Source organism: Terrapene carolina, unplaced genomic scaffold, assembly GCF_002925995.2.
Source record: "Terrapene carolina triunguis isolate 2854851 unplaced genomic scaffold, T_m_triunguis-2.0 Scaffold926, whole genome shotgun sequence".
Taxonomy (NCBI): domain Eukaryota; kingdom Metazoa; phylum Chordata; order Testudines; family Emydidae; genus Terrapene; species Terrapene triunguis.
This window is the reverse complement of record NW_020665277.1, coordinates 1,414,467-1,469,877: the sequence shown is the minus strand read 5'-3', so window position 1 is coordinate 1,469,877 and position 55,411 is coordinate 1,414,467. Positions and strand designations below refer to the sequence as shown.

Sequence of the window (55,411 nt, the reverse complement as noted above, 5' to 3'; positions counted from 1 at the left end):
TTGGTTTCGTTAATCTGTAGTTTATAAAGGATTAATAAATTGAAATAGACTCCAACAGGTTGATAACCTTCTACTGATGTGCATAAAGCCACTTATAACACATATGCTCATGTCTATCATCTATTAACCCTTTATATAAAAATTGGAACCATAATATAAAGCAAGACTGACTTCTCAACATCTACTTGGGAGGAGAACTGAGCTAACATTCTTACCTTTGTTTGGGGAATATTTTCCTTCATGCAATGTCTAATGGTAATACGTCTTTGCGCTTACTTACAGTAGTGCAAATGTCTGCTTAACTAATCCATAATTCATCTCATCTGCAATCCTGAAAGCCACTTCCACACTCATACAGACATTCCTAAAGCCTCTGGTACGTGATCTCTTTTAATCAAGAGCAGAGCTTTGGGTAGCAGTGCAGGCTTCCCTATGCTGCAGGGTCACTGTGCCTCAGACCTGACTTGGGTGGATCCCAGCTAAGGATGGGAAAGTAGTTCAGGTTCCATGGCCCAATCAGTCCTGGATGTCTGCTGAGAATGCCAAAGGAGCCAGTTAGTGCTGACCGTGCTAGTGGTTTGTGTGATGTGGACACTTGCCTCCTCTGTGCTGGACTGACTCCTTCAAATCATATTTTATACAGGCTACCACAGAGCAGTCATGTGGCAACAGCTTACGGTCACTACTGACATTAGCTATAGGCTACTTATCCCATGTCACAGACCTGGCCACTGTGTAGTTGCTCTGATTTAATAACTCCCAATTGTGTATAGTTCAGAATGGCAGGCCTATGTGCTACCTCTCTTCTACAGAACAGAACCTAGAGGGGCCCTATTCTCATGCAACAGGATGCGAGCAACTCCCATGGAAACCAATCTGGCCCCTGGATTCACAGAATTGGTCTAAACAGAAGTTGAAAGATGCTTCAATTTGTCAGACTCTTGCTGCCACGACATCCATCAGCTATGATTACAACCAAAACAAACTTATTCCACCCAGAAAACTCTATAATCCAGACTTTTTGCTTCATTAATCATATTGATCTTGGTGCACTTACCGTTAAAGATGTGTTGGCTCAAATGGATGACTTGCCAATCACATGACCAAACAAACACCAGTTTGCCCAGTGCCACGGTATGAATTGTTATTGGTTTTCATGGGTACGATAACCTCTGATTTGAAGTGACTGGTTTTGGGGGAGAGGGGTGAAAAGAGAAAAATGCAAAAAAAGTGAAGAGCAAAATCTAGGTACATTCTTCCATTGAGCAGAAATAACTATTTTTTTTAATATAAACAGTGGGCCAGCTACTCAGATGGTATAGCTATGATTAATGCCAGCTGAAGAGCAGGACCAGTATTTTTAGCAACTGCAAAAAAAAAAAAAATAAAAAAAAAAATCATAGGCCCTTCCAAATTATGGAAAGGCACCAGATTGAGGATGCTGGGGAGTGAAGTCCTCTGGTACATCAGTACATTGCAAGCTCTGCCATGTCACCTGGCCAATGTGTCTCAACCTGATGCCCCAGACTTCCCTCCAAGTGAGTGGGAGGGGGTTTGGCTGGCCACACCTATACAGCACTGCAAATTTCTATCTGTCCTTTTCCCCTCCCCTCTTTCCCACCTACACCTGGTGCTTGGAACTGAATGCATCCACCAGGTTTCCACAAAGCCCAGTGCCACTTGGTTGCAGGGACTGTGCTGTGAAGATAAACCTGGGTCAGTATTTAGAATGTACAAGGTGGCTACCTACTGGTTTTTGGCAGCTTTTTTAAGTAGCGCTGACTCCGAACAGAAGATGGTCTTCACCTTCTCATGCCCCTCAGAGGCTGAACTGCAACCGCAAGAAGTTAGAGTTGGAGGGCTCTGATTGTCTGGCAGGATCAAGCACTTGTCGACTGGGAGTGACCCATTAACCAAGTGATCTAGTGACTTGCTCTGTGTCATCCGGGTGTTTTGGTCAAGCTGGCTGGGAGGAATTTGACATGCTAACATGGGGATTAGCATCTTCTTGTCTTGAGTGGGTGCCTCTTGGCTGGTGACCATAGGGCTGTTGAGTCTGGATACTTCTGACACTTGTATGACAGGGAGGCTTGTGTCAGCCTGTGCATGGCAGTTCATGTGGAGTTTCTTCATGTGGCGCACAACAGCTGCAGCATTGAAGGCTTGCTGAGCAAGAGGAGACATAAAACAACCATGACGATCTCCCAAACTGCAAAGCTACCTGGATGCTGCAGTGTCAATGGAGGATATCTCCTGAATAGTGATTTACTGCAGTTGCATTGCCCAGTGCCATGCTGCTCTGATGGGCCAAGTTCAACCCTGGCATAAGCAAAGGCAGGGGAGAATTTCACCCACCCCCTTTTTGATAAGTCAGCTGTGGAATTTACTGTTGCTTACAGACTGGTCAGAGCTGCAAGATTTAGCTCAAAACTGAACCCTATCATAGATTATCAGGGTTGGAAGGGACATCAGGAGGTCATCTAGTCAATCCCCTGCTCAAAGCAGGAGCAATCCTCAACTAAATCATCCCAGCCAGGGCTTTGTCAAGCCTGACCTTAAAAACCTCTAAGGAAGGAGATTCCACCACCTCCCTAGGGAACCCATTCCAGTGCTTCACTTCACTTTTTTGAACAAAGTAACTAAGAACTTTGGAAGAGGCTGTTCTTGCAGCATTGCCAACCTCACTGCAACCAGGAAGCAGTGCTAATCTCGCACGATTAGCTGAGAGGAAGGACAGGTGTGTGGGTAAGACAAGAAACCTGGGTTCAATTCCCACAGGCAAATCAGTTGCTTGGTGCCTCAGTTCCCCATGTGTAATATGGGACTGTAATCCTTCCTCTTCCCACCCTTTGTGTGTGGGGTTGTGTTTGCATTAAGTTCAGCACAATTTCAGTTGAGACCTCTTGGTCCTACCATAATATAAATAATGATCATGTAAGATGTCCAAACTGATTTCTGGGGAAGGGGTCCAATTTGTGGGTGCTTATTCATGGTATTGAATGTGTGCTCATGGCTAGATGGCAGCAACTGGCATTTGCGCTGGAAATGGTTCTAGAGCTCCCAATGGCAAACAACCTACCCTCCATTTGCTCTTTGCAAAGTTTTTCTGGATCTGAGCACTGACAGATGGGTATATGTCCCGGTGAAGGGCTGTATTTCCATCAATCCTGCAGATGGGGAGAGAACAAACAGGCTTGTAGGCAGATGGCATTTGAGAGGCATTCCATATTCTGGAGGCAGCTAACTGCTTTGTACATTCAATCAAGAGTAATTAAACCCAAAAGAAAAACAGCAACAAAACATAATACAAACACACACACTTCAGAGTTGAGAAAATATCAGTGGGATTGTTTCCCCTCCATCTTAAAGGTGAACTGTGCACAAATAACCACTTTCCTCACAAAAAAGGACAGACAGAACATTCCAAGTCAGATTGCAAAGAAAATACTAGAGAATAGTAGCACAACACCATTCTGTAGGCTACAGATAGCCCTCTAGTACTAAAATGCTGAGACTGGCAATGTTAGGTGCACATGCACACAGTAGGAGACCTGTTCCTCTCACCAGGGGTGCCTCAGGGCTCTCTCACAGGTGAACCTCTCATTTGGATCCTTCTCCAGTAAGTGAGAGATGAAATCCTTGGCTGTTTGTGAGAAACAGAGATAGAATCATGTTTTAGCACGTACAGGAAGTAGTCCTAAAGCTGACACAACAAATGCTGGCAGATAAAACGTGCTACTTAAGTGTTAAGTGTTCCATGTCTAAACCCACAGTATTGTAACACCGTCCCAAAGGTAAAATGGACACATGCTCCATGGAGAGAACATGGCCCCTTAAGCAATGTAACTGAAGATGGGTCAAGTTTTATTGCTAAAATGTAGCGATTGTCAGAGTGGATCAGACCTGTGGCCTACCCACTGCAGTATCCCATCTCTGACTCTGGCCAGTACCAGATGAGGAAGGTGCATGGAAACCCTTAACTGTGGCCAGGAAGCAAAGAATAACTTGCTGTGGAAAATGTGAGGATATGATTCACTTAACTCCCCTTCACTTGCACTCCCTTGTAGATTTCAGCCCATCCAGGATCAGGAGAGTTCTGGATTGCAGATGTTGTATGCCTGAGAGGGGACAGGGTGCTAATAAAGTACTTCCCAGTGGGTGAGATTTACCTGACTCAGAGATATCATCCCAAAATGGAGACTCAAACTCATAGTAGCCTTCTTTAATCTTTTCAAACAGTTTGGATTCTGTCTCTTCGTAGAAGGGAGGGTATCCACACAGCCTGGAGCAGAACAGGAAGAAGTGGATTAGCTCCTCTCTCCACGCACACAAGCTTTTTTTAACTCTACCAGGATCAGCTGGTGTGTATCCCAGGGATAAGTGAAGAATAGAGGACGATGCTGTATGTATCCTCACCATACAGCACGGTTTGGGTGAAACAATTCAGAAAAAGGTTAAAAGCTTCGGTGCATCAATGTCAGGACAAAGCCACAGCTGGTGTGCAGCTAATGGGATGCAGCTGAACCTAGAAACAGAGGGGATGCTGAGTGATAGTTATGGTACTGAAGGAATAGTGCACGGGGTGGGCTCTATAGTGAATTGGACTGCAGTCTTTATTACACTGAGTTTCACTGCCTTTCACCTTGGGAACAAATGGGGGCTCCTAAGCTGGTGGCATGTCACACTCATTTTGCACAAGCATATGTGGGGGTCACACAAGGGGCCACACCACTGAAGAATCCTGAGCATGTGTCAAAAAAGCCAGGGTGCTGTTGGCTTGTACTCACAAGATATAGGTAATGACTCCTATAGACCAGCAATCTACAGCTTTGCTATATGGCTTCTGTGCTAGGACCTCTGGAGCTACAGAAAATCAAAAGCAAGTCAAAGTTATAGGCAATATAAACCATTTCAGGATAGTGAATGATTTGACATAAAAAAAAATGGCTTCTTATAGACCTGGTTTGTGAGGCTTTCATACTGGAGAGGGAGTTAGTGTCTGTTGTGTACACAAACAGTTCTGTGCATTTGCCACCCACCAAATCCCAAGCAGCAGCAAGGCGACTGACTCAGATTTTAGGACCAGAAAGAACATGATGATAATCTAGTCTGACCTGCATAACAAAGGCCAGAGAACCTCACTCAGTAATGTGTGCATCAAGCCTATAACCTCTGGTTGAGCTATAGGCCTCTTCTTTTTAGAAAAGCATTGAGTGTTGATTTATAGACTTGAAGTGATCGAGAATCCACCATGTAAACTCTCAATGGTTATTACCCTCACTGTTAAAATTTTTTTTAACCTTACAGTCTGAATTTGTCTAGCTTCAGCTTCCAACCTTTGGATCTCAGTTCCTGTGTGTTTCAAAGAGCCAGGTTCTCTGTTTTACCTTTTATACCTGGTTGTTCTTACAGAACTTTATAGCCTCAAAATGCTGTCTGGACATTAATTAGTTCTAGCATCCCTTGTGATAGATGGGTCATTATACTAATTTGTTTTTATTGTGATTTTCAATTTATGGACTGGGGTCCAGAGCCTAGGATGGGCTCCCTACTGTTACACTTTAGACATATGAAATAAATACATTTTACAGATGGGCAACATACAAAGGAAGAACAAGGAGTCTGGTGGCACCTTAAAGACTAACAGATTTATTTGGGCATAAGCTTTCGTGGGTAAAAACCTCAGTTCTTCGGATGCAACAAAGGAAGGCTGATTGACTTGCACAGGGCCAGAGTGCAATTTGGAGATGGGTTAGGACGCTGGAATGCTGGAGATCTCAAGCCATTAGGTCAAGCTGTCTCAGACACGTTCTGCTAACCAGACAAGGGAATGTCCCAAAAAATTACTACTTACAGGCCAAATCCTGAAATTTTTACTCAAGCAAAACTTCCATTGATTTCAATTTTTAAATTATAAAATGAATTCTTGAATAACTTCAAGATTAGGATGAAATTTTTTTAAAAAAGTTTATTTTGCACCCCTTCTTTTCTCTTTTAAGCCTTCTGAGATTTTGCCATCCTTAAAAAACATGTCCCTAATCTGATTCTTCTGTAGCCTACACAGTGTATTTATTATTAGCATGTTACTAATATGCATAAGCATGTTATTTCGTGGCTTTCTGCCCAAAAGTGCTTTATGTGAGCCTGTGTCACGTAGGTCATCAGTGAGAGTCCATCCTTTCCCCCTTGCTCACCAACATATCCTGGAGTCCCACAAGCGGTGGACATGATGCCATTCTGCTCCATTTTAGACAAGCCGAAGTCTGTGATCATGATTTTGGAGTTTTCTTCAGGAGTCAGGTAAAGCAGGTTTTCAGGCTGTCGGTAAGAAATGGTCAGAATTTAAATGCTGCACCGACAAAGAGGGACAACTACAATCGACAAATGATAAGGTTCATTTGTGCTTCTGTTCATGCACAAATAAAAATAATGGTGGCCAGGGATATAATGGTGACTCTCTAAAACTACATCAGTAAAATGATGACTACATTCCTAGGCTCTCCCCACCATGCCTGTTGTCTGCTCTACCAACTAGTTTCCTTTTATATTGGTTTTGTTTTCGGTAGGAAGGATGCTCTAGTGGGTGTGGCACTGGGCTGGGACTTGAGACCCAAGTTAATTTCCTAGCTCTGACTGCCACACAGCCTGTGTGTGACCCTGGGCAAGTCATTTCATCTACCCTGTGCTTCACTTCCCTTTCTGTAATACCTCCCTATTGCACAGGGCTGTTGAAGATAAAAACCCATCAGTGAGAGCAAGGCATTCAGATACTGCAGAGATGAGCATCAGATAAGCACCCTTCTAGAACCTAGACTGTCAACTCCCTGGGGCCTGGGCTGTCTTGCACTACATGTGTGGGGCCCCTGGACCCTACCGTAGTACAGATAGTTTTACTTCAATATTGACTCTCAGTCCAAAGGAGTTCTGTATTTTGCTGCTGATGCTGCAGCCTTATTTGGGGAAAAACCGATAACCTTGACTTCTGATATCGTGAGCTGAAGTGACATTGTCTAAAGAATCCAGGCCAGAATAGGCCCATGTCTGTATTCTCACCAGCAATGACTCCAGCAATGACTTGCCCTGTTATGTACCCAATGCTTGTATATGTAATTCCTATTGCTGGCGCCAGGGGACACTGGTATAAACAATGGATTATGCCACTGACCTCTCTTTAGAGTTAATTGGTTTGTAAACAGTTCACTTGCCATTTCAAGGAGCTCTTTGACTACTAGGCCAGCAGAATGAACAGTAGGATGACTCAGACTAAAATCTCTAGAAAGTTACTGCACAGAATACAGAGTGAGGTTCCAATTCCAGGCCGTGGCTCTGTGGAATTCAGGAGTCAGGTTAACACTCACTGGAGCACAACTTGGTGGATAAGTGTGTTTGGTGCAACCTGCTACTGTTACCACCAAATGGAGTGGCCCCTGCACCTTACATAGGAGCCTTGTGTGCTTTTGGTGATGAAAGTCCAAGGGGATGATCTATTGGGTGGTGATAGTGATATTAGCATGATCTTAAAAAGCTGGTGAGCATTAGTAGAATTTCACTGTGTGCTTTAGTGAACCCTGCAGTGCTGCATTGCAGACATTGTTAACATCACAGGGCAATGCTGTTTCCAAAAAGCACAGGGTCTACATACCTTTAAATCTCGGTGAACTATTCCATTCTCATGGAGATATTTCACTGCTGCCAGGACCTGTCGGATCACTACACTTGCATCTTTCTCAGTATAAACTCCTCGTTCCAAAATTCGGTCAAATAACTCCCCGCCAGACACCCTGAAGGGAAGATAGTACACACCATCAGCTAAAGCGTATGGATATTAAAAACTAATAAAAAGCAAGAGCAGGAAATTTTACTTGATCTTTATCTAGCTCACACTCACTATGGTATCTAGGCTTTCCTTGCTCAAGTGCCAATGGATGCATAAACACTGGTTCAGCAGGGGTTAATCCTACTCTGTGGGCCAAAGAGGCCACGCCCCCTCAGCTCTGCTGGGCATGCTCCAGCTGGAACACGGATATAAAAGGGAGCAACTCAGCTCAGGTGGGACTGACCGCCAAAGGGAAGGGACATGTGCTGCAGGTTCTTGTAGAGGGACTGCCAGCAGCACTTCAGGTCATGGAGACCAGCTAGATGGTGATGACCCATGACCCCCAGACATCTGACACCACAGGGAGGAGAGGCCTTGGGAATCCCAAGACAAGCCATGGAGGAACGGGTAGCAAGTGACTCAGGGAAACTTAAAGGGGAATCAGTCATAAAACCGGGGCTTAGCTCGGAGTGTTCTGGCAGGATCCCTGCCAAACTGGTGGCAGGCAACCCCGCCACTGCCAGGGCCCTGGGTTGGGACCTGGTGGAGTGGGGAGGGCCCAGGTCTTCCTACCCTGGCTGCCACCCACCCTGAGGCAGCGGCCCACCCCTCTAACCAATCTGGCTGCTAGGCCACACAGCCCTGACAAAGAGGGCAGCTATATGGACTCTGGCCATTAGGCCACACAGCCCAGTGTAGGAGGACCACCTTGACAATGCCCAAACATTAGGCCATACTGCTTCAAGACTAGGAGTGGTCATTTAAACTCAGCTGCGGGGCCATAACGCTCCTTCACCCTTCCCCCAAAGGGTGACAGGGTGTACCAGCCCCATGACATGTACATAGCAAAGTTTGGGGCAGCCCTGAAACCTATTGCCTTGATGCAGCCAATTTGGCTCTTCAATCTGAGACAAGCATTTGAAATGCTCCATAAATAATTCACTAGTATAATTCCCATGGAGCCAATAAGTACAACTGGGAAATTTCTTAAACCCAAATTGCCTTGGGTTGTGATGCTGCTACCTGGTTGTCTGAACCCCCAGGGGCTTAGAGGGGTTTCCCTTCTGACTTTCAGCTTCGTGTGTTGAGCTGTCTCCAGGCTCCATCACATGACCTGATTTATTGAGAGTTAATCTGAGTAAAACAATCCTCGTTAGAGGAATCCACACTTAATCCATCCATCACAGCAGGGACACCTTCAACTGTTCCTTACAGCTAGCTGCTTTCTTTACTGCAGACACATTTGCTCATTTTCCCTTTCACAGGCACAATACATAGCATAGCTTTAATTAGAAACTTGCCCATTCCTGTCCAGCTAAACGGTGAGGAGTTAGATCCTGATCTGAGTTTAGAAATATACTAATATAAAAGAAGGCCCATGCACAATGAAGAAATGTCTAAGGTAGTTGCATCTCTGACATGTTCTTCATCAATGAACTGTGAACAACAGGGTTTGGGTGGATATTTTTGTGGATTTGACTTTCAGATTTGAGTGCCTGAATCCTGCATGGGGATGCTGAAATGGACACTCAGCAGCCAGGAAAATGTTATGGTTGTTTCTATGAAGCCTAGAAAGAGGTACTTACAGCTGCATGACCAGGTAAAAGTGGGTTGCACTTTCGTAAATGTCTTCCAGAGTCACAATGTTTTCATGCTTTATTCTGCAACCAGCAAAGACGAACAGAGGTTACAAACTTATTTGAGGAGAATAATCATAGTAGTGTAGGACTGGAAGGGACCTTGATAAGTCATCTAGTCCAGTTCCCTGCACTGAAGGCAGGATTATGTAATAACTAGACCATTCTTGACATGTGTTTGTCTAACCTGTCCTTAAAAACCTCCAACGACAGATTTCACAACCTCCCTAGGCAGTGCTTAACTACCCTGACAGGAAGTTTTTCCTAATGTCCAACCTAAACCTCCTTTGCTGCAATTTAAGCCCATTGCTTCTTGCCCTATCTTTAGAGATTAACGAGAACAATATTTCACCCTCCTCCTTGTAACAACCTTTTATATACTTAAAAGGTTATGATGCATTGTCAAGCTGAAAGTCATGCACCTAATTTTCCTCTTGTTTCACACCAGTTTTTCTCTGGGCAAAATTCCACTCACTTCCAAAAGAGTGACTCCTGATCTATGCAGGAGTGAGAGAGGAGAATCGGGGCTTGTCTGCATGAACGTTAATTTGTGGCAAGCGGAGGTGTGAATTGACCCTGCACCAGCCTGCTGAAGACTGACTGTCCACGTGGGCCTGGCTGACATGCATTCGCTCCTTTGTGACTGATGCTTTCCTGCCCTGCAGTGTGTTGCCATTTATACCAGTGCGAAGTGGGTGTTAAACACTGTCAAAGCAAAATGGTAGCACTTTGCACTCCTTTGGTGAGCGAAGGACAAGTCTCTATTGTTATTTTTAGACAGTGTTGAAAATTTAATTTTCCTGTCACTCTTTATGCTGTTTGGTTTTAGTCGGTTTCTTTTTCTGGTTCTCCTGCAAAACTGTTGGGCTTGGCAAGGGGCACATGTAAATAAACTTTACAAATATCCCTCTTTTCTGATCATTTAAATAAATACCAAACATTGATCTTCCTTTCATCTCATTTCTTCCACCTTTAATGAGATGCAAATTTGTGCAGCAGCGGCAAGTGGCCTTTACACTTAGGGCGATGGATGGTTTTGGTTCTAAAGGTGCAAGTCATGGAAAAATAGTTTGCTCTGCTTCACATTCAAAATTATACTCACTTCTTCAGCACTGCGATTTCATTCTCCAGGCTGCTGTCCTGGATGACAGGGGACTTTTTGATGCACTTTAGAGCAAAGAGCTTCCCAGTGGTCCTTTGCTTCACTAGGAAAACTTCTGAAAAAGCACCTCTACGGAGAAAACACAGATGAAGGACAAAGGTGTTTCAATCGATGGCAAAGTTGTAAGCTGGAAGCAAATACATGTGGAGAAGGAGCTGAAGTAAAAAGCAGGCAAGTAATCGAATAATGATGAAAGCTTCCACTATAAGTGGATGGCATTTGTAATTAGCTGCCACATATCTAGGATACCATTATTGTGATGTATATATGGCTTCAAAATTCTATTGATTTCATGTTGCCATTTGGAAATGTACAATTTAAGACTGTGCAAGGGGTCAGCAATATTTGGGAGACAAGAACCTGAGATGTATTAAAAACAAAGAAAATATTTGATTGAACCTTGTTAACCAAGCCTGTAGAGTTTCACTTCAACTTATAGTACTCAATATATTTATTATGATGTATGTAAAGTGATCAGTACCTGCAGACACCTAACAAAGAATCTTTTCTGAAAGATGTGCCTAATTTAGATAAGTTAAAGCTGAAAAATACAGATCTGGAAGTGAACGTCTGGCAGCCCAAATCTAGGGTGTGTTCTGATTCAGGATCATGGTTTGAAGCAATCAGGGCCGGTGCTACCATTTAGGCAAACTAGGCGGTTGCTTAGGGCACCAAGATTTGGGGGCGCCAAAAAGCGCTGCCCCCAATTTTTTTTTTTTTTACAGTGTTCATACGCCCCCTCCCCGAGCGCGCGGTCGCTGCTCCACTTCTCCCGCCTCCCAGGCTTGCGGCGCCAATCAGCTGTTTGGCGCCGCAAGCCTGGGAGGGGAGGAGAATTAGAGCGGGGTGGCGTGCTCGGGGAGGAGGCGGAGCAGAGGTGGGGAGCTGCCGCACGGCTCCCCTGGGGGGGGGGGGGGTGGCGCGGGGGCGCCTCAGGGCAGGGGGGGGGAGCTGCTGCAGGGCTGGGCGGGGGGCAAGGTGGAAGTTTCGCCTAGGGCACGAAACTTTCTTGCACCAGCCCTGGACCCAATGTATAGAGAACCCACTTCAGTTCCAGAGTGTGAAGGTCCCCAGTGTAGGGTCATTCTTTGAAAAGAAGGTAGTGCGTAGAGAAAGGGCTGAATACACAGAACATCTAGCATGGAACCTTCCTGACAGATGGATAAAAGGAAGAGAGATTGGATACAGAATCACAGTAGCAAGAGTCAGGAGAACACCACACCAGTAAAGACAATCCAATAGCTCCTTATGTACATGCCAGCCCATGAGACAACGCCTGTGGTGTCAGATTTAGAGTCCATCTCAGGAAAGGCAGGTGCCATATACCACTTGACAGCACAGGCATTCAGTGATCAGTATCTGAACAGGAGGAAGGAGATAGATCCGAGGGCATGGGATTTTACTGCCTCTCAGCCTTTGCACAGTAATCTGTTGGGACCCACGCTCAGGATTTCCCCATGCTAAATGCTAATGCAATCCCAGCTAGGAGAATGTATTGGCACCTGTCTGATGAGGCACAGAGCCAAAGACCTGTCCACTCATTACCATTAAAGATCCCACGGCACTTTTTTGGGCCAGGGCAGGGGTATTCATGGAATCCCAGCCAAATTCTAACATGACTGATTTATTATCTTTCGCCTCCTCAGCATCCCTCTGCTGTTTCAATGAAGGCAGATATTCATTTCCCCCCCTCTGTGTCAGTGACATTTCAGAGCTGAACTGAATAGCTGTGTCCTGCCCCAGAGGTGGCTGCATGTCAGTTAGGTGAGAGCTTTATTTGCCTATAGATTGAAAAACAGTTTGGGTGCTTTGTGCATTAATCCAAGTTCTGCCAATCAAATGTGAAATATCTGGATAAACCCAGTTCACTGCATAACATTTCCTTTTGGCATCGGATGGCTTTGGCCCTGGCTTCTCGCACAACCAGATTACAACTGTATGCTCTGAATTAAAATGCAATAGATGAGTGTCCAACGCATCCCGCATAGCAGAGTTCAACTCATTACAACGAAGGGTGAATATTTATAACATTGCCAAAGCCTACAATCTTGTTAAAGGTTTTTGCTTAGGCAGCTAAAACGTGTCAGGTGATGGTGCCACTGAACCAAGCTCGTCTCAAATAATCCTCATCACCTGCACGGCAGATTAACGGATGGTGTTGACACAGAATTGCCAGTAGAGCTGTGAACATTTAAGGGAGCTAGAGAAGAAAATGTAAGAGAAAAATGGTTTGAGAGGCAGCGAGATCCAATGGGGATCCAGTGGCACTCAGGAGACCTGGGGTCTGTTCCCAGCTCTTTGACCATGAGCAAGTCTCTTCCTCGGTCTTTCTTGTGTATTTGGACTGTAAATTCTTCAGGGCAGGGAGTGTCTTACCATGTGTCCATATAGCACCCAGCACAACGGGGCCAGGTTCTCAGCTGGGACCTATAGATGCTACGGTAATGAAAATAACTAGCAAGAACAGAAAACGTGCCACTCTCATATCCCACTCAGTAAAGCGCCCAGCATGTTGTGCAGATAGCTTGGCTAAGCACAGAGTGGTACCCATCTGGCACACAGCTGGTTGATTTTGTATTCAGTTGCTAGCCAGCGGCAGCGACTCATGCACAAAAAGAAGAGCAAGACGAAAGCAGCTCCTGGCATGACTCGCCTGCAGTAGGGAGAAAGATTCCCTGAGCCACGCTACTCAGGGTCCTGCCCATGTATCTTAGCCCCTGACATGTCCTTTTTGCCCTTCCCCATAGATGGGCGACTGTGCTGGCTTAGCCTGGAGAGGTGCAGATCATATCATAGTCAGCATTGGGGGAGATCCAACTGAATTGGAGTAGAACCAGCCTATGACTATTTGAAACAGAGTGAACCCTGAGATGTTCTGAGGTTCAAACATTTTTTGGGGGGGAAAAAACTTCCTTCCATTTCATGGTCTCTCCTGCACTGTGGGTCCAGCAGGCTATGGAGGCAGAAGGCACAAATAGTGCAAGGGCCTGATTCTCAAATCAGACCATCTCCGATTTAAGCTACCTTGGTGCTCCCTGTATTCTGGAGCTGTGCAAGGGGCCCTTTATCTGGCCCTGGAGCAGGGATGGTCCAAGAGAATTTCCAGTCACTCTGGAAGCAGAAATCAGGGAAAAGTTTACGAAGCAGCAAGTCTAGGGAGTTAAAAGTTAAGGATACAACCTTTGTAGAGTTTCACACTGAATCAACTGAGGATTAACTGGCACTAAGGTGTGAGCGTCTTACACTGAAGAGAGTCCTCTCATCTCTTAGTGAGCTGTTGGGGGGGGGGGGGGGGGGAGAGGGGACATTTTCTCTTGATATCGTAACCAACACAGTGCTGTTCTCAGTTTGCGCTCCCTGGACATCCAGAAGGGAGCAGTCTGGGGCAGAAAACTCCCCAAAGCCACATGCCCTACCCAGAATGACATCAAACAGAAGGTTTCCAAGGGGAACACAGTTCACCCTCAAGACCAAATTCAGCATTGATTCCAGCAGGCGAGAGCCCATTGACTTCAATTGGTCCTGTGCCCAGGCTCAGTTTGGTCCCCCCCATCCCCCATCTCTTTCTGCAACTCTATAGAACAAATCACTATTGCGCAACCTGTCTTGCCCTCGTCTCCCTGTGTTCCTGATTCCCAATCTTTAATTCATTGAACACCCTCATAGACATAAGGCCAGATTTTCAAATGCTCAGCACCTGGAATGGGAGCCCCATTTTTCCAAGAGAACTCCACTTCCATTTACAGGCACCTAACTAAGGACCAGATTTTCCAGAGTTCTCAGCACCCAGCATCTCCCCTTGGGACACTTTTAGGCTCAGTATCCACCATGCTCTCTTCTATTTCATACTCATCTTCATACAAGCATAGACAAACTGGTCTCTCATACTCACATCTGTCCATCCTGCCTGTCCCCCTAGCAGGAGTGTCACACTGAGAATGAAATCCTGACAAACTGGATTTGCAAAGACATTTTTTCCCGTGAATAATTTTAAATAAGTGATCACAAAACAGGTGGGTTTTTTGGGACCCACGCTGCCTGATAGGACAATCTCCCTTGGAAAGCCACTTAAATGGCTTAAGCTACTTCTTTGGTTTTCTATTGCACTTGGAATCCTTGGAACTTCCTAGGATACTGCTGCCTCCATTTATTTCAGTTTTTTTTACCGCTATCTCCATTTATTTTACTCAACTCTCTTCAGTGCTAATTAATGCTGCCCTACTGAAACACCCACTGCATGTGGCACAAATCCTCATTTCTAATACCATCTTGGTTTGTAATGCAATGGTAGGAAATGCACAACCTACAGATCAGATGCTAGAGCATCTGTTCCACATTTCATTCCTAAACAAATAATTACACCCCCATATTAAAAAATTATGGATCAACAAATTGGCTAGAAGGGAACAAAGCTTTCCTTGAGCCTCACTCCCCTCTAGGACAGTGCTGCTGGATAATTTAACTCAGTGGCTCTCAACCTTTCCAGATGACTGTATCCCATTCAGGAGTCCGATTTGTCTTGCATACCCCCAAGTTTCACCTCACTTAAACTACCTGCTTACAAAAAAATCAGACAAAAATACAGAAGTGTCACAGCATATTACTGAAAAATTGCTGATTTCCTCATTTGCCATATAATTATAAAACAAATCAATTGAAATACAAATATTGTACTTATATTTCAGTGTATAAAGTAGTATAAACAAGTCAGTTTATATGAAATTTTAGTTTGTACTGACTTCGCTAGTGCTTTTTATGCAGCCTGTTGTAAAACTAGGCAAATCTAGAGGAGTTGATGCACCCTCTTGTCACAGGGCCAGTACACCCCATCACCCAGGGGGTGGGGCAAGGACATGGTAGCCCGACAGTTAAGTCAATATGGCTGTGTTCAGCCTCAGGGCTGCATGGCCAAGAGGCCGCAGGGCTCCCCTCAGCATCAGGGAAGCACAGCCCAGTGGCTGCCCCCCAAGGGGGGAAGCCATGTAGGGTGGCCCAGGCCCTCCTTAATCCACTGGATCCCAGCCCAAGGCCCTGGTAGTAGCAACAGGGTTCACCACAAAGCCACCAGAGAAGCCACCCACAACACACCAACTGCTACAGGGACACTGGCTAGTCCCTCCCTGGGCTACTTCCTACCATGACTCCTGTAGTTGAAGTCAGGGTGTCTTCAGAGTCTCAGGGCACCTCGGGTGGCAACTGCAATTTCCCTAGGACATCCACAGGTGCCTGGGTGCCCACCTGGGCCTCAGCATCTCCTGCTTGCTCAGTCCAGGTTCCTGGCTGCTCCTCAGCTGGAGCCAGCAAAGTGCATCCTTCCTCCTCAGCAGTCATCCCACACTGGGCTGGGCTGCTCCTTTTTATACTGCAGCAGCAGTTGGCACATGCCCAGCAGGGTCGAGGGGGCGGGGCTTCTGCTGCTAAGAGTGCTGCCTTAACCCCTTCCACTCCAGTGCTGAGCCAGTACACCCCTGGAAGACCTTTGCATACCCACACATACTCCTGGCTGAGAACCACTGAGTTAACTCATTTCTGGGGCTGACCATGGCAAAGTACAGTTCACAGCACCAGCTTAACTCTGGAGACAATGCTGAATTTCATGGAAGCTCAACTGCAGGTTCCTAGGTCACAGGAAAGCTTCATCGTATAGAATTCCCTGCTCTGAAAAGCAGCTCAATTCGCACTCCACTGCCTTAAAGTTTTACCAGCTTTGTACACACACGAGAACTAGTCAAGCTGTTAACTTCCAAAGATATAACATTCAGCACGGAACAGGTCAGTGGTAAAGTAGATGGAATATGGTGGGGAGAGGAGAGAAAAAAGCAAACTTCCAAGCAACTAAAATAAAAATTAGAATCCTACATATTTGAGGTCTGCTTGGAAGCCTGTATTGTGAATGGAAAATGCATCTAAGTGCTTCTGAGCTGTGGGAAATTTTCATTTAAAATCCTAATTCAATAAAACTCTTCCCATGTTATTACTGTATTATAGCATCGAAGGGTTCCAGTCAAGAAATTAGGGCTGTATTGCACTGGGCTGTCTTTTAAAGAAGTGCTTGTATGGTGCCTGTGCCTGTGTCGCAGAGAATGTACAAACCAGGTTACGACAGGCGGACCAGGTTACAACAGGCGGACAAGACAACCTAATGTGACAGGAAGGATAAGGGAAGAGGTAAAACAGCATCTTTTCTGCTCACTGAGTATTAATCATGAGCACTGGCCATATCAATTCTTAGTAGAACTAGAGGTTGGATCTGAGCTTTTCCCATTAATCAGCGGGGCGGGGGGAGGGCTCAGATCCAGGTTGTTGTTTAGAATCAGGGACAGTCACGTTTGGATCTGGATCTGTTGCTGGGGCCAGGTTCCGTTGTCAGTTCCAGGGGATTTTCAAGGGAACCAAGCCCTCAGATTTTAAACCATTACAGTGCGAATGATAAACTGCACTTATTTATTTTAGTATTTCCAGAGAGCAACCTGAGGGACCTTAATGAAGTGCTTTGCATTCATTGCAGCCCTTCTCATTCCTCCTAACATTGCCCTGGAGTAACATGGTGGTGTCTGCAGACTGGAACATAAACCAAGCGAATATTCTCTGTGTCTGGGTCATTCTCCTCATTAAGCATGTGGTAAAACTGAGCAGTGGGCTTCCTTATTCTCTCTGCGTCCCGCCTGGGCCGCTGGCAGGCTGTCTATGGCTACAGACATGTCATTTCGCCACCTCTCCTGATCCCCTCCCCCCTTGTCTCCCCCCAGTGTATGAGTCCAGAAGATTTGATTGTTCAGGGTAGCAGCAGATGGATGGTTAAGGCAGAGTTGCTGCTCTTCATCCAAATGCAGGAGTGGAATTATTTGTTATGGGACTTGCTACTTCTGTTTATACTGCACAGTGCAATGCAGCCAGAGTCTGGGGACCTGAGCTACATATTTGCTGTTTACGTTCTGCCAGGGTCCTCCCCCCTCTTCACCCAGGGCATTGAAAGAGCAAAGTGATCAGAGGGGGAAGAAGAATATGTGGGGAATCCTGTAATATTGCAATGCAGGGTTGAGCTGGGGAACTGGGGAGCATGCTCCCTGCAGAGATACACTGTAGGAATGAGCTGGAAAGCAGAGGACAGGTGAAAAACAGGAATCGAGTAATGCAGCTGCAGAGTTCTGAGCCCAGAAAGGAGACAGGAAAATAGGGGAGCACCCAAGACTAATTTAGGATATTCTAGAAATCTCCAGAGAGTCTGTTTTCCTGATACTTCCAGATACCCAAAAGGGAATGAGGGCACTGTATATAGAAGCTAGTGCAGACAGGACCAAATTGCTTTTAGTATCATTTCCAAAAGCCATGGGTGAGCCTCTGAGTGTGTAAGGCATCTCATCTGTGGCTGGCTGAGAATGTGGATGTCAGCGTGAGCAAACTTAAGTGGCAGATTTGTAAATTTAAGAGAAAGTGACTAAGCAGTTATGTCATTACAGCTGCTTGTCTCCCAAACAACCCATTACTCACAGAGCCAGTCCAGCTTTGGAGGGATAATTGGGGAGCGAGGCAACATCCTGATTGGACTGGAGGTAGGGGAAGAGACACTGACGGTGCGATGCTGGAGTCTCAGACATTGAGAGAGAATGAAATAGGATGCAGCATGTGAAGGAGAAATCTTTTGCTCACTCAGTCTTGCAATCACAATCAAGCAACTGATGCTGAAGCCGAGCAGGTTCAGGGGCTCTTGGAAAACAGAGTGCTTTTGTTTGTCAAATAGAATGAAAGCATTATAAGGGGGCGGTTAGGAAAAGAGATCCCATTTTCTCAGTGTAATTCAGCAGCTTGTGGTGGCTTTTCTGAAGTGTGAGCACGATGAAACAATTTTCATCGAAGTGATTTAAGTTTCCATGCACCTCACTGGGTATTTAACCAATTCCTTATGGAGGTGTGCAAGTGGGTGTCACCCCCATTTTAAAGATGCAGGAACCAGGGCACAGAGAGGTGAAGCAACTTGCCCAGAAACATGCGAAGAGTCAGAAGCAGAATCAAGAAAGGAACCCAGGTTTTCTGATTCCTGCTCCCGAACAATGGGCCATTCTGCTTCTCCAAATGTAAAACCCATGCTGAAGAGCAGTGTAGACTCTAACCACATTCCTGGCTGGGGCTCTAGGACAGAGGTTCTCAACCTTTCCTGACTACTGTACCCCTTTCAGGAGTCGGATTTGTCTTGCATACCCCAAATTTCACCTCACTTAAAAAATGACTTGCTTACAAAATCAGACATAAAAATACACAAGTGTCACAGCACACTTACTGACAAATGGCTGACTGTCTCATTTTTACCATAGAATTATCAAATAAATCAATTGGAATATAAATATTTGTAACACTGGGCCAGAGAGGTTTAAGCAACTAGCAGGCTAAACGATCCAAATTCAACCTTTAAGGACACAATAGAAAAGTATATGAATGGTATTTAGGGCCATTCCTTATAAATAGCGAACAAAGCCAGGTTAGATAGACTAGAACGTTGAAATGCAAATATGTATTGTTAGAGAATTGGAAGAAGATAGTGATTGTATTGGTCTGTGTTTACTTATATCTTGTTAGATGTTAACCATGTAACCAAACAGTTCCTGTCTGTTACTATATTCTATTGATTCAGAGCTCAAAAGCTAATATTAACATTTAGATGAAACTTGGGTGTGATAATATCATTGTCTATATTTCTCTTTGAAGTTTGTAGTAAACTATGAACTGTGTAATGGATAATAACTTGATGCTAACGAATGCAACTAATTACCCGTGTATACATAGGAAATAGGAGGTTTTACTTCAAAGCCACAATGCTTCACCAAAGGAATATCTGCTATCAAGAGGCTATCGACAGGTTGGATATTAGGAAACACTATTTCACTAGGAGGGTGGTGAAGCACTGGAATGCTTTACCTAGGGAGGTGGTGGAATCTCCTTCCTTGGAGGTTTTTAAGGCCCGGCTTGACAAAGCCCTGGCTGGGATGATTTAGTTGGGAATTAGTCCTGCTTTGAGCAGGGGGTTGGACTAGATGACCTCCTGAGGTCCCTTCCAACCCTGATATTCTATGATTCTATGACAGCCTGCCAGAGATCTATAAAAGAACTCTAGGGCTCCAATCCTGTATCTCAGACCTGCTTAGGCTTCGTCAGGGGAAGTCTGAGTCACAAGACTGAGGTCTCCAGCTCCAGTTTGGATCACCCTGATATTGGACACTGGCTGCCTACTTGGACTGTAAACTACGGCACTAATTCTGAAAGAACCTTTTGCAACTCAGCAGCTCACCACCTCTACTATGAAACTGACCTAAGAACTTGGTTAAAAGATCATTATACATACGGATATGAACCAATACTCTCTCTTTTCTTTTTAAATAAACCTTAGTTTAGTTAATAAGAATTGGCTGTAAGCGTGTATTTGGGTAAGATCTGAAATTTTCATTGACCTGGTGCTGTGTCCAATCCCTTGGGATTGTTAGAACTTTATATATGATTTGACTTGGCTGACTGGGTGGGATCCGAAGGCTGGCTTGTTTTCAGGGAACTGTATTTTTGGCTTCTGGGTGACCAGTAAGGTATTGTAGAAGCTGTTTTGTTGCTGGATTGGTGAATTTAATTATTAGAGATAGCCACCAGTTTTGGGGATGTCTGCCCCATTCTTTGCAGGTTGCTCTGATTAAGCAATCTGAGTGTGCCCCCCCCCAGGATCCTGGTCACATTCTTGTACTTATATTTCAGTGTGATACCCGAGCCTGTTTTTCACTTGTGAGCCTTGTCTGAAGCCCAAGACTCGCTGCCGGGGGCTGAAGCATGTAACAGCTTTGCGTGGCTACCTGTGGCATGGGGTCCCAGGCAATTGCCCTCTTGCCACCCCTACTACTTGCAGCCCTGCACTTGCAATCCCCCTAAACCTGTCCCATGACCCGCCCTGGGGGCTGCACCCCCCAGGTTGAGCAACACAGATCTAGATGAGTTGAGTACCCCCTGGAAGACCTCTGAGTACCCTCAGGGGTACATATACCCTTGGCTGAGAACCACTGACCCAAACTATGGGAGAGTTTGGGTCAATCCCCCTTCTGTTTGCTGAGAAGGGACTTAAGTAGCATTCTCCTACATCACAAGTGAATATCCTAAGCGCTGGACTTTGAGGTAGGGCTCCTTTAGTCTTTCCTGTTGAAGTTGTTCCACTTTAATTAACTATTAATTGAGCCAAAGCAAGCCCTATACCTGGGAGATGGGATTTCCTCATTCAAACCCCTTCTAAAGGTGCAGAGGGAGGAAATCCAAGGATCTCCCACTTCGTAAGCAAGCACCCAACCGCTGGACCATAGAGTGATCCTAGCCCTTCACCTGCCCCAATTCATAGTTAAGTAAAGGGGAACAGCACCAACAGGCAAGACTGAGGGAGCTCCCTGTTCAAATGAAACACCTTTGCTGCTACAGCAGGGATTTCAACCAAGCAGGCCAACATCCCAGGTAAGTGCTGTGACCACTACACCACAGAGAGCTTCTTAGGCTTAAGTCTTGCTTTGGCCCAATTAACAGATAATTAAAGTGGAACAGCATCTACAAGAAAGCTTCATGGTTGTCAGTTCAGATTGCTTCGCATACAGCCCAGGGAAGAATTGAATCAAGGTCTCTAACCCTTGCAGGGTGTTTACCCTGCCCACAATGCTACCAAGATGAGTTGATGTGCTCCCTGGAAGACCTCTGAGTACCCCCAAGGGTAGACGTACCCCCTGCTTGAGAACCACTACTCTAGGATATCATCACCACCACCACTCTATTCATAGTCCAAGGAAATTGGTAAAACCCTTTGGAGACGACAGGCACATCTAAACTGCCTCCTTACATTTGCACAGCAAGGCAATGCCAGGAGTAGACCCCAGCAGTCTTGTCTGCCATTCCCTTGCTCTAACTATTGGATAACAATCCCGTCTCAAGACCAGGTACAGACCCCAAGCGTCCTGACTCCCAGCCTCCTGTTTTCAGCATTAGAAAACACTACCTCTCTCTAGCAGACTGAGAGTTGTGAATGAAGCGTGCACTCTCGTGTGAATCTAGAGGAAAGGTCCAGAACGAACAACACAGCTATCACAGCAGGCTTCAAACCCTTCAATGGCTGATACAATGCCAAGATTCTGCAGTTCACAGGTTATTATAGCATGTTGGCCTTAAAGGGGCACAGGCATACAAAACAGAAGTGTGCAGAGAGAAGATGTCACCCAGCACCACATAGGAATGCGCAGGCAGGATTTTGTACAGATAAATTCCTAGTGCTAGCTGAGGCTAGAGTGACCAGACAGCAAGTGTGAAAAATCGGGACGGGGGTGGGGGGTAATAGGAGCCTATATAAGAAAAAGACCCAAAAATCGGGACTGTCCCTATAAAATCAGGACATCTGGTCACCCCAGCATGACTCCAGGCAGCTTCCATATTACCTTTCACTCAAACGGAGCAGAGAGCTGGGAAGTGACACTGCATTTGAGGCAGCTTTGGAGGCACATTCCTGAGCAGGCCTGCTCCAAGGAGATATAGACCACACGTTGCCTAAACCCAGGCGTCTTGTATACACTGGGGTTTGCACCAGTGCTAGAGCAATGGGGATTGTTTTCAGAGGAAAGCTTCGTGCAGATACCGCCATTCAGTAACTGGCTTGGGCACCTGCTTTTTTTCTTACATGCAATTGGAAATGGGATTGCTCTTTGCAATGCAAGTATTGACTGTAGCTATACTGAACTATGAGTACTCTAATCTGTGCACGTCAAGTACAGTCTGCATCCTGAAATCCATGTGCCAGGCAGAAGCACAGCGGATCTCAGTATGTTTAGCTAAGAAAGGCATCAGTTTTCTTACTGCAGATTAGGACCAAGGTTTCAACATGGTTCTAAGCAAGGCTCCACATTTACATGAGCAAACTGGATTGACATTTTACTCCTCTGTTTTGCATGTGTAAATGTGGGGGAAGTTGCAAACGTAAAGGCTGCCTTTCAGAATTTGATCCTTATGGACAAGAAGGTGCTGGCAGCAAGAGAACTGTGTGTGTGAGCCGGTGTGTAGGCAGGAAGTCTCACACACATGCACACACAACAAAGACGATAGCAATATAATCAAATAACTATACATAAAGATTCTTGCACTGCACATCTCCAGCACCTTTCATCAAAGTAGTTCAAAGCATTTTACAAACATAAATTAATGAAAATAGCATGAAACGCTTTGGGGTTGTACAACTGCCAGTGATTTTTTGCCCTATTACCAAATGTTCTCGCCCAGGATCAAGAGGGCATAACCTCCCTTCATCTCCCAGGAAAACAGGCAGAGAGATTAAGGGACTCATTCTACACCAGAGAGGTCATTCCTGTCAAGGCTGGGATTAGAATTCAGGACTTGCTGACTCTCAGATCTGTCCTCAATTTTGGATGTCTCTCATGCGGCCCTATGACTACACTGTGGTCATAAGATTATAGCTGGCAGATATAGTAATTAATGGGAGATGGAGAGACAGTGAAGCCTTGGAAAGGGAGAAGGAATCTCTTTGAGATGCAGTTGAGAGGCAGGGGTACAAAAGGGGTAAATACATTTCAAATGTTTGGAGGAAATTGCCACACCCGTCCTAGTGTCACGTAAAGATGTTATTTCCCAAAGATTGTCCGAACCTTCCATTACTAAATAAACAGTTTTATTCTTCACTTTATTTAAAGTGCATCTCTTTCTTGCTTAAGTAACATGTGCTTTACTCCTTCTACCACACGTTCTCGCTAGTAAAAGCCTTGCTTCCAATTTGGAGGAGGCCAGAGATTAGCCATGATACTCGGTACTCACGATCCTAGTGCCTCCATGAAGATAAATGTTTTTCGGATGTTGTTGGTCGGTTTCTTCCAGGAACGGGTGTCATCCACTTCCTTGCGGCCCATTTTCTCCAGAGCTGAAGCGGGGAATTCTGCCAGAAAGAGGGGAAGAGCACTGGTTGAGAGGTCAGGTATTCACAGTATCAAGAGCAGGAGCTAGTGGTGTGTAAAACTTAAACCCCTGCATAGTATCCTGCAAAGTACCCATTTGCTTGGATTCTCTTTTCGAGTACTTGTGGCACCTTAGAGACTAACACATTTATTTATTTATTGTTAATCTCTAAGGTGCCACAAGGACTCCTCGTTCTTTTTGCTGATACAGACTAACACGGCTACCCCTCTGAAACCTCTCTTTTAGAGATTTTTGAACATTTCCTTTTGGTTCTGTCAAAGCCAAGATGCAAGGAAGTCAATTTTGCATCCACAAAATAAACTGTTGGTGCAAATCATGTGACTACCAGGTAGAATGATGAAATAATTTTACCCACAATTGCCAGTACAAAAATGCAAGTACAAATTGTACCCCTTTAAAAGGAAAATTGTTTTTCTGAGAATTTGACACAAAATAATCACTCTCCTCGAAAATTACCAGTGCACTCCACTCACAGCCACTAACAAGAGGAGATTTCAAGTTCTATTGGATCTTGCATATCAAATTGCATTAGATTCCAAATGTGCATTTCAGTTAATATTAGACATCTTGGCTAAGAATTTAGCACTCATATGGTGGGACTTGTCATTTGGGGATATTCATTTAATGACAAATGTGAGAGACTGGCAATTACAAATGTTTATATTTTGCTGAATATATAATGGCTAAAGCTGTGATTATGCTACTGGGTGGCTGCTAATGCTAACCTAATAAAGCACCCTTGATATAATGGATTAAAGTTAGATGCAGCTGAAGATGCAGGCAGGTTATATTAGAGCTGCTTAATTGCTTGAATATTAAAATAGGCTAAAGAGCTGGTGTTGACTCAAAGGAAATTTACTAAAGATTTTGCTGATCTAGCTAATATGCGCTGTATCATTTTTCTTTTGTTTTTTTTATTACTAGGGATATTTGCATGGAAACTGGATTGTTACTTAGGAATCTCCACCTTTCCTTACTGCTTATTCCTTATGTGGAGTCACCAGCTTGTGACATCACAATGGTGGCTGTAGAGAGAATTGTGATGTCACAAACAGAGGTGGGGTTTTGGTTTTGGTCTTAATTTTGCTTCTGATGGAAGATGTCAGGTTGACAGTGCAGTAGGCTGGTAGCCCGGTACTTATCCACGACCCAGGCACAGCATAGGCAGCAGCTGTCACAGAGCTCAGTCTATTCCCATTCCACACAACCAGCACAGCAAACAAGCTCTCCTTAAATGTAACATCTACCCCTCGCTGGCTCTCTTTGTTTTCTTTCCATGCTCCTTGGTGAATCAGCAGCTGCCTTAGGAATCACCACACAGAGGACTTCCATTCCATTGTTTCCAGCTCCATCTCAACTCATGAGAACAGTCACATGGGATCTCTTCATTATGGTGGCTGCCTGCACATTTGCATGCAAAGTGCAAGGCCTGGGAATGTGAACACATGAGTTTAGAGGACAATTACTGTAAATTTAGTGCAGTGATTCTCAACCTATTTACCACTGTGGGCTGCTTATGCAGCTCTCTGTGTTACGTGGGCCGCATCCACAGAATATGTATACTACCTGTATGGCCCTGAGGATGTCACATGGACCACAGCTGTGTGCTGATTGGGTCGCAAGCAGCCCATGGGCCGCGAGTTGAGAACCACAGGTTTAGAGGGACGACAGAGCTGCAGCACCTCATCTTGCTTCTACTCATCTTATTTAATGAACAGCAAGAGGGATCCAACTCGTTACAGGGAAAGTTAGTTAGGTCTCTATGATGATACCCTCTCTTCTTCTGTTGTTACTCTCAGGGGCGGCTCTAGCTTTTTTGCCGCCCCAAGCAGGGCAGGCAGGCTGCCTTGGGTAGCATGCCTGCGGGAAGTCCCCGGTCCCGCGGATTCGGTAGCTTGCCTGCGAGAGGTCCGCCGGTCCCACGGCTTCGGTGTACCCACCGCCGAATTGCCGCCGAATCCGCGGGACCGGCGGACCTCCCACAGGCAAGCCGCCAAAGGCAGCCTGCCTGCCGCCCTCGCAGGGATCGGCAGGGTGCCCCCCGCGGCTTGCTGCCCCAGGCACGCGCTTGGAGCACTGGTGCCTGGAGCCGCCGCTGGTTACTCTGCAGTGTGTCAGGAAGGCAGTGTTCTCTAATAGTCAGACCACAGACTTCGGAGTCAGCAGCTCTTGGGTTCTAATCCCAGTTCTACCACTGACTTGCAGGATGGCTGTCGAGCAGTCACTTATACCATCACTTTTACACTTAGGTACCTGGATTTAGGCAAGTTAGCAAAGACTTCAGTGGGAGGTGTGGGGACTCAGCACATTGGAAAATCAGGCCACTTATTTAGGTGGCACCGTGAAAATTTGGCCTGAGCCCATGCCACTCTTCTCTGTCTTGATTTCCCCAGCTCACAGGACTGGGACTCAGGAAACCTAGTTCTGATCAGCCAGTTGCTGGGCAAGTCACTTCTCCCTGTGCCTCTGTCTTACCTCCCACCCTTTGTCTGCCCTTGTCTATTTAGACAGTAAGATCTTCAGGGCAGAGACTTTGTATAGCACTGCCATAATACAAATAAATAATACCACTACTTACTGGAGCTTACGGACGTGCTATGAGAATTAGTTAATGTTTATGAAAGGTCTGGAAGGTGTGAAGTGCAGTATAAACTCTACCATGAGTAGAGTTTGCAGAAAAGGACCTGGGGATTACAGGGGACGAGAAGCTGGATATGAGTCAACAGTGTGCCCTTGTTACCAAGAAGGCCAATGGCATATTGGGCTGTATTAGTAGGAGCATTGCCGGCAGATCAAAGGAAGTGATTATTTCCCTCTATTCAGCACTGGTGAGACCACACCTGGAGTATTGCATCCAGTTTTGGTCCCCACACTACAGAAGGGATGTGGACAAATTGGAGAGAGTCCAGCGGAGGGCAATGAAAATTATTAGGGGGCTGGGGCACATGACTAACAAGGAGAGGCTGAGGGAACTGGGGTTACTTAGGCTGCAGAAGAGAAGAGTGAGGGGGGATTTGATAGCAGCCTTCAGCTACCTCACGGGGGGGGAGGGGTTCCAAAGAGGATGGAGCTCGGCTGTTCTCAGTGGTGGCAGATGACAGAACAAGAAGCAATGGTCTCAAGTTGCAGTGGGGGAGGTCTAGGTTGGATATTAGGAATCACTATTTCACTAGGAGGGTGGTGAAGCACTGGAATGGGTTCCCTAGGGAGGTGGTGGAATCTCCATCCTCAGAGGTTTTTAAGGCCCGGCTTGACAAAACCCTGGCTGGGATGATTTAGTGGGTGTTGGTCCTGTTTTGAGCAGCGGAGTGGACTAGATGACCTCCTGAGGTCTCTTCCAACCCTAATATTCTATGATTCTATGAGTATTCTTAATAAGATCAAATCTAACAGTCCAGAGAGGGAAATATATTAGAAAATGATCAATGAGGCTCTCAGCTGAGTTGAGAAGAGAACTTTGGAACCAACATTGACCTTGGATACTGGAGGAGACTCCCCCATGCCAAGCGTACTAAGGAAGTGCATTGAACATTCTCCGTTTAGCAGAATCAGATTGCATGCTGAAAGCACTGTCTTTAAGGCACTCCATTTCTCACTACTCACGATCAATCACATCGTTCCATAAAAGACTTTAAGACATGGCTGAATCTTTGGGAGACAAAATGGAGTCTTTTGTTAAAGAAAAAATAAGTGTTCAGAAGAGACAGAGAGCACCAAAGCAAAAAAGAAGCTGGAAAATAATGTCTCACGACAGTTAGCTTAGATTTTTGATTCCCGCCAAGCTGATTTTGTTCCCTTAATTAACAGCGCTACAATGATTTTCAGATCCCTCACATGAGATTTCAAAGGTTAATTCAACTTTGTTGAAAGAGAAATTGACTCAGCTGCAAAAGAATGACAGCTTCAGTCTATATAGTCTTTAAAGGCCAAATCAGACTTAGTTTTTATCCACTTTATAGATTCTGATGTGCACATGACAGTTCAATGCAAGTCCTGTGGACAGCAGCCCTATTTTGCGGTTTATTTAATTAGTGCTGATGAAGCGTTCTTAGCAGCGTGGAGCAATTAGTGCAAACCATTGTCTGCATATATTTGTTTGAATTCGTAAGCAGGTTTTCATTCAAGACCGTTCTTTCAACACTTTCACCTTTGCTCTCTGAAAAACCACTCGCAGAAATGGATTTTAAGCATGAATGCTTAAGGACTGACGGAAAGTGAGTTTCATATGATGTATCCAAATGTAAAAGTTGCAAAGCTTGAATAAATCTGAATGATGAAGATCATTGCTTTGTATCCGGGAGGGGGCGGAAATTGGTCAAAATAATGATTGATTATATTGGCCCAATTCTAGCACTTAGATTAGCCATCAGCAGCACCTTACCCTCCCGATATGCCTCCTCTCTTCCCCAAAGGGACGCACCCCAATCCCATCCAATCATTGTGCTCCACAGGTGCCACTTGGTTCCAGCTATAATGGTGATTTATGTGACGTCATCACTTGTCCACGAGGAAATGGACTAACAGCCATTAATTCCTTTTCTCACCGGCCACTGCACAGCTGTCATCAGAGCAGCAAAGGAGTTGTAGGTACCACTGAAACAGAACTACGCATGCCCCCATTACAGGCGAGGAATGACATACTGACCAGCCAGTGTGTGGAAAGCTCCCAGCCGGGCATTCCCATGACATGGAGCAAGCGGCCAACTCACATGGGCCCCAGCAGGAAGCTAAGCTCCTGAGAGATGGTTGGGCTAGGCCATGAAACGGAACATCTGAGAAACAGCGGGGAAGCCGCTGGCCAGCAGTTCAGGCTTGCTTGTATTCAACTTGTGAAAAAAATGGGAGACAGTATCCAAACGTGAGTGAGGCAGTGAGCTGTGCAAGAGAAAGGGAGCCCCTTCCCTGGGACGTTTGGGACCCAGCTGTGTGCAACACTGAACAACAAATGAGACTGTCCCCAAGCCAGAAACAAAGGAAATCCAACATGTGACGTTCAAAAGAGCACTTGGGCTCAGTGTGATCCCCGGCTGAGTACTCATCTGAAACCTACCAGGCAATTGCAGAATTATGACGCGTTAAACCACCTCTGAGCTCATACCCTGCCCCTCTCCAGCACTCCCTGCTAACAGATCAAGTCAATATGTGTGTGCACAATGTACTCTCTCTATTGCTTACACCCATTAGAATACTAGTTTTGTGCTGCCTGATGTTTGCTCATTCAGACTAGATCTTTCCAGGGGGGGAGGGTTATACTTAATTCTATTTGCAACAGGTTTTTTTAACGGATACTGATTTTAGATAAGGAATCATGTATTTGTATATTCCTTTATCATTCATCTGATCATATGATTAGCTTCCCCTTCTACCCCCTCTATTTTATGGGGGCAGTTACTTTTTGCCTGTCTGTGCCTGGGGAGAGGCAGGATGATCTTGTGCTGTAGGGATGGGTTGGGACAGGGACTCAGGAGATCCAGGTTCCATTTCATGCTTTGCCACAGGCCACCTTGTGTGACTGAGCCAGTCACTTCCCATCCCAGTTCTCCTACCTGCCCCAGAGTGGGGAGCAGTGGCATAGGAGGCATTACTGTGAGGTAAATACACTGAATGTTTATGGGGTGCCAAGATATGGGGGCTGGGTAAGTACTTGACAAAGAGCCCATCTGCCTCGTCTCATGGCAGAACATAGAGACTTTCAAAAGCCTTCCTCCCCCGGCCAGACATTTACTAAAGAACTAGTCTCACAAGGATATTGCACACAACACAGAAGCCTTGCAAAAATCCCTGGACGACTCCGACCTGCGGCTGGCGATTTATGCAATTCACCCATCTTCACTCTTACCTTGTCCTCCACCCTTCCCTCACTGGTCTGTTTATGCACCTCTTGCAATTTGCCCTAATCCTAGAAAGTGGTGTGGCGTGGGACAGAGACTGTCTTTGTTTTACTTAGTTCATTCAGTGCTTAGTGCAAACCCTGACCTTGCCTGAGACCACTACCACAATACAAATAAATACTTACTAATTCTACTCATTTGTTTGTGTTAGTTTTATTTTTCCATGGAGAAGTAAAATATCATGGTAAAAATTGGGCAAGAAGATTTTGTGCTTGGCCTGGCATATTTTTCTAACAATTTTGCATATATGTGTTATATCTATATACTTAACATACACTTATATTCCTTCTGTCAATCTCTTCTTGACACTCTATTAGTATGTGTATTATCCTTTTGTTTCCTGTGTATCTTCCATTCGCATCAATGGAAAACACACAGGGAAAGAAAGAACAGGAGCAGAATAGACTCAATACGCGCTTGGAAAATACATTCTTATAGAATCCTAGATGTCAGAGTGAGAAAAGACTTATGTTCATCTTTTCCATACCCCTTTGGCAATGCAAGAACAATAGGCTTTCTTTTTATTTTCAGTATATTGAGTTTGCATAATAAAATGGAAATACTCATTAAGTAGTTACTGCTTGTAAAGGCTTTTGAAGTGCTAAGTATTATTTTAATGTTTTTAGCCACCACACAACAATGAATTAATTAACCATGCAGGACTGTATAATATCGATCCCTTCTGCTACTCCAGGCTGACAAGTGTCTGTGTTGTAAATGACAAGTAATTTCAATTGTCATGCCTAACCTTTTTGCTCTTTCAGAGACTAGAGCAATAAACAGGATTGCTGCTTTGTACAGTCTGATCCAGGGAATGACGCATCACTGCTTAGAATTTAATGTGTTGTTATGATCTTGCTTAAATATTTCCCTGAGAAATTGGTTCAGCTTTCGTATCACACAGCAGCAGATCCATCTGCAGACATTCTTCTTCTGAATTTCCTTAGCAAAACTGCTGTAACACTTGATTCATAATCTTGCGACAACAATGCATGAGAGGGGGGGAAATGAAGAGGTGGTTTTATCTTTAGAACAAAAAGTACATACAAAAGGGGATGGGGTGGGAATACAGGGTCAAAAGGATTTCCTTTGTAAAATGCAACAAAATAAGTGTTCTGCATGTAAATGAATGAACAGACACAGACAGTGTTAGACACGTTTAGGGGACAGCATAATGAGGAAGTGAACAGCAGAGAGACCCAGCTGTTATGCATTAAAACCAAACCTACATTAAACATCTTATATTCATCCAACTATGCTACTGATACCAAAGCAGTGGATTAATTTGGAGTCAGGGATGAACTTCTGCTGAATCACATTTTCCAGGTAAACATATTAGATTAGTTTAAATAGTTTAAAAGTAAAACTGTACCACCCATATTATATGAGGTCACATGTGTAACATATGAGAGCTGAGAAATATTAGATTAATCACCTCTGCAAAGCTGTACTCCACTCGTTTGTTATAATAAAAGTGATCTTAAAACAGAAAATACTGTACAGAACCTAAAGTCCTGTGCACAGAACAGGCAAGGAAGGCAAATGGTTATTAAGAAAATATGTTTCGCTTACCCAAATGATCACAGATGAAGCAGCTACTGTTCTGACTCCTGTTCTACTCCTACAGGTCTGCGGGGATTAGAGACTGGTCTGGTGCTAGCAATAAACTGAGATTAAAGGGGAGGAATGCAGGAGATTTCTTTCATGAGATGGTAACCAGGCAGCACTTAAAGGGGAGTAAATTGACTATCGGGATATGTCTGTCTGTGGGTGTGCACCTCTGCCTCTCTCTCTTTCTCTTCCCCCCGCCCCCCGCCTCTGGCAATAACAGTAATACCTGGCACCTTTCATCTGAGGATCCCAAAGCACTTTACAGACAAGGCTTACCCCACTTGTGAGCTAGGGATTGGTTTTGATAACAGCAACAATGCCCTTTCTCAAGGAAAGCACTTCCTATCAAAACATTTTTGCGTCAAATGCAAAGGAATTTGATTTTCTCAAATACTCGGCTTCTCAGTATACAAAATTGTCAGACTTTCTTTTGCATTACATTGGAAATGTTCAGAGAGAGGCAGTGGGACCTAGTGGACAGAACACTGCACTGGGATTCAGGGGACCTCTGTTCTGTTGCTAGCTCTGCCACTGATCTGCTGGGTGAATTGGACAAGCCTCTCTGCACCTCAGTTTCCCCATCTGTAAAACTGGGCTAGTGATGCTGACCTCCTTCATAGTGCACTGAGGTCTCTGGCCGTAAGTGCTATCAGAGGAGCTAGGTATTATTATTATTGTCAGGGACTCTGGGCTTCTTGAAACCAGCCAATGTTTTTTGTCTAGTTTTCAACAGTACCGTGTGTTTAGCTTCCATATAGTAAAAAATAGGAAATAATAGCTGCTGTTTGAGTGTTTTAAGATAGTTTAGAATATTTTGGGATGGCTATAAAAATAGTATTGGCTGAAATGCCAGCTGAGTTATCCCCTCATATAAGATAATGGGCTTGCATGAACAAACAGGGTATGAATCACTGCAGAATTTGATCCGATATCAGGAATAAAGCAACACTTAGTCAAGACAGGATAATCACATTATTTTCCTTGCTTTACTATTAATTGTTTAATTCAAAGATGAACCGGGAGACCTCAGTTTAGTATGCTGCATTTCACCTGCAATGACTATTGGTATTCCAGTAGCATCTGTATGCCCTACACAGAATCAAGGCTCCATTGTGCTGTGTGCTGCACAAACACATATTAAGTTACAGACCCTGCCCTAAAAAGTTTAACAATCTTCCCTTTACTTGATCATGCACTCTCCTGTCTGTTGCTTTTCCTGCCCCCACAACATGAGTGTCACACTTGTTTTGCACATGCGCAAAAACACACACACACTGAATGCTAGTGCAAGTTATATTACCCTGCCTCCATTTACACCACCATTTGCTCTGCCACTCAGGCTGGGAGGGAAAACAGAGGCCCAGACAGATTTGCCCAGGGTCATGTGGCAGGTCAGTGGGCAGAGCTGGAAATAGAATCCAAGTCCCCTGGCTCCCAATCCATGCGAAGACTAGCCCACACTTCTTCCAGTGTCAGAAGAGGTCAGTTCCGTTCATTGTGTCATACACAGAATACCGAGGGCCAATTTTTCAATGAGACCATGAATTCTATTCCTCTGGAAGCACATTTCAACTTTTTTCCCCACACTACAGAGCAAATATTTCATTGGCAGAAATTTTAATGTTAAAAAAATATGCTGTATTTATAAGAAAACGTCCTTCCTAGCTCCTAGCTTTGGACTATATAAATGCCAGAGGATTCTCATTGGGCAGGACTCTGTCTCAGGAATTTGCATTCCAATCTAAAACAAATGGCACTTCAGCCTATAACTTTGCCTCACAGTGATAATAAAGAAAGATGGATTTCATAACAGAAATCTCCAGCCTGCCAGGGCACAGAGGCTGTCTACATTATCCCCCTAAATGTGTAAGTATATGCTGCCCTCTAGTGGCAGATATTGGCCATGTTCCGATCAGATACATCAGTTAAAAGCCAAGCACCAGACCTCTCAGTTGGTTTAAATTGGCCTAGATTAATTTATTCCATGAACAGCTGGCCCAAATGTACACTCCTTGCTCATGCAAAACTCCCGTTGAAACAAAAGAACTGCCAATTTTCATATTCTGTTCCTATCCTTCATCTTAGTTTTAAGGAAAAAGATCAATTGTATTTTTTCATCATTATTAATGGTCATTTATCTCTGTTGCCTTCACTGCTCAGTTCTTCACCATAATTCCCATTCTGGTCTTATTATAAATCTGTTCATGCATTTAGTAGTTTAAAATTCATTTCTGTAAAGAAAAATAACAAAGCAGAGCTTACCTAGAATTTCAATAGCAGCAAAGGAATTATAGTTTTCTAGTTAAGACACTGGATTGGGATTCAAGCAATGTGGATTCATTTCCCATCTTTGCTACAGACTTCCTGTGTGTCCTTGGGCAAGTCACTTATGTCTGGGCCTCAGTTTCCCACCTGTAAAATGCTTCCTTTTTCTTGTTTGTTTAGATCACAAGTTCTTTGAGGCAGGGACTGTCTCTTATTAGGTGTATGTACAGTGCCTTGTACAATGGGATACAAGTCTTGGCTGGGGCCTCAAAGAGCTACTAGCATATAAACAATTAATAATAAGCTTGCAGTGTACATCAGATTTGCACGAAAGAGGAGCATAGTCTAGCATAGGGGCAAGTGTTCAGGGTTCAGTTTATGTCTGCGCCCTGGAAACATTGCAGTCAGTTAATCTGGGCACCTCATTTTAATTGTACTGCATTTATCCTGCACAGATGGATAAAAAAATACATTCTGCATGACACTGCTCAATGCTTTAGCCCCAGTCCCATATCGGCCAACAAAATGCCCCATTCAGGAAACAGTCTTGTAAGCCAAGACCCTGATTAAGTAGGGGACAACCTGGGCAAAAGGGAATGCTTAACCATAGCCAAACTTGAATAAGACACTCAGATATCACAGTGATGAGCACCATACAAAATGCCTGAAGGAAGCTGGTGGGGCAACTCAGAAGAAACTGGACAAAGCATCAAGGTCTTTTATTAGGAGCAACTCTTTATAACCGTAATTCAAAGCAAGCTACCATACACCACAGGAAACATACCTCTCCAGCTTGGGTTTCAGCTCCCCTCCTCTCCCTGGCTTGGAGGAGCAGCTTCCCCTCTTTTTTCACTGGGGTGATAAGAGTTCCTCCTCTTGATTGAATTTATAACCACTCCCCTTGCTTGCTGGGGAATTGGTATTGATTCTACCCTGTCACAGACTGATGGCTGGAGCGCCTTATGCCTGGGCATTAAGGCAGCCAGCATTTGGTTAATTTCATGACAATTAAATGTGAGTAATTTTTTTTTTAAGTTTACTGCTCAGAATGACCTGATTGCCTTGTGAACATGGTTTAAAAGTAAGCAACGTGAAAAAAATAATCAAAACTTCCTGCACTGCGATATTTGGCTTTTGTGTGGTATTTACTGTATTCAGAATGGGAAACAATGCAAAGACCAGAATAGCAGCTTTAGAAGGAGTATGAATATACTGAGTTAGAATGTTAGACACAGCCATCGAAGAAAGTTCAAGCAAAGAAACAAGCAGAATGGCTCTATTTAGACTCGGTAGACAAGAGCCATCGAGTTTTCCTGCACCAGCTGTATTCAGAGTTTGGCCTTCAGAGAAGTATTGAGAACAACATCAATAATCCAGTGGAGACAAGAGGAATAAAAGTTTCCCCATGTGTTTTATTGTGAAATAAATTTATCAAGATGGTGCCTCTTAACCCTGCACCTTAGAATTCTGGGAAAATAGGCTATTCAATTCAGGGCTGCTCACTGCGTGGTAAATGGATTTGAATAAAACTAGCAGTTGTTAAAAGAAAAGCCAGTGCTTCTGCAGAGGCATAATTTAGAACATAAGAGCAGCCATACTGGGCCAGACCAGTGGTCCATCTACTCCAGTATCATGTCTTCTGACAGTGGCCAATGCCAGATGCTTCAGAGGGGATGAACAAAACAGGGCAATTTATCAAGTGATCCATCCCCTGTCATCTAGTCCCAGTTTCTGGCAATCTGAAGTTTAGGAATACCCAGAGCATGGAATTGCATTCCTGACCATCTTGGCTAATAGCCATTGATGGACCTATCTTACATGAACTTGTCTAATTCTTTTTTGAACCCTGTTATGCTTTCAGCCTTCGCAACATCCCCTGGCAATGAGTTCCACAGGTTGACTGTGCGTTGTGTGAAGAAGTGCTTCCTTATGTTTGTTTTAAACCTGCTGCCTGTTCATTTCATTGGGTGACCCCCTAGTTCTTGTGTTATGTGAAGGAGTAAATAACACTTCCCAATTCACTTTCTGCACACCATTCATGATGTTATAGACCTCTATCATATCCCCCCTTGCTCATCTCTTTTCTAAGATGAACAGTCACAATCTTTTTAACCTCTCATCATATGGAAGCTGTTCCAGACTCCAAGTCATTTTTGTTGCCCTTCTCTGTACTTTTCCCAATTCTAATATATCTGTAACCCTTCTGCCCATCTAAGTTGGCAGCATCAAGGGCCGGGTTCTGTATCTAGGGGTTCCGTTCAATAACACAATGCAAAACCGGCTCGAGCCCCCACCCAGTGACCTGGGACAATTACATACCACCCCCCTGGGTACCTCTAAGAGGCAATACTTCCCCTCTCGCAAGCACGGAGTCTGAGTGTAGCAGAAAATGTTTAATAACATGAGGTAAACGACATCAGCATAAAATTGGAAAAACACCACAAACAGGATTCACAACACAAACCATGAGCAAAACCCACCCCAGCAAATTGGGCTGTGTCCTTTTCCCTTTGGTTCTTGAATCCAGCAACCCAAAAATCACCCAGAGTCCCCAAAGTCCAACACCCCCAAAGTCTCTTGGGTCCAGCAACCACCCAAAGTCCCAAAAGTCCAACAACCCCCAAAGTCTCTGTCCCTGGTCAGTGCAGCCCCAGAGTAAAAGGGGGGGGGGCGCACGCAGGGTGTTAAGGGGCACCTTACGTGATCCGAGGCTGGCCAGCCGTCTGTTTCTCCGCGGGGGTTCCGCCGCAGCCTTTACCACGAGCCAGTCCACTTTCCTGCCATCCCACGAACTGCTCCGCTCTGCAAGCTGCTCCGCTCCGCTCACCGACCTGTGAGCCGTTCCAGCCATCCCCGCAAACAGCTCTGCTCGCCGTTCCTTGGGCCGCTCCAACCGGCCCCGCAAGGCTCCGCACCGCTCGCTGCTCCTCCAGTCGTCCCCACAAATTGCTCCACCAGCTGCTGAGCAATATAGCTTCAGGCTCCCCCACTAGTTAACACAGCACTCAGTGATCTCAGCTCTTAATAACGTCAGCTCTTTTGTGATTTCAGCTCTTAGCGATTTCAGCTCATAGTATAGTAGGGGAGCCCCAGTGCTGGTGCACCATTGGCCCAAAGTGAATTCAGCTCAGCAGCCTGTAACTAGACTCCTAAGGGAATCAAAGTTAGCTCTGACATTCAACAGTGGAGAGAGGAGGCAGTGCAATCGGTGTTTGAAACCCTCAGAGGGGGCCCATACCATCAGGTACAAATACCTGTCCCCGTCCTCTCTCAATTCACTGGGTTTTGTAACCCATGCCCCTTGTCAAGCAAGTGCTACTTAGGTAATGGTGAAGGACTCACTCAGTCCTTATGTCATACAACAGTTCCACTGGCCTTGATTCACAGAATCAGGGTAACAAAACTTTATTCTTCCTGCCCCAATAATAGAGAAACTGGGGATCCCACACCAGCCAAAGTAACCACTTTCAGTTGCTGTGTTTCATGCCAGGCGAGTGGGTGTGCCTATGCAAACAAGATCAGCCCCTGGAGTTCTTTTCCACACTCGCCATAATTCACCACCAGATGTCAGGGTAGAGCTCATCCTGACTCTGCTTACATATCTATTTTGAAATGAGGTGATCAGAACTGCACACAGTATTCAAAGTGTGATTGTACCATGGATTTAAATAGAGGCATTATGATATTTTCTGACTAATAGTATCTGACATTCTATTCGCTTTTTTGACTGCCACTGACATTGAGCAGATGTTTTCAGAGAACTTTTCACAATGACTCCAAGGTCTGTTTCTTGAGGAGTAACAGCTAATTTAGACTTCATCATTTGGTATGTATAGTTGGGATTATGTTTTCTAGTGTGCATCACTTTACACTTATCAACATTGAATTTCATCTGCCCTTTTGTTGCCCAGTCACCCAGTTCTGTTAGATCCCTTTGTAACTCTTCGGAGACAGCTTTGGACTAAACTATCTTGAATGATTTTGTATCATCTGCAAACTTTGCCACCTCACTTCTTCCAGATCGTTTATGAAATTAGAGCAGTCTGATTGGAGAAGGGTTGTATCCTTCAGCATATTCCTCAACGAACATCAGGAAGAACAATAAACCATTATGGATGGGTAAGAACATATAGGGGAGATTGAGAAGGGAAGCAGTCTGGTTATGCTCTCACATCCCGATCCTGAGAAGGGTCAGCTCCAATGCCCTGCAGGCTGAAGCTGCTCTTAATAGTCAGCACTTATTGGACTACGTCAATTTACACCCGCTGAGGATTTCCCTACACTTCAGCTAAGAACAGGGGGCAGCCCCTGCAAAGACAACAGAGCTGTGCTGATTTACACCCACTGAGGGTCTGCCAGGAAACATTTCTGTGGATTGTGAGAGGAGGAAAGAAAACAGAGAAACACCATCTAAATGTTGCCAGGGAAACGAGCAACAGGGCAGCAAGATTTTTTGTCTTAGGGTGCAAAAGAAAAGAATTGAAATGAAGCTAGACTTCTCCAGAGCACAATCTCAGCACCATGACCCTTAGTTGCTTTAACACAAGCTAAACTCAGTTTCCAGGGTTCAGGAAAATAAGTGATTCAGGCCAACACCTCAGCAGTTGCTAAGCACCTGCATCTACCATTGAAGCCAGTGAGACGTTCAGGAGGTTGGCATCTCCTAGGAATTGACCCAGTAATTATAATGCTTTGCACTTCCACAGTCCACAGTTAATGGATCTCAGAGTGCTTTACTGTCACCAGTTCATTGACCCCGATGACGTATCATTTATTTCTACTACACTATTATTTCTGTGGCATCACGGGAACCACAAAGAGCAAACATATCAGGGGAGAACACAAGAAATTCACCACAAACTCAGTTTTATACATGCTAATTTATAATGGGCTCAGAAGTTGTGTGCACACGTGGAATCACAACTACTGCATGCTCAAATGAAGAGTTAGACACAGGTGGTAATTTCACATGCACTGTGACCCCAGCTGCAAGCCCAAATTATGATATTTGTGCTGCAAATGAGACACACAATTGTGAGCACAGTTTTATGGATGCATTTGCATGCCTAAACTTCTGCATATCAGGTCCAGACCCTAATAGAAAATCTGCACTATTCCTCATTTCAAGTGATTAACTGTTAATTTAAGTGCCCAAATGCAGAATTTGTGTGTCATATTGAATCCCCAAGTTGGAACACTGAATCCCCATCAACAGGGCACTCCAGTAATGAGACTGCAGGAAACAAGGTTTTATAGATTGCTGTGAGAATCATCCATCAACCACATTTAAAGCGTTGTAATTTTGCAACGAAAGAGACACCACTCCAAAACTGTGTTTTCTTACAGCTGACTGATTTTCCAATCATCAGAATACAGAATTGTTTTTAATTAGTCTGATAATTAGGCCAAAGCCCCTCACAGCTTTGGTTATTATCAATATGTATGATGAATGCAGTAATTTGCTAGTGAGGAACCTCAATGGAATTCTTATTTTGTTTCTCCTGGAAGCCAATCTGAATTTGAATTAGCAAAATGTGTAATTGGATGGCAGCATCAGTTAGCAAGAAATATCACCACTGATAAAGCAACTGCTCTGTTCATCAAGAGGATTTCTACTAGGAACAGTCAAAGGCATATGGAAAACAACTAGAACCCCTCTCCCCCTAACCCGCACTGGTGAGTCTTTGCCAGAACTTGAATGAAGAACAAATTCCCCCAGGAACTAAGGTCCATCCCAACCTCCGCACCCCCTGCTCCCAGTGCCAAGTACCTGTCTTTGACCTGTGTTCTCTTATATAAACACAGAGTAGTGTGGACATTAAAAAAAAATCAAACCCTACACTGCTCATACAGGCCTCCCCACCCTGGGAGAGGCTGAAAGAACTCACCACACATGACAGGTGTTAGTCACGTTGTTCACTGCACAACCGGAAGATACTCAGATACCACACTGAGGAGAAGAACCTATAGAGACTAGAATCAACCCCTAAAACTTTGAGGTTCACAAGAATCTAGATAAACATCTAATTTTCTCTAATTTCAGCCCCTCTGTACTTTTTACACTTGTGGGTTGTGGATGGAAGTAGAAATATTGAAGGAAACACACAACCCTCTGCCCCACTGTACACAACTTGTGTGGCTTTATGTGTAATAGGAAAAAACATTTCTTACCGCACCCCAGGATCTATACAACACTCTGAAATCTGGAGAAATTCAGGTCTGGGTCTGAATACCATAGCTGGGTCCCATCTTTAAGGGCAATGCTTTAGGCTCAGGCAGACAGTATGTACACATGATCTCAAGCAAGCAGCAGGAGATATGGAGGTATTACAGGCACTGTCCAAGAGTCTCCATGTTCTGTAAAGAGCAATGAAGCCCAGCATGACATGCAGGATGAAGATGTGATTTGGAAAGAAGACTGTGTGTACAGTGACAGGCAGCTGAGAATTCCTGTTCCAATCACAGGTCCCTGGCGCTAATAACATGACTCAGGGAATCTTGCATATTAGGGGAAAATATTGTCATCTCAATCATCATTCTGAAATTGGGCACTGGTATAAATTACTTTCCTGGACCTATAGGCCCCACTCCCCCAAGCAATTTTTATTCCTGTACTCCCAGCATGATGGCAGCTTACCCTAAACAATCTCTGTGTTCGGTTGTGTCTGTGTGTGTGTGTGGGTGGGTGGGTGGCTGCTTTCCTTAATTAAAATGGCTGGTGAAAGTTGCTGGTTTGATAGCCTTGAAGACTACAGTCCTTTGTTTATTCACAGCACCAGGTCCAATCCCTGCACATGCTGACCCTTGCCAGGACCTGCAAACTTGACCCAGAGGGGTATGTGCAGAGCTGAGTCTAAGGGTTTAATCTACATGACGGAGTTACATGGATGTAAGCAGCCACACTCATGTGACTTACCCTGACTTCAACATGGGTAAGTCACTTCAGTGCAACACATTACACTGGGTATTACACATTGCACATCTGTGTAGCAGTACGGCTGCAAAAATCTCTAATGTCGAAAAATTCTAAGTCATTTCAGTATGCAGAGACCAATAGAAACAGCAGCCAGGGTACAAGACAGCAGGTCACAGGAGTTTCTGGGGGATTGTTGACCTGGAGCTAAAGGAGGGTATTTTAAAGCAGGAAAACTGTAGGTTGGCAATTTGGAATGCTGGATGTGCCATGGGATATTTAGAAGCCACCAGAAACCCGGACCAGAGTTTTACATTTCAGCTGAGAAACGTTTACTGTTAGGATGGAAGACCAACCAAATTATAGTAAAGCATGTTTAGCAAAGAATCTCGCTATACAGTCAGTGATCAGATGGTGCTGTGATAAAATTGCCAATGACAGACATAGAGTGAACATCCAGCCAGACTGTCTTAAGGACCTAGCTAGATATCAATCTCCTGGGACATGCTCCATCTGCAAGGAGGCTACATCGCTTTGGGAGTTGCCCTAACGATGCTGCTGCTGCAGCTGATAAACAGCACCCCCAACAACAAGAGAATGGCCTCGACCTGCTAAGATGAAGGCACCTTGAATCAGATAAAGAGTGTGGACAGACAGTGCCCTTAACATCAGGCTGGGGGGTTGCTTTGGTGCTAACCCAGACAGAAGAATCACCAACGTTGTTGCCAACCCTGATTTTATCACAAGTGATACAATATTTGGAGTCGCGCTGAGTGAGCATCTCCACTTTCATAGAAACAGAGGACATTTCTAGCCCTTCTGCTTGCAGCAAAGAGCTTGACTATGTGGCCACCCAAATGCTTAAAAAACAGAAGGGAAATAAAAAGAACCCACAAATTTATTCTTTTTAAAAAGCTCAGCACTTTTGGGAGCCTGACTCTGAAACAAGTAATAACTCTTCCTGCAGTACTCTACTGTATCTACACATCTGACTACCAACCAGCACACCCTGCCAGGCTGGTGAGAGTTGGTGGGATCAAGGCATAGGTCATTATCATTATTTAGCTGTAATATTACAGAAAATCCCAGCATGGTGCCAGCAGAGAGCAGTGTAGTACAACTCATGAAAGGATCATTTTGATTGAGGCAAAACATTTTTTTTTTTAAATATGGACCTTTAAAAGCAGCACATATGGGATTTCTAAGGAGTTGGCAGAGGGATTTAAATGTTTGGATCAATTCCTCTGAGCTAAATTTAATTTAATTATGTGCGCCTTGCAGAATAAAATTTTGTAAGTGTTTTTTATTTTCCTTAGTGGTTGGCTTTTTCTAATAGTGAAACTTACATAGCAATTATACATATCTCCTTATTCTCAGAGATCAACAAAATAGTTTGTAATAACTAGGAATGTGTCCAGTTACTAGCCATGCTTTAGAGGGACTAAAAAGCTTCATTTATATACATAGAAGCATCTATAGACTACATTATGTGATCAGATTCTCAGCTGGTGTGTATCCACACTGATTTTCTCAAGCTTAATATCTGTCCCTGTAATTTTCAAGGTGCTGTTAAGCAGTTAATCTTTCCCTCAGAACTAAGAGGCAGGGTGGTAGGTATTACTGTACCCATTTTACACATGGGGAAATTGAAGTAAAGAGTTGCAAATGCAAAATGTTAGGGTCAGGTTGAGTTGCTGTTCAAATTCAAGGCCCAAAATATGTATCTGTCAGCAATAACAACAATGCACAAGAGCTTAAAAGACGAGAAGAATCCATATATGGAAAACTGCAGGAGGAATTGAGAGGCAGAATGTAACATCCAGAGGTAGACGTCAGCTAAGGCACATTGGATATTGCCATGACAGTTGTGAAAAGTGCTTTGAGATCATGTATTTGTTACGGGTGGTAAAAGCCCTTAGATGTTACACAGCTTCTGAAAGACCACACTTCCCATTGCAGCAAAGGGCCCCCTAAGCAGTATGGAGACCGTAATACTTCACTGGGGTCCATCCTGCTGATGGAGTCATCTACACCCATCTCCTGTTGCAGCAGAGTTTTCCCTTTAAAGTCAGACATGCATCAGAGGGGGATATTTATAAAGACACCGTGTGCCTCTGAGAATTGTATTTGGATGTATTGTAAGCAGCAGGATTATCTACTTCAGTGCCCAGTGGATCCACATATGGAATCTTCTGGGAAATCTGATCCCTGCAAGGTTCAATCACATTTGCAAATCCTTTGCAGAGTGTGAAATACAGCAGAGTCCCCCCAGGAGCCCACAGCTAATTGTGAGTGATAATGTAAAAGTCAAATATATACTCATGATGTTTATGAATTAATTACTATTGCTAGAAAATTGCTAGTGCTCCAGGATCAAGGAGAAGCAAAGGAGGGAACTGTTCCTCCCAGAGGCAACACTGGAGTCTGCTATATCTATATCTGCTATAACATAGGAACAAATCTACACAGACACACCCCTAGAGCCCCGACCAGAGGTATTCTATCTGCTACCCAAGATCCATAAACCTGGAAACCCTGGACGCCCCATCATCTCAGGCATTGGCACTCTTATAGCAGGATTATCTGGCTTTTTGGACTCTCTCCTCAGACCCCATGCTACCAGCATTCCTAGCTATCTTCGAGACACCACCCACTTCCTGAGGAAACTACAATGCATTGGTGATCTTCCTGAAAACACCATCCTGGCCACCATGGATGTAGAAGCTCTTTACACCAATATTCCACATGAGGATGGACTACAAGCTGTCAGGAACAGTATCCCTGATGAGGCCACGGCGCAGCTGGTGGCTGAACTTTGTGACTTTGTCCTCACCCACAACCATTTCAGATTTGGGGACAACTTATACCTTCAAGTCAGTGGCACTGCTATGGGTACCCGCATGGCCCCACAGTATGCCAACATTTTTATGGCTGACTTAGAACAACGCTTCCTCAGCTTTCGTCCCCTAGCGTCCCTCCTCTACTTGCACTACATTGATGACATCTTCATCATATGGACCCACGGGAAGGAGGCCCTTGAAGAATTCCACCTGGATTTCAACAACTTTCACCCCACCATCAACCTCAGTCTGGACCAGTCCACACAAGAGATCCACTTCCTGGACACTACAGTGGAAAATAAGTGATGGTAATATACCAGAAACCAACTGACTGCTATACTTACCTACATGCCTCCAGCTTCCATCCAGGACACATCACACGATCCATTGTCTACAGCCAAGCCCTAAGATACAACCGCATTTGCTTCAATCCCTCAGACAGAGACAAACAACTACAAGATCTTTATCAAGCCTTCTTAAAACTACAATACCCACCTGGGGAAGTGAGGAAACAGATTGACAGAGCGAGACAGGTACCCAGAAGTCATCTACTACTACAGGACAGGCCCAACAAGGAAAATAACAGAACACCACTGGCCATCACATACAGCCCCCAGCTAAAACCTCTCCAGCACATCATCAATGATCTACAACCTATCCTGGAAAATGATCCCTCACTCTCACAGACCTCGGGAGGCAGGCCAGACCTCGCTTACAGACAGCCCTCCAACCTGAAGCAAATACTCACCAGCTACTACACACCACACCACAGAAACACTAACCCAGAAACCAATCCCTGTAACAAACCCTGTTGCCTACTCTGTCCCCATATCTACTCTAGCGACACCATCAGAGGACCCAACCACATCAGCCACACCATCAGGGGTTCATTCACCTGCACATCTACTAATGTGATATATGCCATCATGTGCCAGCAATGCCCCTCTGCCATGTACATTGGCCAAACCGGACAGTCTCTATGTAAAAGAATAAATGGACACAAATTGGACATCAGGAATGGCAACATACAAAAGCCAGTAGGAAAACACTTCAATCTCCCTGGACATTCCATAACAGATTTAAAAGTAGCCATCCTTCAACAAAAAAACTTCAAAAACAGACTTCAAAGAGAAACTGCAGAGCTACAATTCATTTGCAAATGTAACACCATTAATTTGGGCTTGAATAGGGACTGGGAATGGCTGGCTCATTACAAAAGCAATTTCCCCTCTCTTGGTATTGACACCTCCTCCTCAATTATTGGGAGTGGACCACATCCACCCTGATTGAATCGGCCCCATCAGCACTGTTTCTCCACTCGTAAGGTAACACCCTTCTCTTCATGTGTCAGTATATTTATGCCTGCATCTGTAATTTTCACTCCATGCATCTGAAGAAGTGGGTTTTTTACCCATGAAATCTTATGCCCAAATACACCTGTTAATCTTTAAGGTGCCACTGGACTCCTCGTTGTTTTTGGGGATACAGACTAACACAGCTACCCCTCTGATACTTGGAGTCACACTGCCTTCCAGGCTGCCCCTGGAACAGCACGGCTCACGTTCTATTCAGTGCTCAGGGCTATGCCTAAAGCACAATTTAGTCTTAGTAGAGAGACAAGGTGGGTGAGGTAATATCTTTTATTGGACCAACTTCTGTTGGTGAGACAGACAAGCTTTTGAGCATACACTGAGCTCTTCTTCAGGTCTGAGAAAAGTCCTGAGTGTCACAGCTAAATACAAGGTGGAACAGATTGTTTAGCATAAGTAGTTATTTAAGTCATGTTGTAAGAGACCATTCAAGGTGAAGTGGCCTGTTTACATCTCTGCAATTGTAGGACAGAAAAGGGAGGGTTAATGGGTTACAGATTATTGTAATAAGCCATAAATCCAATGTCATTATTAAGACCATGATTTTTAGTGTTTAACAAAGTTATGAATTTAAGCTCTCAGACTCATCTTTTGAAACTGTTGTGCATGTTTCCTTTGAGGATGAGGACTGATAAGTCAGCCATAGAGTGATCGTTATGTGAAAAGTTTTTGCCCATGGGTGGAGATGGTGCTTTTGTCTTTTATTAATTTCCAGTGTGAGTTCATTAGAGAGCATAGTGGTTGTCTGGTTTCACCTGCGTTGTCATTATTGGGTCATTTAGTGCACTGGATGAGGTACACCACATGTTGGATCTTGAAAGGCGTGTTGCGGGGGGGGGGGGGAGTATTGATCACCATAGCAGTGGAGATGTGGCTACAGGTTTTGCATCTGTTGTTCTGGTAGGGTCTGGCGCCTCTTTGAGCAGGTGGGTCCTGGTCTATGGGGAGTTCGCTTCTGGAGTTGAGCTTGGTGAGGCTGGGGTGTAGTTTGAAGGCCAGAAAAGGGGGTTCGGGAGAGATTTCTTTCAGGCTATTGACCCCATCAAATATGAGAAAAGCAAGGACAGTACTCTCGGCAGTCACTGTGATCAATGCTATTTTGCCCATAACACTTCTCACTAGTTCTCTCTCACCTCAGTCTGCTATCCTCCAGTTCTCTGATGGGGTTGTGACTGGATTCAGCTAGGACCCACCAAAAAAAGTGAGTTGGATGAACCTTCAGTGAAGATCCTTCTACACTGCAAAACGTACTGTTCATTTTACATGCCTCAGATACCGATGAGTTCAAACAAGGATTGTTCCAGTGAGATGCATGTGGGGGAAAGGAAGGCAATTTTCACCACAACAGACTATCCTTCCAATTTCTAAAACCCAAAGCAACTTCAGTGAGGCCCATAACAATCTATTGGTATCTGATTTTTAATGATATATTAAGAAAATAGTCTAATTATATTTTTTATTCTTTCATAACTCCCTGACCTACACATTCAACTCAGTTCCCTTCTGGAATTGTTCCCAAGTGAACCATTAATCTTTTCTAATGAACTTTATCAATTCCAGGTCTTTGAATATTTATACACTTGGCAGACAAGGAGCAGAAGATGTATTGTGTCTCTCTGATTTAATAGTTGGTCTTGCTTAGCTGTCTATGCTTAAAAAGCCTCCTTATTAGTAAGTGAGATACCAGACCTAGTGAAATGCAGCCAGAATGGGAGGTGCTGAGAAATAGTTTAAATTCTGGATCCAGCCATCACACTGTAGACATTTCTACAGATTTATGAATATGCCATAGACAGAAAATTTCTCAAAGTGTCAATGTTTATTTTCTAAACAATTTTAAAAAATCCAACTCCTACAAATTATTTTCTAGCCATATAAATAAAACCTACCCGGAATAATCTTCTGACAGATTTTGGAATGCAAGATTCGTACAATAAACTTTTTTCATATAAGTGGCACTTATACATAAGGTATTTTATGATGGCCTTTCCCTAGGGGAATTTAGATTTCACCTTTAAAATATAGGACATGCAATTAAGGCTCTGTTCTTGCTGTAGAACAATAGTATGTGAGCAGATGCTCCTAGAGAATATGCCTTAGATTAGGGGCAATGGTGTTTATTCTTGGCCATAACCCTAACAGAATGGTGTAGGAGGTACTGCACCGCAAGGTGGCAAGAAACTCCATTTTTCAAAGTTTAAATTAGCACCTTCATTTGAGCAATGAGCATGATCAGGACAAGTATAGAGACACACTATTAGCAGCCTTCAAATATTGCCCTATGAAATTAATGAGGGAGGTTAGTAATAATCACAGTGGCACTGAGATGCAAGGCAATTAGTCACAGCTACTCAGAGAAGAATTGTGTAGATGTGTGTGTGTCTGTCTATCATCAGGAAGGTGAGAGGAGCTCAAATCTTTTGCATTGAATGTAAGTGGTATTGGGTAACAGAAGAACAGACAAGGGGGTTGTTTATTAAATTTTAATAGAACAGAATCTTTCCCCCTGATGGAAAGTCAAATAATTTTATGTGATGTCTGACTTGATCCACAAGTGCAATGATCTTCAGTGTCAAGCATGGACAGCATTGTTAACAACTACATCAGCTTGAAAAAATTCTTGTCTTAGTCATTCAAGCAAATGGAAAACAGTGGCATTTTTCAGAGAGAGTTGTCATTTGATTTTTATTTTTCAGAATGATTTTTATAACATTTAAACTAGCACAAACTTCCTGCACAAATTTGAAATAACTTTGAAACATACTATGTTAACAAGCTACTGGAGCAATCCCTTACTGCTCAGTGGTAGGTGATGAAATTGCATGATTAATAGTGTCTCAGCTTAAAGTTGATTGGTTAACTAGTTCACTTGCGTTCTGCAGCCTATTGGTTAACATGCTGTAAAAGTTGCTGGGGAATTTTTCACACCTTTTAAATAGGCATATGTCATAGTTATGTCACAGTTTTGACATGCAGCCTGCCAAAGACTGATTTGCATTGTGTTGAGAATCCACATATCCACCTGTACTCAATGAGAGCTGCAGATACTCAGCACTTCTGAAACCAAGGCCACAGAACCCTGGGATAAAACCTAGTTTTTACTATCTGAACTTGAGATTTGTGTTGTAGACATTAAATATTGCAGTGCTGTATATGTTCAAAGTCTACCACTGGTTTTGGCTCTGATGTGGCTTTCATCTTTTGTTTGATAGACATCAAAATGCATAAGTGACATATATTGAATTTAAATATGCCTATTAAGCTTGTGACACCTTCTCCGGGGTTTAGACATGTAATATGAAGATGAAATGCACATTTACAGAGCATCAAGGAACAATCTAATAAGTCTGGAAGTTACTTTACAACAAAGTTATTGGCATGCATCACTTTCCAATTTGACTATTTCAGAAAATGTACCCCAGTTTTCAGGTATATTTACTGAAACTTTGTTAATTATTTAGATGGGAGGAAACTAATTTCTTTCTCTACTCACACTGGAAGTCTATGGCTAACGTGGGAATCAAACCAGGTTTCCTGAGTCATGCTTTAATCACAAGACCATCCTTCCTCTCTTGTTACTGCCTGGGTGTACAGTCCAATACAGATTTTTGTACCCTGTGTTTTCACTCTGTCTCATGGAGAATTTACTTTTGTTGTTTTTTGTTTTGTTGTTCTGAGATACTTGAAGTATGAATTGTGTGTGTGTGTGTGTGTGTGTGTGTAGAAACAATAATAATTGCAATATTAAAAACAAAGCTGAATAAGCCTTAAGCCTGAAAGTTGCTACCTGGCCCATTTGTTTCCTATTGGATATACTTTGAGATGCTGTCTGCACCTGGTAACTGTCTCCTCCTGGTTGCACATTTCAAAGCTGTCTGTACCTTCTTGTTGGTCAGGATAATCAGCAGTGGGCTGATGGCCGAGTAGCAGGAATCAAGGAACATCCGGGCATCAATGAAGCTCAGTGAGACAGGATTCATACAGAGGGTAGAGATCCAGAAGAGGCTGTCCAGCCCGAAACAGAGAAGGTACATGATTAACAGGGCCACCACGGCTTTGGCTGCCTGGATCTCCGCATGCTTTGTGTGCAGCCCCAATAGATGTTTTGCCTGCTTCCCGTGCTGATAAAACATGGAGAGAAGGTAGCAGCTGGAAAGAGTCATGACTCCCAGGAAGAACAAGTCCCGAATGACAGACACCGCCCCGTTTCCCAAGTACAAAAGGTGGTTGGGGAACACCATGTAGCAGAAGTTGTACACCACTGTGTGGCTTTTGATGATGGAGGAGTTTGCAGCAGCCTGGGAGGAGGAATAAGCCAGGTGGGTACTGCACACAAAAAGGTTGAAGCACCACATGGAAATCATAACTGAGGAGAGATTTTTCAGCAGGTTCTCTCTCAAGCGCAACCATTTGCAAGGAGATGGGACAATGAGGATACACTGGAAACAGCCCAGCAGAGAGGTGATGCAGATGGTCATGGCTCTGCCCACACAGTAAATATGGAGGGTAATTTTGCAGACCAGGTCATTGTACATATTCTGAAGCCTAAAGGTTTTGAGGGTGACGGGGATCCCCTGGGTCAGGATAACCAGGAGGTTGGAGAGCGTGAGGTTGCTCAGTATAATTTCAGAGGGCGTGACTTTTCCATGGCACATTAACATGTGGGTGAAGGCATAGAGGATGACTAGGTTCCCTGGGATCCCCACCATGTCCAATAAAATTAAGCCAACCATGTCAAAGATGAACCAGGCTCCCATAACTGATCCTGCAAATGGATGAGGGTAACTAGATCTGTATAAAGAACAGGAGTACTTGTGGCACCTTAGAGACTAACAAATTTATTTGTTAGTATATTCTGTATATTCTGCAAAGCAAAGACAGTGTGCATTAGAAATGGTATGTACATTAGAAACCGGGAACTTTCAAGTCATATAATGTACTTGCAAAGTGTGTGTCTTTAATGCCCTCTAACATTTGGTCCAATATAAGAAAACAACCTACTAATGCTACCAGTTAGTGAAGTTACTCCTTTAGCTCAGCTGTTAAAAGCTTGTGTTGTGGTACTGAAGGTCCTGGATTCAAACCCGGATTCAGATCGTCAGAGGTGTCATTACATACAGAGAGTTAGGACAGATTTTGACCTTCTCAAAGATCCTCATCAAATAATGGGCTCAGGCATAACTAGCCATGTCCAAGTTATGAGGGAAAGAGCACCAAGGACCATCCTGCAAAAGCAAACATACAAAGCTCAGTCACAAGCTTGTGCTCCATGTGCTACTTTGATGGCTGTTCAACAGCCTATGTGAAAAGGGTTGGTGGTCTGAGGCTTCTTCTTAGTGAACAGGTGTTAGAATTAATTTTCGCTGGTCACAATACCAACTGGCAAAATTAATGAATGCTATCTATATGTAGGTCTTTACAGAGTGCCAATCAGTACAGTGCTTATGCACTGAATTAGTTTATTTAATTATCAATAATAAGTAGCATTTATATAGCACTTTACAAGCTAAATTCACATAACACCCCCAAAAAGAGGCAGGTAAATATTATTGTCCTTATTTTACATATGGGGAACTGAAGCAGAGGGCTGAAATGACTTGTCCATAGCTATAAAGTGAGCCTGGGATAGAGGCAGGGAAACTTTCCAACTCCTACACCTTCGCTCATTCCTCCAGACCATGCTGAAACATCCTGACAGGAATTTCTGCGCAAAGGAGTGTTTTCATTCAAGCCGATAGCAAGTTCGTTTGCACAGCTGCCAAAGATTTTGCATCCATGTAAGCCCTCTCTCCATAACGAAACATTTTCAGAAGTGGGTGATCAATTAGATTCTCTAAGATCTGAAAACTTGTAAGACACTGTCTGAAATTGATTGTATTTATGGATTAAGATGTAGTGTCTGATGAGTAAGGTAAAAAGTTCCAGAGCAGATATGAGAAGAATGCACTCTCTGTAAAATCATCGCAATGAAAGCCTGCTTTCTGGTCACAGTTTCACTGGTACATAAAAACTGTAATCAGAACAAAAAAATCCCCAGATTGTTCCAATGCTCCCAGTCCAGTTTCAGCATGAAATGCGCTATTTTAATACATCTGCCTGTGTGCCTATCTCCAGCAACGTCAATTTAGAAAAGGTTAATTCCGGAGATGGAGCAACTACAGCAGAGATAGCACACAAGCCGCTGAGGGTGTTCAGATCCCCAGGGGCAATAGGTTTTGTAACAGTGATTTTCAATTAATTCAACAGATTGCAAAAGAGTAAAAACCAGAACTTGCGAAAAAATGGCATTTGAAAAATACTTCAAAAGTTTGCATATACACACCCCTTGTGTGTTTGGGTCATTGGCCATTTAGAAGCAGGTACCTTGCAGCACACAGATGAGTGTACTGAACATCTCATAAAAACCATACGTCGGGGTGGTGTTCTTTATGTCCAGGAATACTTCTAATGATTCTTGTTTCTCAATAAAGATATATTTAGGACCTTCTTATTTGGAGACTCCCACTACATTAACAAAAAGTAATGTTTTGTAATTACAAGAGGGCAGGGGGAGCTGTAGCCAGATGACTGGGTCCAGTTATTGATATTTAATCTTTGGCATTGCTTTACCTACACAACCCAGGTTCCTTTCCATCAAAGTGCACTATACAAATTATTGGTAAAGAAATAATGAGACAAAGCAGTTATTTTACCATTATTAGAAAGATAAATACACATCTCTTAATTGCTGGATGTGTTTTTGAACTTCCAAGAAGCGCAGACCTGGTTTGCCTCTCTTTGGTGAAAGGCGTTATTACCCTCCCACAAGAAAGTGGATATATATATATATTTTTCTTATCTTAGGTCTGCTTTTAAAGGCCCAATCAAAAAGTGCTTGAATTTCCTCACCTTGTGTTAAAGTCAGTGAGAACTGAGAGTACTTACCACCCAAGCATGACCAGGCCCTAATTTTTATAAGAATAAGCCAATAAAATATTTCCTATATAAAAACATTATTCAAAATGGTCAATGCCCTTTACATTAAAATAGACTACTAAGGGGAAATAGATACTGAAAACAAAGCCGGGGCAACAGTTACCAGTCAAACACCATGTTCAATGAAAAAGGCAATATTTAAAATTATTCTACAATACCTGCGTCTCCAGGAAACGATTCAAGACTTCTTGTTGCAATCTTGTCCCTTCCTTCTCATGAGTTCCAGCAGTGAGACTGAAGCTGGCACCAGACAGATTTCTCTTTATACTTCCCCCCCGCTACTGGGGTGTAATTCAGCTGAGAGTTGACGTGCTTGAGATTAATCCCATATGTTCTACTAGACATCCATGGGCTGTGGGATGCCCAGCATGGGATTGCAAAAGTCTGCTCTTCTTGAAACATCATAATACAGTCGGACAGTCTAAATTAGAATATGAAAACAAACGCTACATGTAAATCTTCAGCGTACTGGCAAAAGCCCAGGCATAGTGGAGAGCAGAGATGCAGTGTTTGGGAGCTACAGCAATAGATCCATAGGTCTCTTAGTCTTTACATAGCTACTTTTAATTCCATGCCTTTGTGCTCTTGCTTATACAGATCACAATTCTGTGCACCAACATAGACTGGCGTGGTGAGAATCAGAGGCATGGACATTTCAAGTTTTCCCCCTCATGTACTGAGTGAAACCATAGAAGGTAGCCCAGAACAGGGAGCAGGGCCGGCTTTACCATTTTTGCCGCCCCAAGAGGAGGGGGGGAAAAAAATAAAGCACAGCCGCCCGGACTGTGCCGCCCCAAGAATAGAGGGAATGCCGCCCCTTAGCATGTGTCGTCCCAGGCATGTGCTTCCCTTGCTGGTGCCTGGAGCTGGCCCTGACAGGGAGGAGCCTGAATGACACCATGTAGTCCAGCAGGAACTCAAAAAGGAGATTCTGCAAGACATCATGGGCATGGAAATCTTGTTTAAATTGCTAATAGATGTTAACCAAAGGACTAGCAGGAGAAGTGGTGTCAGAATTAGAAGGGACAGCACCTAAAAAAACAAAATCTTCCTGTAATCCTTTCAACAAGTGGCTTTTGATGTTACACAAAAATAATTCAAACCAGCCTGAGACTTAGTCCAGACTCTTAGGTTCCACTTTAGGTATAAAAACAGATTATGCTTTGGAAGAATTAATAGGAAAATTAGGCATTACTTTCATGCTTAATCATAGCTGTTCATACCTATAGTGTCTCAGCATTAATGCGTTGTGTTGTCTTATGGGAGATCCATGTTTAAATTTTCTGATGTGGCCTTTGGATTCCTAGGTGAGAAGGTGCTGTGGCACAAAGACTTTATTCTTCAGTGTGTGGACTCAAAATGGTGAAAGCGAGGCGAAAATTACTTTATCTGAACTGGTTTGTCCATTGTCCTTCAATTCATACCATATGGAAGCATTTTTCCTTCCTGAGGACACCTCTGTGTATATGTGAGATGCAACTGTGAATTTCTTTTGGGATAAGCAGCTCTTTCCAGGTCCCTGTTTGTACAATGAAAGTAACAGTAAATGATTAACTCTATTAGCAAAAGGACTCTGCAACAGATTTTGCATGTTCTCCTTAACCTTGGTCAATTAGATTCTGTGGACTAAGTGGCAATCATTAATTTTAAAAAATGCTTAGGGATTATGTAATTAGCTCCTAATAAACATACTGCTAATTAAGCTGTTCAATGGTACATTTACTCTAGAGCTTAATTAGGTCTCTAAATAAATCTAGACAGAGTCTCTTCTGATGCAACTCTGTTTTCACAGAGAGGCCCATCTTCCTAGAGCATGCCCTTACACGTAAGAGAGACACTTGTCTGTAAAGAACAGTAAAAGCTTGCACAGTTGTTTGTCCGGTTTTTACAAAATACCTTTGTAATATGAATCAGTGCATTTAAGATTCACTGAAGCTTGATGAAAGTCTCCAAGCTGTTCAATGATAATATTTCATTTAGAATTATTCAAAATGATCCTTGCTGGAGAAATTCTAAATTCATTCAAGTGTTCAAACTCTTGTGCAATATGCCAAAATAGTTTTCAGTGTGTGTGTCTGCATCCATCAGAAATCCATACCACAGTCTGCCCTGAAACACTAGGGATACTGAATATGGGAAAGTTGGTTTTTCTCTAGTACCTTTAAAGCTCCAGGCATCTCAAAGTGCTTTATAAAGTAGGGTGTGGCATAGAGAATATGTAGCTAATCAGGTCGTGTTGTTCTCTACGGTCACAGGGAATGTCAGTTAGGTCTCAGGATTTTTGAGTATTTTAAAAAGAAGTGCCATAAGGAACCATTAACTTTCACCTGGTCAGTGACCCAACAGAGACAGGAAGGGGTGAGCATTATACATGTTAGTGCCAATTTTGAATTAAAAAAATATTTTTAAGTTTGTCAATGATCACTCCATCTTCTCTTAGCCTTTGGCTTTCCATTCATACCAACGAATGTGTCCCCTCTGATAGTTGCATGTCCAAAGATAACTATTAGAGCTGATCAAAACTTTTTCCCTCCCCCAGTTTGGTCAACCTTTTTGCAGTAAAAATGTTGTTGCCTCTCAGTTTCTTACAAAATACATTTTTTGCAGGATATTTTATTTTTTTTAAAAACCCAGAACACTCAAGATTTCCTATGGATGGGAATTTGTAGTTGTCAACCATCTCTCGTATGGGTCTTCTCTGAAGCTAGTTGATGGGAGACAGGACCACAACTTTGTGCTGAGGAGGGCCATGTTATGGGGGGATAACTTGAGAAGACAAGACGGAGGCCTGAGGGTCAGTATGGCCTCTCAGTGCCTCATTGCATTGGTATATATAGGTTTATGGGTCTGCTCCTACCTCTGGGCCTGGTCCTTTATCTCAAATGGGAAAGGCTCATGATATTACATCTGGAGGCCCCACCTATGGGCCTAACCAGGGATGTAATTAAAAATGGCACTGGCATGATACAAATACCTGCCACATGGAGCTTACAGTACTCAGATGGTGCCCTGCACCCTGAACACAGCTGGTTTGGGTTTGTGCCTAGACTGCTCCAACTCAAGCGACACCTGGCGGCAGATTTAGTTTACATTCTGCAGCTGCAACATGGGTGAAACATATCTGGCCAGCAGTCCAAGACATCCTCCCATTCCACTCCTGGGTTGATAAGCTGCTCACGTCCCCAACCACTGCATTACTCCTGTGAAAGTAACTTATTTCCCAAGTTGGTAATTCATGCTCAAAGTGAATGCTAATAGGAGGTAGCAGCCAATTAGGAACCTAAAAGGGCCTTTCATTAGCTTTAGAGAAATTAAGTACTAATTATGGAGGTTTAAGTAGATGCCTTCTCCAGGGGCTAATTATGGCTCCATAATAAAGCAGAACTTGATGTTGTGCATCTGGGGAGGGAGAAGCTCATGAAATCTGAATGTTGTCTGCACTAGGGTAAGAAGTGAAAAATGAGGAGCTTAAAAAATTAGTTCTTTAACTTTCTTCGTGGAAGCTCCCCCACTGCCGTGGAGAGCAGCAGAGCTGGGGAAGCATCTCAGTGGCCAGGAAGATGCAAATGATGTCAACCCACAGGCAAGGACAATTCAGGTCAGTCAATGCCGTATTCCTAACAGAGGCTCACGTGAGCTACTTGACACATGGCTCTTGGCAGCACTCTCACTAGCTGTCTATGAAAGTCCAAGCAGGAGGGCCAGAGAGAGGAACTGTTGCATGAGCTCCATAAAGCCAGCAAGGGGCAGAAGCCAAAACATCTGGGGGTAGATTGTACCTTTAGGCACAACCCTGAGCAAATGGTGGTCTATGAGTTGCACCATCCCAGCAGTAGCCGGAGAAGGCACTGTGCCACCCAGGGCCGGCTCCAGGCATCAGCTTAACAAGCAGGTGCTTGGGGCGGCCAAGGGAGAGGGGCGGCATGTGCAGCAATTTGGGGGCGGCAGAA

At 44.0% G+C, this 55,411-nt stretch overlaps 2 protein-coding genes across 2 annotated transcripts; both read right to left on the bottom strand.

The window, feature by feature from the left end:
- Positions 1-1,095: 1,095 nt before the first annotated feature.
- CAMK1G (calcium/calmodulin dependent protein kinase IG) lies at positions 1,096-23,550 on the bottom strand. The gene is made up of 11 exons (XM_026661137.1): positions 23,438-23,550; positions 10,556-10,684; positions 9,403-9,477; positions 7,643-7,781; positions 6,195-6,318; positions 4,788-4,863; positions 4,170-4,282; positions 3,565-3,643; positions 3,080-3,167; positions 1,751-2,166; positions 1,096-1,186 (listed from the first exon to the last, which is right to left on the bottom strand). The coding sequence occupies exons 1-11, from the start codon at positions 23,527-23,529 to the stop codon at positions 1,096-1,098; spliced, it is 1,422 nt and encodes a 473-aa protein (XP_026516922.1). The 5' UTR covers positions 23,530-23,550.
- A 24,739-nt stretch (positions 23,551-48,289) lies between these two features.
- Positions 48,290-49,195, bottom strand: LOC112107896 (olfactory receptor class A-like protein 1). Its single transcript, XM_024201792.2, has one exon. It carries the CDS (start codon positions 49,193-49,195, stop codon positions 48,290-48,292), a length of 906 nt encoding a protein of 301 aa, XP_024057560.2.
- Positions 49,196-55,411: the final 6,216 nt, after the last annotated feature.

Excerpts from the sequence above, each read along its gene's own strand:
- CAMK1G (XM_026661137.1), bottom strand. The coding sequence starts at position 23,529 with ATGGGCCGCAAGGAAGTGGATGACACCCGTTCCTGGAAGAAACCGACC. Across the intron at positions 6,319-7,642 it reads TAGTTCACCGAGATTTAAAG|CCTGAAAACCTGCTTTACCT; the intron begins GTATGTAGACCC and ends TCTTACCGACAG. Across the intron at positions 1,187-1,750 it reads AAAAAAGCTGCCAAAAACCA|TCACTTCAAATCAGAGGTTA; the intron begins GTAGGTAGCCAC and ends CCCCAAAACCAG.
- LOC112107896 (XM_024201792.2), bottom strand. The coding sequence starts at position 49,195 with ATGGTGGGGATCCCAGGGAACCTAGTCATCCTCTATGCCTTCACCCAC.